Genomic DNA, 70,341 nt, shown 5'->3' on the forward strand with positions numbered 1-70,341 from the left:
GACAGGAAAGCAAAGACAGCAAAGAACACGAAGAATGGAGAAAAGCCAGAAGGGGGAAAGAGCAGATAGGATTCGGAAACTGCACAACGACAGAAAGATGAAAGGATATTATTAAGGCACCTGAACACGAACAGGCGCGGTCATAATGGTTCTTGATATTCACCCCCTCGGCAGTGGGAGCAATAACTACCGAGAAGGTGAAGGGGCAATTGATGACCGCTGGATTTCTTCACCCCGGATCAGGGGCTTGACCACAGCCAAAGGCCCATAACGTAGAGGCCCACACACCTGATATGCACAACAAGCCTGGCTCATTCAACCTTCAAGGCCGGGCTCAACCAAGCTTCTTCACTCAGATCGGCCCAGTCCGCGACCAGCAGGCCCTCTCCTCTCAAGCTCAGCGTCCGGCCCGACTTTCGGCCCAGCCCAGTATCCAGAGCCATACTAAGACAGCATAGCAGATCCGCTCGAGCGTACGCACGAGGAGAATCAGAGGCCGTTACACATGAGCAGGCTGCTGATACCCCCGTACGCTCGAATCTGTATGTCAGAGACGTGTGTCCCAATCATGGAAAGGCCTCTACACGTCACCAGCAAGCATAGCGAAATGGATAAAAGGGGAACCCCTTCCCCAGAAAGTTTAAATTTATTTTTCAATACCAAAACTCTTGTAAAACCCTATTCTATTGGATCTCAGATCATCAAGACTTTTTTTTTTCCGACTGTGATCTGAATCTGAGTATTTAATTATGAGTGCTTTCAGAATTAAATAAGCAAAAATTCAATACGCCCCATGCACCCATTTCAGCTTCAAATTGAATAAATCTAATTAAATTTGGAATTGAAATTATCAATGATTTTTAAATTCAAATGGGATAAAAAATCAATTTAGAATAGTATCTTAGATGTAATCGGTAAATGACTATTAGTTCTTTCATATGAACTTTGTTTTTTAAATTTTTATCTCGTTGAAGGCTTAATGAATCCATCGTTTAGCGAAAAAACAAAAAAAAACCGAAGTTAGGACCAGGGTCCGTGGGAGTGGGTCTAGGAGTAGGCAGTAAACTTTCGTGCTAGTTACTTTATAGCTTAATATAAAATTTAATCAGATGATTAATTAAGATCTTATAAGACGACAATGGCTCATTGGTAGAAAATGGGTAGCCAGAGCATTGATTTCCGATCCCTGGCTGGTGCTGCAAAATTCGAGGGCATGGCAATCGCATGCCCTATCCACCTGCCCGCACGGCCTATCGATGTCTTCTGCTGGGCCTTCTTTGCCTACGCTGAGGCTTGGGCTGCTTTAGGTTTAGGGCACTTTCTTTTGTGTGCTGCAAAGTGTACACTTTAAGCTAACAAATGCAAAAGATATCATGTATGCATATAATTTTAAAAAAAATGAAGAAATATAAATATAAAAATAAAAAGATGAATTGTGAGAATGATTTTGAAGAAGTCAAAAACCTGGCCATATTCCAAATGAACACTTTCTGCGCATATGATTAGAGGTGCTGCTGATATTCTTTGCCCTTATTGTTCAAAGTTTACAACTCTTTCAATATATTCCATTCTCTCACAATATAAATAATAAAATATTAATGCAAATCCAATGTCTAAAGACAGAATATATGAATCAAGAAAGTGCATTTCTTTAACCCATAATCCTCTATTAATTTATACTCACGCCTATTATAACTATCATGCTCATCATCATTGGTAATCTCAACTCTTTCTATAAAGCCACTATTAAAAAATTATTTTTAATCAATTATCACTTGTACCATTATTTCAAATACCTAGCTAGGGTACAAGTTTGATGTGCTTCTTCAACTTTTGCATTCAACTTGTACTGCACGTAGATATATGTATAGATTAAGAAAAAAAAAATAAATTAATAATTGAAAAAGCTAAAGAAACATACCCGTTAGATTTGGGTCCTGATGCACTTTCGACCCTAAACTTGGATACCTATCCTGTATCCGAAGATGGGTAACATCATTACTCTAGCATTTGATTAATATGCATACAATTGTTTTTTTTTTCTTCTCCATTTCCTTTATTTGTGTGATACCCAATTTATTTTTATTCAATTTTTGTGCTAATTTTTTATTTATGTTTTTTAATAAGTTGTTTGCAGCACGTTATACCAATTATTTCTTATTGCATGTTGATAATATAATTTAATAATAAAATTCTTAATTAATTATTCAAATGTTAATATATAATTTTCATATAATATAATTTTAAAAATAAGAAGAAAAAAGGAAGTTGTTATTTTTCACTTCTTTGAACCCATTTCTTATAAGGCTTGGTGTGTGTATATATTTACTTCATTCATAAAAATTAAATTTTTAATTTTTAAGAAATTTATTTTATTTATTTATAAATTTATTCATTATTAATTAATTAAATATATACAGGGATAGATGAAAGGCTCATCTTTTTTTTTCCTCCTCAAAAGTAGGACATTTCTATTTCCAAATTACAGACTTTTTTTTGGTGATTGAGAGAATTGAATCCATACCTCTAATTCTAAGAGAGATTTCAACACATCAAATTCCAAATTACACTTGACATAAGAAGGACCGAAATGATCTTTAAAGGGAAAAAGAAATCCCACGAGAGGAAGCACACAAGCACAAGAATTTTATTCCTGCATCTTTAAAGGGAGGAAAAGAAATAATTTTTATTTTGTTGTGGGCAGGGCATAATAGGAACCCCACAGCCTCTGTTAAGATAGCTTGTCCTATCTAAGACCTGCTATTTTTCACCTGCTCTTTGCTTCTTTCTCACGTCTTTGCAGTTTTGCAGAGAGAAAGATTGATAGGTTTGATGGATTCTGAATCAGTAACTGTTGCATTCTTTACTCTTAATAAAAAGCTCAGTAATAACTCCAGAAAAGCCTTACTTCTCCCCACTCTGACTTGCCCTTCTGATCCAACAGTACATATATCACACCCACCCCCCTTAACCCCTCTATATGCATATAATATAAATTATCACACATTCCAAATTTATATAATATATAAATTTATATGGTGGAGAAATCAGAAGTTCAGAGGTAGAGATTAGATTTTGTTGCCCCAAAAACTCCAAGAAAGATAAAGGTAGGAGTTTGGCGATCTCGAGAAAGTGGTGGCTGGTGAGGAGGCGATGAATTGGAGGACAACAGACGTGCTTTTTCTTTTTCTTTTTTTTGTTTCATCACTGGAACTGCTAGCTTCAAATCCAGAGACGATTGGGAGAGAGAGAGAGGACAGTTTAACTTTTGTTGATGATTTGTAAGAGTGTTGTTGCACTTACAGTGTCTATATATATATATATCTATATATATATATGTGGCACAGCGAAAGAAGATATGCACAAACAGTGGCTCAACAATTCATCTGTGGGGTCTAAGGTGGTCTGACAAAAAGTGGAGTAGAAACAGAAGAGATGGTCGTGTTTAGTGATGAGAGCTTTGTACTGCTACATTAAAAGCACACATGAATGAATGTTAGCTAGTAGGTGTGTGCGCGCGTTTATGTATGAGAAAGAAAGAAAGAAAGAAAGAAAGAAAGAGAAAGGAATGAAAAGCATTAGACAGTCGAAGAAAATAAGGAAATTCAAAAGTCATCTCTCACGCAGACCACACATAAAAGAGAAAATAAGAATATGCTGATTTGCTGACCCTGGATGACTGTTTTTAAGTGCAATTTCAAACCCTAACCCTAAATTCCTCGGCTAATTAATTGCCCCCATTTTTTAATTTTTTTTTAAGAAAATGGAATTGTCAATAGCTTTTTGTTTATGGGTATTATCTTCATGTGTACATTAATGGAGGAAGATGATCAAGCTAGGAAAAAAAAAGGTTGCAACTTGAAGCACATGAAGGACAAAACTATGAGCAAGTAAAAGAGAGAGAGGGAGCAGAAGGCGGTCTATTGTCCAGCAAATATTGTGGATGATAAAATGAGTGATGGGGCTTGGACGCTTGGTGGAACAAAAGCTGAAAACCCTCTTACATGGAAGAACAGCTACTTTTTATGAATCGGATCCAATGAAGGGCAAAAACTGTGACTTACTGTTTTGGATACTTTTGCTACAATAGAAATGAAAGGTTAGAGGTTGGTTTTCATCACAAGCTTTATAAGGACCTGTACAAATTTAAGCCAACAGACTCAAACTGTACTCTTTTCTTTAATTTTATCTGAGAACAAAGCTTCAGCTAGCTTAAGTTAAAATTAAAAAGATGAGGAAGAGATGATGCTCATTTCTCTATTGTTTCATAAAAATAAACCTGACTTAGGCTTACGTAGAAAAAGACTATCAAGTATAGACCTAATGAAAATTATAAGAAAAAACTTTTGTTAGGTGTAACTTGGAGTTGAATTTACATATCTTTAATATGGATCTATTTGAAATATTGAATGGCAAAGAAAAGTAGTTGAAATAAAAATTCTGAGAATGCAAATTAAATAGGTGGTCCTCAAGAACAAATTGCAGAAAGAAAGGTAAAAATTAAGAATAATATAGTATAAAGGAGGACTATACAAGATTTAGACTTGGGCTAGCGAATCCTCTTTAAAACTTAAAATAATGTATTATCATTTATTCTGAAGCATAAACAATGACACAGAGAATTAGCAACCCTCGCATGCACATGCCTAGAGTTGCTCTAATGACAACAAAAGGAAAAGTTTCAGCAGCCACACACTAATTAATCAAGACATACAGCCTTATTTAGGTCCCAAATGCCATGCTAAAAATACTTAACACTTGTTGGATTTTAGCAGGATCTGTATAATTACCAAACCGACCAAAACAAAATTACCACGTTATGAAATTATAATCAAGTCTTCTAGCTAAAGAGTCCATGTGAGGCTACTTAGCTAGAAACCTTATAATACCATACCAAGAGAGAGTTCCAGCAAGTCATGCGCTGGGGGATAGCTAGAAACCCTACGTGGGATTTCTCTCTAGATTCACATGTTGCCTTCTCCTCCTCCTTCATTGATATCCCCAGATGGGTTGTCATTCCAAGGAAAATTATAAGGAAGAGGCATAGCAGAAGGTTGATAGAAACCCCCTTCATTACCCATTCTTCTATTAAAATGATCACCAGGCCTGGGCCGAGGAGGCATGTGGTGAATTGAACTGGTCCCCGGCGGTGCAGGCAATGCGGTTGGGATTTCATTGCAGGCATAGCGGATCAGATCAGCATTGGCCGCATCAAGTTCCTTCTGGAGCCTTTGGACTTGTCTCTGAAGGAATGAGATAGCACCAACACACCCATAAACTGGGTCCCTCACTCGTGCCTCCGCTTCATAGGCAAGGGAGTTCACTGCATCCTCTCTCTGGTGTGGGAGAAGCTCATTCAGCAGTTTGGTCACATTACTAGCTCCGAAGATCTTGTGGACATTGGCAAACTTTTGAGGCTCCTCTGGTGGGAAGTAAGGTGCAAAAATGCAACCAGGCATGCATTTCCTCCTTAAGAACTTGCAGGCAGCACAGGGAGAATTGTAGGAGCTGGATGATGCCATTTTTCTCTGAACAAGGAGAGTATTGTGCAGGAACCCCATTAATCTTTTTGTAAGCTTTCCTCAAATTTAAACTATCAGACTACTTCTGCCTCTCTTTTTTTTTTTTTTTTCCTTTTTCTTGCTTGACCTCAAATTTTCAGATTTTTAGTAAAGAATGTTATACGCCTAGACTGTTAAACAATAATTCTACAGATCCTTTAGTTTTTTTTCTTGCTCAGATGATCAGTTTCTTTCCCAACCCTCCCTTACTGTATTAAGTACTCCTCAAGGCTCCTATCATGTGATTCTGCTTCGTACTCCTATATTATTTTTATAAGCTTTTCATAAGCTTTCAAAAGGTCAAGTACCAATTTAAGAAAAATCTGGACTTCATCCCTTCTTCAATTTTCTCACTCTTTCTCTCACACACGCACATACAAATCTTTGAGACACGAAAACATGCATATATCTATTGAAATCTAGGAATTAAGTGTTATTTCATTGTTTTTCGCAGCTAGTTTAACTACCCTAAATTGCTTTTTCTCTGCCTTGCTTTCTTTATCTTTCTTTCTTCCCTTCCTTTTTTCACCTCCCTATATTTAAGTTCTGAAACACAATTTAATTCTCACACTTTACCCTCGCAACCAGCACAACCTTTCGCATGTCTTCCTTTAATTTTGTTTCAGAATTTGTCTTTTCTATTATTCATTAACTCTCACATAAATTTATATCTTCTCCACGCCAATTATGCAGAATTAAGCTGCATGAGGATTCAAAAGGGGATAATATCCTTCTGAAATTTGTTCTTGAACATGGGATCTGAATAGTGCAACTCTCTGTAATTGTTTGAGTATATTTATTTATATCTTTTTTTGTTGTACATGAACACAGCAAAGCCCTAAACCAGAGGCTTTAACCCAGAGGGCTCTAGTGTACCTTAGCCTTTAGCTTACCCAAAAACAACAAAAAAACAGAAAAAGGAATTATTAGCATAGTAAAGGAATAAAGAAGCTACATATATTTACCTGTTTGTGATCTAGGTTTCCTTTGATCAGATGAATAAAAAGAGAAGTACCTTTTCTTTCCTGAAGAGTTGAAGAGCTAGATGTTCTTTGTTCCTTCCCAAGATAACGTAGCCTTAGCCAATGAAAGAGAGAGCTTCAAAGATTTATGACAGGTGAAACTCCCAAAGAGGAAACCCTAATTGGAGAAGAAAGAGAATGAGAGTGAGAGTTGCAAATTCAGTATCAAAAGGCACTTGGGGAGGAAGAAGGCAAAGAGCACTTAGTGGATGGAGAAGGAATGGAGGCAAAAGACAAACAAAGGCAATAAATGGAAGGTACACTATAAAGAATGACTATGACCATGCATCTAATAATAATATCAGGGATGTGAGGATGTCTCCCATTTTCATTCCATCATCTCTCTATTCTCATGCACTTATGCCAATTTTTATTAAAGAAAAGAAAAAAACTATAACGAATTTGGATTCCCTCTCACTGTTTATGTATGCTTAAAACACTGAGATCCATTTCAATTTCACTGAAAAATTAAGTAATTTTCACAATAAGATTTACAGTTGAATATATGGATACCAATGTAACCATGTACATAAGATTTTGTGAATAAATTAAGTAATGAGAGGAAAGGAAAGCTATAATTTTTGTTCTTCTTGAAAAAATATAATAGAGTTGATTAAATAAATAATGATGAACTTGTTGACTTTAGATTTTAATTACCCAGAATCTTGTGTTTTTCATCCCCCATATCACATCCACAAACAATTCCATATACGTATATGTTATTTTGGATAACCCTAATCTTATCCCATTTGGGGAAATGAAAAATTAAGTGCTTCTGCTTGGGAAAAAACCATTGTCTATTATACACTTCTTCTTTTTTTTCTTTTTTTTCCTTCAGGTAATAGTTTTTCAAGTAATGCTTCTTTTTCGAAAAAGGATTTTTTTAGAAAAAGCAATATAAGATTTTTTTGATATTTAAAAACTCTTAAAACTCTCCTTTTCTTAACCCATCAAGCTGATTAATTAAAATTTTTTAATATTGATTGATTCGTAAATTATAAAAATTAGCTATTCACATATTAAAAGTTAAAAGGGAAATATGACTGTTTTCTCATTCTATCACGACTGAAAATCTGAGTTGTGAATAAAATTGTTTGAAATAGGAGAAAAGATTTTTGATGTCAATGATTTGAAGCATATATATAATTCTACAGGGAGGAGGACCCTCAAGGGTAGAATGTTTTGGGAAAGAGACCACAGCAAAAACAAACATTGCTTCATGGAGACATATATATGTGTGTAGGTGAACAGCAGCCCTATAATAGGGTTGTAGGGTTACCATCACGAATCAGGCTGATATTAAGATGGCAGAGCCATGGACATGACCACATGATTGTGACATGCATGCATGATGCCACTCTGAATAATTTTCAACATATTCAAAGCTTTAAGGTCCCCCTCCTCCATAATTCCATCTATCACTTGCTGTCTAAGGACTAGGTTTTCATGTTTCTTAGTATTATGCTTATTAATTTGGTAAAGCAGTTTATCAATCTTGTGTTTGAGCTGCGTTCATTATTGTTGTTTTTTTTTTCTACTATTAGCTCTAATTAAAATTTGAATTTAAAATTTTTCAAATTTAAAAATAACTTCATCACGAATGAGTTAAACCCTATTGGTTTTCATTTTGCTTGTTTAATTTGTAAAGATTTTCTTTTTTTTCTTTTTTAAGTTAAAAAACCTATGACGATGGGTAAAACTAAAATAATAAGATTTTATTTTCATTATTTCTTTAACAATGAGGAACCTTATTGCCTTTCTAGAAGAAGAAACATTAATGCTTGCTGACTTAGATGAAGCATTTATTGTGGCCAGACATGGAAATTGTCATATTTAATCCGATTATTGTGCTATTTTTTCAAAAACCAAGATTCTTAACTAATTAGGCTATGGAGAGAATCCAAAAACTAGTAGCCAAGTTGGGAAAAGCTAATCATGTAAGAAAATACTCTTAATGATGTGGGTCATTTTTAAAAATTAGAAGATCACTTTGCATTCTTAATACTAATATATTGAAAGATTTAAACAAATTAACTAAAGAAAATAGATTCTCTTTCAATAAAAACGTTATGCTTGGGGAATTGGATAATTAAAAAAGTTTGAGTAGAGAGAATTATAATTAAACAAAATTATAAGTAATATAATTAGTGAGGATTGTGTAATGCTAAATCAGAATAAGAAGCAGAAGAAGAATAATATAGAAAATAAGAAAGAAAGTGTAGTAGCTACTAGGTAGAGCATAGGTGGAAAGAATAATTAATTATGGGGGGGAAGAAGGTGTAGAGTCCAAGTAAGTGGGGATAGACGTACGTAGTTGTTGGTCCCTTTGAGTTCCCTGAGAGCATCGTTTGCTGTTGCTGTTGCTGGTCCCTCTCACTCTCCTCTCTTAACACCCCCACCTCTCCTTCCCTCCCCAGGAGATAAGGATTTTCAGTCCCCATGTCCTTATGTCCGTGTGCTTGTGTTGCCCAATAATGAAAGAAACAACACATTATGCATTCTACTATACTTATCACTATAATAGCCAATTCTCTTGGGAAACCCATAATAATATCTTTTACATATAATTGAAATTTGATATAAAAAAAAAATTTTGATTTTTTCAGTTAAATTATAAGAAAACTCCATCTGCACGTACAAGATTGGTTGATGTTAGGATGATTTAGGAGTTGTCGGAAATGGAAAATATTCATATCACCAGCCAATGGACCTAATTAATTAATGTGGGACATTGAGAGATTATGATGTACCAAACTAAGGATTAGAATTTCTTTAGTTTTGCAAGAAGATGGTTTAACATGTAAACAGCAATCCCATCTTTTATTATAATATGGTTTTTTATTCGAGTTTGGTGTAGACTAAGAAAAGCTATGGGCATGTCCTACTGCCTCTACAATTTGCAGTCACTGGTTTCGTTCAGCCATTTACTAAATATATTTCTTAACGTGTGCCCTTTTTTTTTTTTAAATTTTAAAATTGTGTATATCAACTGCTTCCTCTTCTCTTTTAAATATTCAGCTGCAAGCTTTCTGCAATTGTTCCATGTGGGTCAGATTGCAGCATATGAGAGGAGAGGCTTTGATCAACCAAAGAGTATGATGATCATTGCAATGATTATATACTAAAAAAGAGCATTGTAGGTTATAATGCCCCTAATGATTAGATTTAGATTTGCCTTCACCAAACTCAGAAAAGCGACAAGCCATCTGCCATGGTTCATTCATGCTTATATATATACCTTCAGTATTTGTTAATATTTGACCATATTATTATTTATTCATACCATGATTCTGCAATTTATACTCCTTTTTTTTTTTAAAAAAAAAAAAAAAAGATTTCCCTTGTGATTTTGCAGCTAGCAATTACTAATAAACATAATTTTGAAACAAGTTGACATGTAGGACAAGAAACTAAAATGATTTTTGTACCCACTTCCCTGAAAAACGTTTTCATTGGCACCCAGTGATTATACCATCATCATTGTCTCTTGATAGATAGATTACATGGTGGAGCACACATTTGGCTATCCCCCAAAACCATCGTGCAAATTTTTTTTTTTTTTAAAAGCGAAACCAGAAGGGGAAATCAACAAATTGATCAGCTGGTCCCTTTAGTTCACTCTTCACTGGCATCACATGAGATTGGACCAAAGCACGTTTTGGTTTGCAGGTTTGGGCTGTTCAACTTCAAGCTTGCATGTTTAGTCTGTTGATTAAAAGCTTCAAAAGCAGCCACTGAGCCTATTGGTAGCCACAGATTTCTAATAGGCTGACGAGGGGCAAAGTTTAGCCTCTATATTCTGTATTCCTACTAACAATAAACTGATTCTTGTTTCTATTAACAAGATTCTGATTCTCACTGAAAAAGGAACTCCACGTACCGCCACTATATTAGGCATCAGCCACAGCATAGGCCTTTTCAGATTTCCTTTATATCCAAGAATAACAAAGTCAAATATTGATTACGAATCCAAATAACATCCAAGAATTGCGTTGTATGATCAAATAGAAAACTGAGGTTGTATTCTGTACAGATTGCTGTACCACTGTTGCTGGTGTTTCAGTAAGCTCAATTCATATACCATACTTATGAAGGAAGTGGTGTTTATAGAGCATCTTGTTTTACATTAAGTGCAGGCTCAAGGATGAGAGATCACAAGAGTTGACCTTTGGCAATTGCTGCAAAACCATTGGTCATCTCAGTTCACCTCCCATTTCATCACTGACCCATCTCTAGTTTCCCTCTGCATATGTGGTGATAACAAGAAATGCAGGAACAGAATTCAGAATTGCCAATCACACTTCATTTACTTCTGTTCATGGATTTCTGGATTGGTTTTCGCAACTAATTTTTACCATAAACAGGTTATTGAAAAATACCAAGTGGTGGCATTTCTAGACACTTGGTCCAAATAAGAATGAGTTCTCTTATAATCGACCACAAATTAAAAAGCTCATAAATACAAGCCCACCCAAGAGAGGAATGAGATCACCGTATATCATTTACTCCTAAAAATATAGCAGGAATTGACCGCTACAAGATTCCCAAAAACATATACAGGAATTATTTGCAATTAAAGAACTACTCAGAAATTAAACAAAAATTCTTTTATTGGATTTACAACAACAGGTTAAGAAAACCATCAGTGCAAACATATTACGCAGAGGAGACAGTAACATTGTTTGGGTTTACAAATAAAATGTCTCAGGTTCTTTTAGTGGTTCTGCAGCATTTCCACACTTTCACATTCAATGAGACAAAAGGATGCCAATATTGAAGCAAGAATTTGTAGATGATACAACTCTTATATGGTGGACCATGAGTCTTTATAGCCACAAGCCCGTACTCGGCATACCTTCTTCAGCCTTGGTGCAAGATTCAAAAGAGATAGGTGAAGCTGGGAGGTAAGGGAGCAGAAAAGGCTTGAGAGCCAAGAGCAAGCATTGGTTCCTTTGAACATATGGTTTGATATGTGCTGTATTTGTAATTCCCATCAGGATTCACATTGCTCAATACCTCAACAGGTCTGTGCATTTCATTCTTTTCAAGCATCACTTGAATTCTTCCAATGTTTTATCTTTTGTGAGTTAGATCATGAGTGGCCTTCATTTCTGATCCAAATTTACTATTTGTAAGACCAATATTTCTCAAGACCCCCCGAGCATTCCTAGGGTTGAAGCAAATAAAAGATAGCACAAAAGAAAGCAAAAGCCCCCCATTTTATTTTTTACTTCTATGGAATAAATACTTGATCATCTTAAAGATAATATATACAAGCACAGTGCACAGAGACTCTATAATAGTGCTCCATGGAATAAGAACATGTTCTCTCTTCCTTTATTAACCCTATCTCCAGATATGAGATCATCAACTGAAACCTCTATGAGAACATCAACTGAAACTATGTGGATTGATGCAGTTAAATCAGAGATATTACAGTCCCTATGCAACTTGGGTAGAGCATTGACCAAAGATATTCACACCTTTAAAGAGTTTATGAATGGTTGAGTCAGAAGATGACGAAACACGCATGGAAAAGTTTTGAACCTGCAAAATAAAAATAATAATAAGAATAATAAACAATTGCTCAACATAAATGCAAAAGAAAAACTATAACTTAAGCATCGTTTCTTATCCAACTGCAGTGATGGAAAATGCAGTCCATGGGGTCAGAACACCTTACAGCAAAAACTAAAGATCAGAGAATTTTTGAAGATATGCATGTGAAAAGTAGAGTACAGGTGGAAGTATTATCATAACTTATGGCAAAGTGTCAAAACTAGCTTCGCAAGTAATCTGAATTGTAGTTGAGAAGCTTGTCTGCCCTAAACTATCTCTGCAAATTGAAAATGCAACTCTGCTACCTCTAACAGGGCATTCCTCCACACATGAAACCTGAGGTCAAGAGGAAATGGTTGTGTTCTTCCTGTCAGACATTCATAAAACAACCAAGCTGATCAGTAGATTTCTTTCATAAATATTTCATTCAGCCTACTTCCCAAACTCATTTCCTGAAATTAACATTTCAGATTGAAACACGTTGCACATTTCAACTTCAATATTAAACCGACTCATTTATCAAAGATGGAAAGCTTTCACACCATAACCAATAGGAGATCATGAAATTAACTAATTCAAATGACTAGGTGAAGATAAAAGTGCTACCTTAACAAATACCAATCAGAATCTTGGGATATCTTTTAAAAATATGAGTTTCACAGTGTAAAACCAGTCCATGGGCGAGAATAGAGAAAAGAAACGTTTGAGCTCTGAAATTAAATGAAGATTAGGACAATTCTAATTGCCCCTTAATATTCATCACAAAAACACGATAAGTTTCTCAATTACTGACAACGTGAATCAGTAAAAAAAATGAGGGAAAATACCAAAACTCTAAAACATGAACATAAAATAAACCAGAGGAACACACAAATCTCATTGACTGATTAGCATTCTTGTCCCGTTAGGAACACTTAAAATTGGGAAAGCGTGGTAATGTAACGTCAGGAAAATTTTTCAGTACATTTCCATTAACAGATTGAAAAGAAAGGAAAACAAGGTCTGCCTTTTAACGAGCAAACTATATAATGACTTTTTGTTTTCTTTTCCCCATCATAATATTACATACATAGTTCACAAATGCAACCAAAAACGTTGAATCTTCACTCATGAAACTAGTCGATAATCAGCATTGCAATTTGAAAACTAGCATTTTCAACATTTAACAAGAAACTGCTATATTAACAGAAGCCAAAATCAGAAATACCCACATGGATCATCTCGTTAAATGAGACAATAAGGATGACCCCACAAGCGCTGTGATCACTTTATGAGATGCATAGAGGCCATTGAAGAAGAAGAGACCCATCTGGCCCAGGGGTTTCTATTGATTTATCTGGAAGTAGGGGCTGGGACAAGTTGATGGGAGAAGAGGAAAGCTGAAGAAGAGAGAGCAGTGAATCTGCCGCTGGTCCTTGCTCATTGCAATGGCCCTGTGTGCATCCTTCTCTCTCCATGTTTTGTCACTTCTGCTTTCTGTTCTTATATAAACTTGGAACTTAAAATATATTTTACTTTCACAAAATTGAGATTTTATTTTATTAAACGCTCACTGTTGAAACATAGGAATCGTCATCAACTTTATTTATGTCCTATTTTTATTAGTATTTTAAATAATATTTTTACACTGTTTCTATCTTTGGAAAAAGAAATTTATGGAACACATCAAACCCAAGGTAAAACTATATGCTTTTAAAAATTTGTAGATTTTTTTAAGTTAAAATTAAAATAATATATATTGATATTTTAGAATAAAATAAAATGCGACAGCTGAAGCAATTTTAACTCATTTTCTACTCTATTGTTATCAATGGAGCATATTCTTCTTTTTCAGTCTTTGTGGCTTGCTTGAGATCTAAGTGAGTGGCGTTTTAAGAGGAAGTGGCACTGGTGAGGTTGTGATTTTCCAAATCTTTAATAGGTCAAGTTTTAGGGTTTTGTTGTTGTGTTCAGTGTTTAGACCTTTGAACTTTTTGTACAAGTTGTTATGCTCCAGGCCTTGAATTTGTTTCTTGAAATTTATCTATTGAAATATATCAAGGGTTTCTCAATCCGTATTTAGGAATTACGCATAGGGATGAGCATTCAATCGTTTCAGTTCAAAATTGAACCGAACCGAATAAATCGAAAATCGAAATTTTAGTGTTTATAAAAACCGAACTGAACCGATTTTGATTAAAAACTGAATCGAACCAAATCAGTCTGATTCAATTCAATTCTGTTCGGTTTGATTGATTTCGATTTTTAATAATTTTTTTTATTTTTTACACTTTATTTTTAATATTTTAAAATTTAATTAAAATATTTTAATTTTAATATAATTTAATTTTTATATTATTAAAAAAATATATTATTATCACTAATTAATTCAGTTCGATTTTTTTAATTTTTTTCTGATCAAAACCAAACCAAACTAAAATAACTGAAATTTTTTAAATGAAAAAATTTCAAATCAAACCGAAGCAAAATGTATAAAAAATCAAATTAAAATTTTTAAATCAATTCGATTCAATCCATTTTTAAAATTTAAACTAAATACTGATCACCAATTACTACACATTCTACTTCTATCATCAGTCAATATGATAATAATAATTATATTTCATTTTTCTTTGCGGTTAAATTACTTAAAACAAGCCCATGGCTTGGCCCTCTTATTTGAGAACCAATCATTTTTGTTCCATCTACTCGACCATTTTGTGAAAGATCCATAAAGGAACTGTTTCCTTCTGCTTTGGAGTCTCCACCATAAAGTCAACGACGCAGCCAAGCTTTTGTCTATTTTGATTGAATTCTTCGCCGATGATTATGAAAAAACCTATGAAATTGCTTTAACTTCAAGCAAAAGAACACAGAAAATAATGGACTACCTCTACCAATGACCACGAAGGATTTCACTATAAAACATGAAATTGTTTTAATTTCATCATCCTCTGTCCTTTGAGATAACCAGCTGTTCTATAAAATTGCGCAGAAATGGCAGAGGCTCTGGTTAAGTTCTTCCTACAGAGGTTGGAATCCCTGTCACTTCAAGAGACTCGGACCTTCGTTGGCCTCAATGATCAAATCCAACATATAAAAGGCTCACTCCGGGAGTTTGGGAAGTTTTTTGGAGACAGTGGCAGCAGAGACATCAATCATGCTTTTTCTACCTGGGTCAACCAACTTAGAGATTTGGTTTATGACATGGACGACCAAGTTGATGAGTTCATCATTCAGATGGATAAGCAAATAGGATCTAATAGGTTGACGTTGACAGAATGCTTCAGGAGTGAACTGCAGAAGATAGAATCTCAACTTGATGAACTCATCCGCCGAATGGCAGAATCAGGCATAGAAGAAGAAGAAACTGGAGAGCAAAAACATAACAAGGAACAATCTTATGGGAAGGAAGAAAGTCAGCTGGAACTCAATTCGGCAACCATTGAAGGATGGAAGGAAGAGAATGAAGGTGAAGAGGTACAAGCTTCCGGACAGAAAGATGCTCAGACATCACCTGCATCCTCCTCGGTATCATTCAACTTAAAATACAAAAATTTACCTTATTACCTTCAATCTTGCTTGACATACTGTTGTATATTCCCTGAAAATTACTGGATACATAAGGGGAAATTGATCCGTCTGTTGGTAGCCGAAGGTCTGGTACAAGGAAAAACAGGACAAATATTGGAGGACACAGCAGAGGAGAACATAAATGAGCTGGTCAACCAGGGAATGCTTCAAGTGAAGGATGAACACCTTCAGAATGGAACTAAATTCACTGTTTCTTCTCCTTATCGCATGTTCATTCGTGAAAATTTTGCGACTACTCTTGCCAATTCAGATTTGACTACGCCCTCTGCAGCACGGCACGTTTTAACTTCAGATATCATGAAACTCGGGCACAATTTAAGCAATCTCCGACCTCGGTCATTATTCTTGTTTGGGAATGAAGATCATTTGGAAGGACATTGGCTGGATTTGACATGGGCAAAGTTTTTACGGGTGCTAGATCTAGAAGATACCAAAGTCCAGAGGTTACCAGATGAAGTGGGAGACCTAATTCATTTGACATATCTCGGCTTGAAACACAGCAACATATATGAGCTTCCAGCAAGACTTGGTAAATTACAAGCACTGCAAACTTTAGATATCAGATGGTGTGGGAATTTATCAACACTATCACCTGAGGTCCTTAGTCTTGCAAGATTAAGGCATCTCAAAATGTTAAAGAACATAAATGTTAGTGGGATGAAGCTGCCAGAGGGAATAGGAAGATTACGAAACCTCTTGACACTCACTGGTATGCATGCTGGGGGTGGCATCGCAGAGGAATTGGATAAGCTGACTCAGCTCAGAAAACTTGGAGTGATGGATGTTGCTGAAGAGAACGCTGGTGAGCTATACACCTCCATAATGAAGATGCAAGGTCTTCTTTGCCTGTCTCTAGAAGCAAAACATACTTTCAACAAGCAACACCTTGTGCTCTTGGATTCATTCCTGCCTCCACCTTCTCTAAGGAAACTTCGCCTGGAGGGCTTACTAGATAAGATACCTGGCTGGCTTGGCTCACTGGAAAGTCTTACAAAGTTAAGATTAGGTTTCTCCCATTTATCCGAGAACCCAACATCCGTTCTTCAGCTTTTACCCAATTTGAAAATCTTAACCTTGTGGCATGCTTATGATGCACAGAAAGTAGGGAAAGAATTCTGCAAAGCAGGTGGATATCCAAAGCTTGAGGTTCTCAGTATTGCTTCTCATGTTCTTGAGGCATGGACAGAAATTGAAGAGGGAGCACTGCCAAGCTTACAATACCTCCACTTCCACAACTGCTTGCGTCTAAGGATGCTCCCTGAAGGTTTGCAGTACATCACTACTTTGAAGCAGTTGGATCTGCTGCCTTTGCTTGATGAACATGCCGAAAGGTTGAAACCTGATGGCGGAGAGGAAAATCACAAGATCAGAAACATCCCAAAGATTTCATTCATCCCCATGTCTGTTTTGAATTCAATGGTAGATTCCCATCCTTGCCGCCAAGGCCAAGTGACATCTGAAGAATAAAGTTCTGGCCTAGCGGCATGCTTATGTTTTTCAGGCAAATAATCGCAAGTTATTCTGATAATGGTAAAGTCACTGTATGTTCTACTGTACTTGTTATTATGCAAGTATACATGTAATGTCTTCTTACTGCTGTTTGTTATTCATGTGGGAAAATTTAAGCACAAGAAATTCTGAGATTCCTGCTGATTATGAAAAACTGAGATCACCTGGTAGCAAATATTTTGCTTATATTCCTCAACCAATTGTACTTGTATGTTGTATCTAACCCAAGTGCCCTCAACAAAGGAAGCACCAGATTGATTGTATAACTAAATGACCACTTCTATGCAACTCAATTTCACATTATAAGAGATATGCAGAATGAGATATTTAAGCGTGGAATCTCATAAAATAAAAGGTATTAGGTGAAGCGTTACCTCTGATAATCGGCATGATCGGGTTTGAAGATGATCAGAGATACAACGTATCATTTCATTGATTAACTGCAACTACCTCCAATAAAACTAACGCCAGGAATTTTCCTTACTCCAGAATTGTCTATATCATCTCTCATCTTCTTTACATCATCCCACCTCCCATCACTGGCATAAATATTAGAAAGCATAACTCTGTAAGAACCTTTTCTAGGCTCATTATCAAAGAGATGCTGGGATACTATTTCTGCCAACTCAGAACTCCCAGGATTATCACAACATGATAAAAGAGCTCCCCAAATTCCAGAGTCCACTGGCTGTGTCAAGGACAAGATAAAGTTGTATGCCTCTTTCAATTGCCCTGCCATCCCCAGGAGCTTCACAATGTGAACATAATGCTCTGTTTTAGGAGGGAAGTAAAACTCATCCACCATTATCCTAAAAATTTCCCAGCCATCTTTGACAAGGCCACTATGGCAGCAAGCACAAAGAAGAGAAGAGAATGTAGATTCGTCAGGTTTCATCCCTTTCTCTATCATCTCCTCGAACAGTTTAAAAGCCTGAGCAGCAAGTCCATGCAAACCCAGACCTGAAATTACTGAATTGTAGGAAACAATATTTCTATTGGGCGAACCGTCAAAGACTCGAATCCCAAATCCTACATAACCACACTTCAAATACATATCTATCAGAGCAGAAGAAACCATGATATTAGATTCAAATCCATGTCGAAGAACATAACCATGAATCTCTGAACCACACCTACCATCTGCCAAATGGCCAGCAGCCGCCAATACACTGGCAACCAAAATGGTATCTGCCTTCTTACCTTCCACAGATAGATTCCTATAGAACAACAGTGCCTTCTTATGATCTCCAGACTGCGAATATCCTGTTATCAAAGCAGACCACGCAACTAAATCAGGCTGGCATAAACTGATAAAAACACCATATGCTAAATTCATGCATTTGAATCTTGAATACATGCTTACAAGTGCACTGCCTACATAAGCATTGCAATCAAAGCCACTTTTTAAGCATAGCCCATGAATCCCTAGGCCAACTCCCAGCAAACTAAAATCCATTAAACCTGAGATGATCCCAACAAATGTGTAACCATCTGGCTGCTGCTTCCCATTTTCTCGCATTCCATTAAACAACCGCAACCCTTCAGCCCAAAATTCACAATAAACATAACCAGAAATCAAAGAATTCCACAGAACCAAATCTGGTTCAGATATCCTGGAAAAAACCTGGCGCGCTTCGCTAACAAGTCCCATCTTTGAATAAGCTGTTACTAGTGCACTACAGGAAACGGAATCCAATCCCAACCCAGAAACAATTAGTCCTCCATGTACAAGTCTCAACCCATCGAGGTCAAAGTTCTCATGGCAAGCTCGTATAAGACATGCATAAGTAAAGTTATCGGGTTTGATTGGGGTTCCTAGCATCTTTGTATACAGCAGCAGCGCTTCATTGAATTTGTGGGCTCGGGCAAAAGCTCGAATGAAGGAATTCCAGAGGAAAACGCTGCGTTGAGGAGTTTTATCGAACAGGTTGCAAGCAGATCGAAGGTCATTGTTCAGGGCGTAAAATCTTAAAATTTTAGTAGCATAAAATGAGTCATGTGCGAGGTGGGCTCTGGTGATCGAAGCATGCAACTGCTTGGTTATTGATAAAGTTTGATGGGACTTCGCAAGCTCCTGGAGAAGCGAGGGAATTTGATTGAACATTTTCAGAGGGACATGTTGCCGGAATGGAAAGATAAAGCGAAAGAAGGTTAGCGTGGGGTTTTCCTAGCCAATTTCAACTTTCGAGATCATTGTCACTTGGAAATTTTATTTTCATTAAGGAAAAAATTATTAATTTATTTATTTCATGAATAATTAGTTTCAACATTTTTTTTCTATAATTTCTTTCTTTTTCTTACTTTGAAACCGCCAAAACAAGATGTAGCGGTCTATAATAGGAGCGAGCAGTATTTGATTTAAATTAAAAAATTAATCAAATCGAATTAATTTGAAAATTTAGTTTAATATTTATATATTTTAGTTTGATTTGATTTTTAATTTTAGAAATTTCGATTATTTTAGTTCGGTTTGATTTTAATTATAAAAAAACTGAAAAAATTGAACCGAACCAATTAGTGATAATAATATATTTTTTCAATAATATAGAGAAATTAAATCATATTAAGATTAAAATATTTTAATTAAATTTTAAAATATTAAAAATAATGTTTAAAAAATAAAAAAATTATTAAAATCGAAACCGATCAAATTGAATCGAATCGAACCGAATCAGATCGATTCAATTCAGTTTTCATAAATATTAAAATTTTGATTTTTAATTTATTTAGTTCGATTCGATTTTAAACCGAATCGACCGAATGATCATCCTGGTCTATAACCAATAGATCAAAGTTTATAACTCAAAGAACATAAAATGTCCAATTCATAAAAAGTCTAATTTAAATTGAAAATCACACTCCAATCCTAGACAATTGCATACACAACCATTATCCATCATTCACCATCACCAACCCACCAATAATACCACATAATCCCATCAAGGAAAGTGACAGTAAATCCTCTAGACCACTGATCCGACCGCACAATCCTAACCAAAAACCAAGCAAGCAACTGGACATATTAGTTTCATATTGTTAAAACTATATTAGTTAAAGTCTATATTTTTTTTTTCAAAAGTAAGAACTTTATTAAACAAAACATAAAAGGCCAATTAGTTCGTGCATATTTTTAAAATTTAGAACATATATAACTTTATTTTAAAAATTTTGTTGCAGCATGAGTTTATGTGTAATTTTCAAAAGGCAGAATACATAAATTTTTATCCCATATCACAAAATTTCACATCATTCACTTTCCACAATCAAAAGTACTGCACTCATCATCTCTAGTTTCTAACTTTGTAAACCATCAAAGGATGCAGATAGAAATGGCTAAACCCTGATGTACTTGGCCCATGGTTACACTTTTGGGGCTTGTGGGCCGTGGTTACTTCATTCCAAGCCCATGCTAAGTGGAGTTAGGTTCATGGGAAATTAAAGAACTTTCTTAGAAACACGTCCGGTATACCAAATCACAAGCTGATTTATATTTTTTTATTAATAGATATCTAACATATAGACATTAAATTTATTAAATGTAATTTATTTTATTTAATTAAACAATATTTTTTACTGGGTTAATGCGATGCAATATCATTTATTTTTGATGTATTAAATTTTTTTTTTTTGAAAAAACAAGAAAACTTCATTAATTCAAAGAGAGCAGAGAAACAATATGAGGAGGGACATCAACCCAAACTCCTTAACCTGACTCAGAATGAGCCGATATTACTAGAATATGAGCGACATCATTTGCAAATCTATGAACAAAAACACACTTTGCTTCCTCATAACTAGATAGAAGCAGTTTACAATCTTGAATCAAGAGGTCAAAAGACATAAATTATCCAACAAAACACAATTAACTGACCTCACAAGTACCTGAGCATCCAATTCGAAAAGGACTCGATCTCATCCACACTCTTTAATCCAGCTCAATACTTCCCGAAATGCCATAGTTTCAGCACACTTTGCATCCATCTGGCTATAAAAAGAGCCTACTTTAGCAGCCATAAAAACTTCCATCATCATTGTGTAATGCAAGTTTAAAGAGGCATCAATGTTCGCCTTGATCCAACCTTGCGGTGGAGGAGACCAAACCGGGGAAGCCGAGTCGACAATGGTGCTTACTGATGAATTGACACGAGCTTCTTTCCATTGCTGCAAAAAATTTAGAGTCATGAAGAACACACCACTTGCAGTCTGACCATGGCCCTTCCAAACAACATTGTTCCTATTTTGCCACAAAGCCCATAAGATCATTAGCATAAGAGAGGCATTTTCCACCGAAGCAGAAGAGAAGGCTAAATAAAACCACTCATTTAGAGAAGATGCAGAAGGCGCATGCCATCCCAACGGCGAGCTTAACCAGCAGCGGCGGACAAAAGGGTACTGAATCAGAATATACAAGACATTCTCAGAGACTGCATGATACAACAGGCATGAAGAATCAACCAAGACTCTCTTAGACTGAAGAGACTAGAGACAAGGGACAACATTAACTAGAGCCCGCCAGCAGAAATTAAGCACGTTTGGGGGGATTTTAGATGGTATAATTCATTAATTTGCATTTTGTTAATTTGGAATCAAAAGGAGAAACTCAAATTGTAGGAGAAAACGGTTGAGAGTCTCTAACAACACAAGACACTGACAATACGATACGAGATTTTGAATGAATAGGTATGGTTTTTAATATATTGGTAAACTCGTGTTCTCACTAAACCTTGACAGCCCAACAACAATGGTGCTTTGTATAAGCAACCATCTGTTATTTAATAAAAAACTTGAAAATACCCTATATCGTCCCTAGTGCATGCCTCTCAACCAATTTTAAGAGCACCGCTTTTTTCGACAAGTTCTTCTTCACGTGCGATCCAAGATCCTAAACGAGTATTACTTAAAAGTTATGAAGCAAGAAACTCGAAATAAATAAATAGAGATATTCATTTATATTTTATAATTTAAAGATAAAATAATTAATCAGATTATCAATTATCAGAAAAAGATAAAATTTAAGTTTTTATAATTTCATTGAAGACGGTGGTGGAGTAGCCAGCTCCTTTCGATAAGATTGTATTAATTTATTTATTTATCGGATAAATTTTTTTAAAATAGAGTAGGATCCACTCGGAAATGGTGGAGGGGCTAAGGATCGAATTTTATTTATTTAAAAAAATTCAATTCAATATTTTTTTTTTTAATTTCGCAAGTCTTTAAAATAATATTTGGATACATGCAAGTCCACGAGTGGTTATGGTTCTGATCATTGGATTGCCCTCCTCCATTCACAGCCTACATATGTATGAGATAGGTTAAGATTTATTTTTTAATTTCTATATTATTACTTAGTCAAATTAAAGGTTTTTATTTGAAAATAATATATTTTTCAATTTAATAATGTTTACGTAAGTGTAAGCTGCATGTCCTAAATATAAATATAATATTATCTAATTTCGGTGGTTTCTTGAATATTGAATATTTGCTGCCTGTGGTAATTCAATTTGCTATGACCACCGCATTTCAATAATAATAATAATAATAATACAAATGGGGTGGCTGAATTACCTAATTGGGCTGATTTTTCAATTCCTTTAAATCCCAATAAATTGCAATATGTCATTATTTGTGGGTCGTGGAATTTTAGTTTTCTCTTTAATTTAAAAATTCAATATATTTTTTTAACAGCAAAAAAAATTACATTTCCAAGGCTACTAAAGCCCTAAAACTACAAAAGAAATTGTAAATGACAGGTCATACAAAATTTAATAAAATGAAAAAAAAAAAAAAAAAAAAAGTGGCATGTTAACAAAATTGAGAGTCACCGGATGATCTCGGTTCGACTTTTATTTTTTCCTCAACAACTTAGGCGTAATCAATTCATTTAATAAAATATTGATAAAAATGTAAATGCATGCATAAAAATAAGCTAAATGACAAAAAGAGAAAGAGAATGCCAAAGGGCAGAAGAAAGCAAAGGCAAGCGTAGGTTGCGAAGTGGTTTCGTCGCCTTCCGGCGGTGGTTCTTTGTGTGATCAATTTTTCGTGTCTAGTTTTCTTTTGTTTTGGTTTCTCAGGATTTTTTGGGTTTATCTGTGAGGGTTTTTATCTATGTTTCTTTGGGTTTTGTTGTCCCTATTCTGTGTGGTGCTCGTCGGAGGGCTCTGGACTTGTGGCTTTCATCGCTTGGAGCTTGATGGGCTCCTCAAAATGACTCCACGACTATTAAATACTCAAAATGCCATAGGCCGATCCTTGTTGCTGATAATGAGTATAGAGCTTTGGTAGGTAGTTGATTACTTGGGCGGTGTTTCTTGGTAATGGAATGGTGGCAAAGGCCTTTGCTTGCGTTGTTTGCTTCTATATTTTTCTACTAATTAGCATGCATGGGATTTTTTGTTGTGTTTTTTCGGTTTTTTTCTTGGGTCTCCTAGTGTGCGACTTCTGGTGTTGCTCGGTGCTAATGGATTGTCGGTGGGGATGTAGTTGGTGGTGACTTGCGCAGTGCTGATGATAGCCAGGTGTCCTGGGTAATAAAGTGGGCTGGGTTTTTCTACGGGTTAGACTTCCACTCATTTGAGGTGAGTCTATTTTTGGGTTGGTTTTGATCTTGTATCATACAGCTGCCCACTGAATTTTCAATGCAATGTTAAAAAAAATAATAAAAAGAGTTAAATATTGACATTAATTTTAATTTTAATTAAGAAAATTAATTTTGTTAATTTAATTATAATTTTTTTTGTTTTTTATTTAAACAAAATTTGATAAAGAAAACTTAAACTAACAATAATTTAATATTTTAATTAAATATAAAAAACTCCATATTGATGAAAAATGTAATATTCGAATAATATATTTAATACTATTTTTTTCTCTCTCTCTTTTTCCATTTATACTTTTCATTTACCATATTTCTTATTATTTTATCTCAAATTTAAGTCATAATAAACTCAAATATTTAAATGTAAAATATAAAAAAATAGTATAGCGAAAATAAACTTAATTATATATAAATAAAAATAGTGGAAATAATTTAATTAAAACATATTTTATTTAATTCGTTAAAATAATTTTTTAATAATTTTGAAATAACAAATAAATATTTAAATTATTTTTATTATTTTTATTATTTAAATGATTTGATTAATCTAATTATTAAAATTAAAAATAATGTAAGTCTAATAATTAAATTCGTCAAATTAAATTTCAATTAAAATAGAAAAATTTATTTAAAAAAACTTGACATGTCTGATTAGAGATCTAAAGGAAACATTTTGCAAAAACTTTAAACAAGCCAGCACCATTCTGCGAGAGTAGTATTTTTTTTTTTCTTTTTGCCGAATTTTTATATATATGGAAAAAAAGAGAAAATCACATGTAAATGCCTTCTGAAAAAATTGAATCATCCTCTAATAATGATTAAAGAAGCAAACAATGTATAAGAAAAAACTTTGTTTAACCTAATATATTTCGAAAAAAAAAATATATAAAAAACTAATTTTTTAATTTTAAATAAAAAATCAATTAAATTAATTCTGATGAAATTCTTATTTATAATGCACAATTCGTTTTACTACCAAATCAAATTTATGAGCACTAAATTCCTTCTATTTATAATATAATTTTTTAAACGCTATTAAATTATGTTATATATAGAGGGCATTTAGCCCTCATATATTTAATTTAGTGATAAGTGCATTTGAATAAATTTGAGAGATTTTAGGTTTTATCCCTTAATTTTTAATTTTTAATTTTTAATTTTTAATTAAAAAAATAAAGGGCATTTATTTTAATTTTTTATTATTTTTTTTTCTTTTTTTAAAAAAATTAAGATAATTATAGATAATTAAGGGGCAACTACTGTGATTAATATATATGTCCTACATATATAATGTGCATGTGCAATGCATGCACTCTTTTATTATTGTGTATATTGATTGCGCCTAATATTGTTGATTTTTTAAACATTACTCTTCCTTTATATATATACGAATTTTTTTTATCTTTCAATAATAAAGAAATTAATTGAAGCAAGTAATTTTTACACAATTGCACAAAAATTCCAAAAAAAAAATCAATAATTTTGCTGATTATAATTCTTTTTAGAAAAAAATGTAGAATTTTATCAATGAAAAATATTGTTATGGTGTTATATATAAAAGAAAAAAAAAAGTGAAGCATAAAATAAGAAAATTAATGATGAAAAATTGAAAGCAATCAAGTATTTGGAAGTACAAGTTATCAAAAAGAATTTTATATATTTAGTTTTATATATAACACATGGTTCATTAATTGTTTTAGATTAATTCAAACTTTCATTTTCATTGTATTATCATTTTTCAATACATTTTCTGTCTGTTTCAGCAAAAATAAATAAATAAAGAAGAAGACCCTTTTCATTTTGGTCCAACCTTCATCTGAATCTGACCATATTTTGTAGGGCACACCCAAAAGAACAGAAAAAAGTTATGTTATTTTTATTTATATATCATAAATTTTCGGCTAATTGGATCTTTAAGGTACGTCTTTCTCCTTGTTCCATGACAGTCAATAGTATTATATCTTCCATTGAACCCCACCCTTCACTGTAGCACTAGGGTGTCGGCCGCCTTTATCTTTCACTTTCTAATATTCGGAATTATTTTACACTAACTTATCATTATATTTTATTATTAAAAATAATATTTTATTAAGTTATAATTTATTCTGAGTTAAATAAGCTTACTTAGAAAAAAATTATTTAAATTTTAATAAAAAGCTGAGAAGCTGTATCAACTTTTGTGTAGCTCCTTATATATACACCATATAAATACACATCCACTTCTCATACTTTGTAGCTCTCTCTCTCTCTCTCTCTCTCTATATATATATATATATATATATTTATAGATGTTGGAAAACGTCCAGTGAGCTTCCTTCTTGTTGGGTTGTGCTGCTGCTTCAAGTTTCCTTCTATAGCATTTTCCTTCTTTCTATAATCTTCAAGCAAGAAATGGGGAGACATGCTTGCTGCTTAAAGCAGAAATTAAGGAAAGGTTTATGGTCACCAGAAGAAGATGAGAAACTCTACAATTACATCACTAGATTTGGTGTTGGTTGCTGGAGTTCTGTTCCTAAGCTAGCTGGTAACCACTAATTATAATTCATCCACTTGTCGTATTTTTTTTTTTTTTTTTGGCCCTGTTGTCTAAGTTACAATCTTGGTTCTTAAATAATCTTAAGCTCACTGTTTGATTCGTACGTGCAGGCCTGCAAAGGTGTGGAAAGAGTTGCAGACTCAGATGGATTAACTACTTGAGACCTGACCTCAAGAGAGGAATGTTCTCACAACAAGAGGAGGATCTTGTAATCAGTCTTCATGAAGTTTTGGGTAACAGGTATATCAAATTAATTAGAACATAATCTAATCTGCACAGAAATGGAAATAACGGGTATATTATCTTTCTGCATTTGCAATTCCAGGTGGGCTCAAATTGCAGCACAGTTACCAGGAAGAACAGATAATGAGATAAAGAACTTCTGGAATTCTTGTTTGAAGAAGAAGCTCATGAAGCAAGGTATAGACCCAGCAACCCACAAGCCAATAACTGAAGCACTGGAAGTGAAAGAGGAGAAGATTTGTGTAGATAAGGTATCCTTGCAAATTCCGCAGTCAAAAGCGCTACCAGCTGTGGCAAACACGGCAACACAGGAGCCAACCTTTCTCATTAACGGTACTACTTGCTATAGCAATGGATTAACAGAAAATTCAGGAGAGCAATTCATGAACAAGCAAATCTTTGATCCCTTCTCCTACTATGAATTCTCAGCAGGGATTGAGCCAGGCAGGTATAACTCAAGCATTCCAGGTCTGCAACGCCCAAACCTCAGACCCTTTGATCAAACCCAATTCGAAACAAGCTCAATCTTTTCATTTACTTCAATGCCAAGTTTAACAAGTTTCGACCATGGAAGCGTGAGTGCAACAGATTTCTCCGACAATTCTGGTTCAAGAATGAGCTCTATGTTCTTGAACGAGGCTAAAGAAAGTTCCAGCAACTGCTCAAATATAAGCAGTTATACAGGTACAGGACATCAGATGAACTGTATGATGGAGAATAATGCAGCTTTCTCTTGGGATGCCGATAACAAAATAGACTCGATGTTTCAGTTTCCGATGAATGGAATCAAGATGGAAGAATTAAGGCCGAGCCCATGGCAAGAAGGACAGCTTCACACTCGGAATTCAGTATATTTCAGTAGCTGTCCGTTAACGTCTCTATCAGAAGATCTAACAGGAGTAAATTTCGAGGCCTACCACCAGATATGAACTGTAAATTCATTCTTCTATCTTTCTCTATATCTCTAAACAAATACAGAAGATGCTGATTGCTGATCATACAGGGGTGTTCTATTTTATTTTATTTTTCTCATTAACTACCGATTAAGCTAATATTTCTGTGGCTTTTAATCTGTGTTGCTGTTTTTCCTTTTCTTGTCTACTTTGTTTTGTGTATTAATTTGTTTCCAAAACAGCTGTAATAATGTACTGAAAATTTCAAGAGTGAAAACTAATTTTGTGGTCTTAATTTTCGTTGGTTCTGGTTGTGTAACAAATTATCATAATTATGAGCAGTTATGATGCTATTTTCGTGGCTGTCTTGTTCCAGCACAAGGAAAAAACCCAAGTTTAGATAAGTAAGGAAGGGAAAACTTGCAGTCATTTCTGATTGAAAATACCCAACTGTCGTCATTTTAGTAAAGCATAGATGATTAACTGAATGCGAATTAAATCAGAGAAAGGTGGGGTAGGTTTTGATTGTGAAACATGGAAATGGTGGCAGGGTTTTAATTAACAAGATTATCTGGACCATTGCTCATATCTAAGATGCTGATTTCTTAGCATAAGATACAGCTGCTACGCCAGGCCCCTCCATGCATTTTGGCGAGTCCCTCCAAAAGGCTAAAATTGGCTGGCTGTCCTCTCCATTATTAGATAGAAAAACAAAGAGTCAACCAGACTTACAATACACGGTCTAGATTAAAATCGTTCATTTAATCGCCTTAATTTGGTTATAGTGCCAGCTTTAGTGGATTTTCATAGTACTTGTATAAAAACTCGTTTGAAATAAAATTTTTTGTAAAAAATCCTTTTTTATTAATTATCTCATTTGAAGTGAGATAAGTTAACTTTAAATTTAAAAAAATTATGTATTTAGTTAAATTATTACAAATGAAAAAGGAGTTTTCATAAGCTCAGGTGTCATTGTTAATTAATCACACGAGGACTGTATAATACTTAAACTATGGAAGCAAAGAGGAAGAAGATTCCTCAGAAGGAATTATATATAATGATGATGCAGTGTGCATGACTACTATTGCATTTTACAACTTCTTATTAGGAATAGGGGTGTAAACGAACCGAGCCGAGCCGAGTTTTAAAGAGCTCAAACTTGGTTCGTTAAAATTTTTTCGAGCTCGAGCCGAATTCGAGCTTTACTCATATCGAACTCGAGCCGAGTATTAAGAAGCTCAAGCTTGGCTCGTTTAGCAAACGAGTTTTGACAAGTCGAGTTTTTATCGAGCTGAATCGAGCTTTTATCGAGCTGAGTAATTTAATTTATTTACATGTATAATGAGTTTTAGTTTAAAACTAATAAGTTTAAAACTAAAATAATTTTAGTTAAATTAGTATATCTATAAATTAGCATGTAAACTTATAAAGATGAGTTTTTAAATCTTAATGATCTAAATATATGCAAGTTTAAGAGTGTAACTAAACTATATAGAGCTGAATTTTAAAAAATTTAGATTTGGCTCATTAAAGTATATGCAGGGTTTGAGTTTATTTCTCTTATGATAGTAATTTCAGTTTGCTTAACGAGACCGTTCACGAGCCTATTCGCGAGTCTGCTCATGAATTCAGAAACGAGCCGAGCTCACGAGCCTTAACGAGCCGAATACTGTGGAGCTCAAGTTTGGCTCGTTTACCAAACAATCCTAAAAATTAAGCTCGAGCTTGGCTCGTTTAGAAATCGAGTCGAGCTCGGTCGAGTTTTTATCGAATCGAACCTCGAATAGCTCACGAACGGTTTGGTTTATTTACACCCCTAATTAGGAAGGGCAAATTAAACAAATCTATATATTAATAGTGATTAATCAGTAGTAGTTTGGGCAAATTAAACAAATCTATATATTAATAGTGATTAATCAGTAGTAGTTTATCCAGCATCAACATCGAAGTTGTCAAAAATGTGATGTGTTTTTAACCGACGCCGTATGATAGGGTTAAAATGGGGATAGTAATCTCAGACACCATGTTTTGTCCCCTCCCGTCTACTGATTGTTCCAACATCAGAAGAAGAGCAAGTCAAAACAAGCTCGTTACTAAAGAATAAAGCACAAGGCGGAAAGTTAAAAAATAAAAAAAATAAAAAAAAAAAAATGATTAGTATTATTAAACCAAGCTCATTCCGTACAATTAGTATTATTAAAATAAATAAAGCTGCCGACACATGTAGGTGATCTAATTTCTAATAAAAAGGAAATAAGAAGGAAAGCGCAAAAAAGGAAGAATAAAAGAAGTAAAGAATGTAGCATAATTTGAGAATGGGATTGGCGTGTCTCCGACAATGTGGAGTTGGTAAGATTTGTCTGAATGATAAGCTCAAAACTCATCCACGGTGAAACTACACCGACATCAAAATTTCATTATTCTACAAATTTCTCTACTCAATAAGTAATGTTTTTTTTTTTTCAACATGCAAATTAATATTTTTTATATTGTATGACTACAATTTCGTAGTAAAATTTTATTACAAGAAAGAATTTAAATTTAATAATTGATATTGTTATCTATCTGAAGTCAACGAATAATGTTCATGAATCTTATAATTTGTTGTATGATGATGAATATCTAGTTTTTGTTTCCATATCTAATAAAGCCTACCGTAATCATTATTTTTATTTCATTTTTTCAATCTCACATTCATCCATGTCTATTATTCCAATACAATGTCCCATTGACTTTCTCTTCGTCCTGCTTCTTTCAAAATTTTTATGTTGCTATGCATTGAATCGAAAAAACTCTACAACATGTAAATTAATTTAATTTATATTTTAAATTAATTATTTTAAAATTATATATTCTATTTATAAATATTTTAAGTGTATACAAAAAAATAATTGCGATTGAATATCTATTTTAAATTTAATTTAATTTTGATGGCAGTTAATAACATTGAATTTTTTTTATTATTATTTTAAAATAATAAACTATATAAATCGTGTAATTTATTCTAAAGTTAGTTTAAACAGTAATATGTAATAATGATTCTAAACAAGAAATGTCAAATAAACAACTTTACCTTATATCACAAAACAACATCAAGTGTTTCCTTAATTATAAAGTTTCTTGCAGCTTCACATCAAAGATAATTAAGCTATACCTATGATTTATTATTATTGAAAAAGAAAATTAATGAAAGTAGTGTTTCCATGGAAAATGGTAACTTCTAATAAATGTTTGATGATTGTTTCTTTCAAACGCAGAAGAAATAAGAGATCTCTTTCTTACATATGTCATAGTCCTTGAATCTTGGTTTAAGAATTTGGTATGATGAAGTTAGGTATGACAAGATTTCAAATTTTCATATTGTTTTCAATGATGATTTCTGCCATTAATTCCGTAATTAATTAAGTAATTAGTCAAATATAGTTCACGCACATTAGGAGGAAATAAGCAAAGAGGACGAGCAGATTTCAGTTGTGATTAGACCTATATCAATCATACAAGCCATGCACCACTGCAAGATAACTCTCCAGATTGGCTACTACTTTTTTATATGTATGATTCAGATTTGGCTAAATACATGATTGGTCGGAGAATTTTGTTTATTCTTCTTTTTCGTAGTGTGTAAAACATATCATCTATTTATATGAAATTCAACTTTCGAATTAAAATCCAATTAAAAGAAATAATATTAATAATGAATTTTCAAAATGCTTGGTTTTATTGATAACACAAGCTGCAAATACAAATGTGCCTCCCACCCCATAACATTATTGATGGGTTGGGTCACTTTCAGTGTTAATATTGGGCTCTAGGAGAGGAGAGGCCCAATTCTGCTGAAGAAAAGGTGGAAACTCTTTTCTAGATATTCACCTCTGTTTGGGATGACGTTTTCTAAAAGAAATTAAAGGTTTTTTAAAATTTAAAAATCTTGAATATATATTTGAGAGAGGGTGAGATTTTATAAAGGTTTTTGAAGGCTCTTGAGAACCTTTAAGAATTTTCAATTTCAACTAAATTTTTAAAATTTTCTCTTAAAAATCTCTAAATACTTTATAAAACCTTTTTTTAAACAATAAAAAACTGTTAAGATCTAAAAACCATAAAAAAATTTGCTCATAAAATTATATTTTAAAAAATTTTACTTTATTCTACCTCATTTCTAATTAGAGTGTCAAAGTCAAGCTCCAGAAGCAATTGAATTATATTCTATAAACTTAAATTTAAATTTTCTTTAATAATAATTCAAAAATTTTAACGTTAAGTTTGAAGCAATTGCAGGCCGTATTAATTATATTAATCTTCTTAAATTATATTTTTTTATAACTTAAAATTTCTAATGTAGTTACCAATCGGCTTTAGCCTATTAAAGTTATTTAAGATGTCTCCAATTTGAAATTTAATTGAAGCCAATTGTTCTAAAATAAAAATTCTAACTAAAGCAGAATAACCAAAGAGAATTTTGCTGAAATTATTTAATAAATAAGTTAAGTCTGGAAGAAAATTCTTATTTAGACTCGTTCGTGCTCAAACTCAAAATACAACATGTTCCATTACCTTACCTTTCTTTTTCTTCTATCTTTTAGAAGCAACAATACTTGCTCTTACACCACATTCATAGCCACACTGGACAAGAAGCAATTGGTGCTTGATTGAATGTTGCATGATTAGGGTAGATTAATAGAATATGGGTCAAAGAATGCGAACAACTTCAAAGTACTTGGCACCCACTGCCATAATAATTGTCCAAGAGAGAAGAAGCAAGTTTTTCTGAGGAGCAAAGCCTTTTATCAATGCCTGTAGAGTAGCAATTCATGTATACCAGTTCTGTACTTGTGATGCGACTCATAAGCTATAATCCCTGAAAAGGAACTAGTACATGATGAGCAGACAATGAGAAAAAACAACAATATGATAAGCCAAAAGTAGCAGCTCTTTCCATACTTCCTACTTCAGAAAATTTCCTTATTACATTTGCATAACTGAGAGCGACCAAATATCTTGAAACATAAAGTGGGGCAAGCCACACCAAAAGCACCATCTCAATCATAATGCATATTGAGAGAGTAGCAGGAGATAGTTAATTCCACAGAATGCCGGTACATTCGATATGTGGAGGACATTGTCTCCATGCTCCTAAATCATCACAACGTATCATTTTCACTTTTCAGACGGCAGATTTTTTCCGACGCACCAAAGCACTCATCCGCTAACCATTTCCCCATAACCTCATAACCATGACTGGAAGGAAGAGTCCATATAAGGTTGGTGACTTCGCGAAAGTCAGCTATGGAGGTGATGGAGAAGACACGGCGGAACGCCGCTGTGCTTGCAATTACAAACAAGGGTAAGAGCACGGTCGAGGTTCTCGGAGATATCGAGGTGGTGCGGCGGAGACGGCGGTCTTAGATGGCAGGAGTAGTGGAGACGAGGTGGACTGTGGATCGTAGCATCTGGGAGAGGCTGTCCACTCGTCTAGCTAGGTCGGAGCGATCTTGTTTGGACGATTCTGCTGCTTTTGCGATTCGACCACTCGGTTAGCAAATAAAATTAGGATAGTCTGCTCTTGCAGAGTCTTCTCTTCTTCACGGACAGCGGAAGCAGCAGCCGCCTTTTTTTTTTTTTTTAATGTTTCCTTCCTCTAATCAAATACGCGAAAGCACCTCGTATTTTATATTAGATTTGAGCAATCAAAGGTGATGGGATGTGTCCGTGTGCAAGAATGATGAATAGAATAATTTAACGATTGCGAATTTTATTTTATCAATTTTTAAAGATATCTGGGAATGAGAAGAGAAGGGGACGAGATTGACTAGTCTATTATTCAGAGAAGGACCTGGGAAATGGGGCGGAAGAAGAAGGCCAAGTACGAAATCTATTTTAACCAAACTCACAAATATCATTTCTAGCGTAAGCTTAAAGCAGGCGGTACAGTTTAATGGTACAAGTCATCTTTGGCTCCATACCAATTTCAGGATCGAGCTGAATCCGCGCCCTGTTAATAAGGACTTTATTCGTGGTTAAAAAAATAAAAAAGCGAAGGCAAATTCGCCTTTTAATTTCTCAAGTATACTTTTCTACATTCCAGAATTTAAAGCATGCACAAGTCATAAGAAGTTGGAGTCGGGAAAATCGAGTCCCTATTTCGAAAGAGCGAAAAGGGAAAGCTAGTACGGAATCAGTACTCCACCAGTTATATGTTCCGTAATTTTAATATTACATCGAGTAATATTATACCATTATAAAATCATGCGCTCACACCATGTTAAATGCAGAGACAGACCGGGGTCAGATGCTTGCTTTGCATGACCTGTGTCGCAATCTACAAGTCAAGGAAAAGAATACTGACAAATAATTGAATGACACTGATAATTACTAAACATCACACTCAAAACCACAATCTATCACGATGAAGTGAGATGATCACAATCTCCATTTCAAAACTGAATTCACAATATATGTGTATACATGTATATATATAACGTCACTCTATGGGCTCATTGCTTAGTTGCCAATGCTGCGATCGGATGGAGGGATGAGGAAACGCTACTGTATCAAGATGCTTCCTAGCATGGGATCAAATCTAGAGGTTGTACTTGGACTATGACAATAGTAATTTGGAAGCCCATTCAGAGCTTTGCAAGCAACCCACTTTGAAGAGGCTTGGCCACGCCATTGTCTTTGATATCAGTGTCTTTGGTATCCAATTCACATGCATTTGGTGGGACATCCACAGCAGGAGAGCAGTTGAAGAACCCGTGCGGCTGCATTTACAAACCTCATCAAATTCAAATTGATACAAGAATCATCAAGAGTTTGCCCCTATGAATGCCAGAAGTATCGGTGCCACATTGAAGTATTTACTACTTAAATGAACGACATCTGGTTCGAACTATTATCATGCAGCCTAAACAACTTATTCATAAATCAAGTACATTAAAATTACCAAATCAGAGAATTTGGTGCGATTTCAGTTGAGTTCCTCTGATAAACCTACTCAGAGTTTGTCTTTAGTGTTCATTCTAGAAAGTCTTAATGAGCACAAAGTTAAAAGGAGAATCCAAGAACAAATCAACAAAATTCACCACATATTAGCAAAGTAAATACCATAAGCATAAAACCAATGCGCTCTACGGGCATCACTGGCCAGTCTTCCAATCGAGGAACATGAATGATTCCAAAAACATACCTACAACAAATATAATAAAAAACAACTTGTCAGGGAAAAATCCTACTTCAAGCTACCAAAGTTGCATTAAAATGTAAAAGAGGATAATAAAAGAAATTAACACACTGCTCTTTTTTATAGCTACTATCATGTAAAGGTCATATTGCATTGCAACGTTGCAGCAGTTTAAGCAAGTGTCAAAGTTAAAAAAATGCATCATTACAGGATTTAAAGCCCGTGATGGAACATCTCCATGTCCTATAGTACCACAAGCTAGGCATCATAACATGCAGTAGAGGAAAGATCAGAAGCATGAAGCAAAAAGGTATATAATCTGAATAATAATAAATTCAAGGAGCATGTGCCAATAATACCACGAAATATGGCTTGCAATAACTTCCCAACTTTTACAGTGTCAAGCACAGTCAAAATCACAGTGATGTTGAAGCCATATGAGATAAATGCTTCAGATATATGTTTGGATCAAAATACATAAGCATAAAAAATAAGCATATTTTGTGCATGTGCATGGACATGAGAGAGACGGCTAGAAACTAACCAAAGAACTATATCAGTTTCTTCCACAGACCGATTCTGCTTCACCCATGTAGCAAGTCCTTCTCCAACACGTGGATTTTGGTTAGGAAACTCTCCTCCAGGAAACATCTCATGACGTGCATAAGGTGTAACCCAAAGATTATGCTTCAAAAAAGCAGCTCTCCTCAAAACCTTGGCCTTAGGACCAGCTAATGGCAAACAGTTTGAACCAGGTACCAGCTTGTACCCTGCTAACTGTCCCATCCTATTGACAGTTCTAGTATTTCTCACCTAGAAAGTAGACATGAGTTGTTAATTTGCATATTAATAAATTAAGCAAAACTGCAGAAATGACACTAACTACAAATTCCTACTAAATCTGGAGCCCTATATGCCTCGATATCTGAACATGGAATCAAAAACGACTACAGCAATTAAAAGCCCATGTTGTTCTAAGCTGAGGCTAGATCAAGAATGTAGCTAATGCATACAATGTAAAATTCCTTAAACATTATGTGACATTCTCGGACTATAATACTTCAATCTACAAGGATTTTAACCTAGCCTCCAATTTGTGTAGCCCACGCAAAGCCCACTCAACACTCAGACCAAATTAACAATGTCATTCACCTATTTGCATCAGGCAACAGCCACAAGTAAACAATTTATGTGATTCCATCAGTTATCATTTATCACATGCAATATCATCATTAATCAAATGTTCAAAATCTGCTACATAGACTAAACTGAGAAGACCCACAACATTTTGGTGCCATCATACTAGAAATACAAATCAAAGATTTTCAAGATTAGAAGACACAGTCAGTAGAGTAATGATTAGCATTTCAGCAAGAATATAAGCTCATGGATCAATACAAAGAATTGATCAAGAAAAGGAAACAACTATTCAACTGGTATTCCCCAATTAGAACCACAACTAGATGGAATGTTTTCATTCTGATTCATTAAGCATTGTTTTCCACAATGCTTCACAAAAATAAAATCATTCAACACCATCCAAACGAGAAGTATCTTAGTTCCTTGCAACAAAGGATACACAGATCAATAAATCAACACAAAAGCTAATATGTAAGTTAACACAAACAGCTTTATGACCAGGACTAGGAGGCCTTACAATCCAATGGCGAGCTGTTAGAGGATTACAGTCCCGCATTGCTTGCAATTCCGATCTAAGCAGAGTCTCTTCAGCATAAAATGCATTATTGTGGACATTGTTCTCCCCAGGTTTCTCAACCTTAACATCCACCTCAACAACCTATGAAAGTGCAAGAAAATTAATAATATAATATAATATATAGACAACAAAGATGTCGAGAGATATTAGCCATATTCAACCAGCATCTTCCTAAAAATACAGATAATTTTCAGATAACTGTTCAAGGCTAAATATTTAGAAACAAATTAATTGCTTAAACTTAGTTTGCAGCCATCTTTAACAAGACTTATTCATGGGGGTCCAGGCCTCCTGGTGCAGAAGAGAGTAAGAGAAACATGGGTCCTGAAGATCAAAATATCCAGAAATTAGAGCAGATCACCTTTTTAAGGACATAGTGAAAAGAACCAAAAACTTTTTGTTAGTTCCTCAGGAAGCAAAAGACCTGGTCCAATGTCACTCAACTGTGCAGGTACCAGAAAAGTGAGGATTTAATTATCTTAGCCATAAATATTCAGGCTAAAAAACCACTAGATCCTGAACTACCTTCACACTTATGAATTTGCAAGTGAACAAATTTAAATTTTCTAAATTCAATGCAACCTACCTGATTGAGAGCTTCACCAGGTTTGCAATCAACAGCCATGTTCATACGAGCAACAAAGAAATGCTGATGAACTGGTGCATATAGACCTGGAGCAATGATTGTGCCATATTTTCGAGTTTCTCCTGGTTGCACTGCTCCTAAGCTGAGGATTCCTGTAAGTTTAACTTCTGCCTCAATCTTGCCATCCTATAACAATGGCAACAACTTGTATATCATCTTACTATTCAGTGCAAGCATTGTAACCAATCGAATTGCAGCTTCAAACCATGGAGATGTCAACTAAACTAAGCTTAAAGTGTTCAGGAAACATGTGAGACCAGCTCAAACAAAGGAACTTGAAAGATTATTTGTATCACAAGAATCCTTGCTTAAAACTGGCTCTAAACAAATTTCTGTCATTTGAAGTAATGCCTGTGACAAGTTTACATTGTCACTGGAACATGCATTCCTATGTGCACAGTGAGATTCAATATTTCCAACAAAACCCCCAATTCTCATTCACAACTCACAAGTGACAAGCTCCAAACGTTGATACTATGCTAAAAAGTATACAGTGAACAGAAATCCAACTTGCCTGATAGAAGTGCCAGAAGAATCCATACTCATAATTAGCAACTGTACATATAAAAGACACCGTGAGCCGTCTGGACCTTCGTACTTCTGCTAATCCAGTTCTCCAGTCTTGATGCTTCCATAGAATTCCATGATCCTCTTCATGCAAGCATACACAATTTTCAATTGTTTCAACACCTCCTGTGAAATTTGTAAAGTGGGCATCAAAGTATTTGATATAACCCAGACAATCACATCCCTGCAATGGTAGTTTTAATTACGATCCAGTAATAAAGAATAATCTGCTGCACACTGATTGAAGTTGTCTGCTGACCTTTTTAAGAGAATGTGCATTTTTACCAAGGCCATCTTCCCCAGCATCAAAAGCATTTTTCCGATAGTGAGGATCATTTGGATCTCCATAAGGCACAACCATTTCTACGAAGCTTAACCTGTGGGCAACAGGTCTCCGCCCCCCGCTACCATCAACATATGCAACAGAATGTATAACCAAACCCTCTCTGGGATTGAATCCAATACGAAAATTCCACTGCCAACCAGAAACAATAGAATGAGACTCTTCAGTATAACCTTCTAAACTTAATAAAACATGTTACTAAACCAAATGAAGAAAACATGTACCTTTTGCCATTCAACAAAGTAGCCATTGATACGAAAGCTTGGACCTTCAGGCTGAACAATTTGTAAAGGTTTCACATCACTTCGGTCAACACCACCCCTTGTCTCACCAGGAGTATAATTCCTTAATGGATCAGCTGGAGGTAAAGGCACAAGTTTATGATCTTCAAACTCAATCACTTTCATGTTCTGCATGTCAACAAGCACATAAATGCCCTCAACTGGGCGTGCATAACCATTTTCCATTGGGCAGTCACTCTCAGTTCTGCAGAATATAAGAGGTTTAGCAAGTCTTTTGCTTGGAGCATCAGCCTCACTGTGATAACCAACACACCTGCATCAAAAATAATTCAATATGGACATCAAGATAACAAATAAAAGCACTGGATTGATGATTTTTCCTGCACAAGTGTACAGAAACCAATCTTATCTAACTTACCATGCATCAACCATCACAAGTTCCATATCTTCAATACCTCTTTTCTTCATTGCCTCTCTAAATGGAGGGAAGTCTTTTACAACAGCTTCACATTCAGCGTATTCAACGGCATCCTGAACTTAAGCAAGAAAGGAATTAGAACAAAACAACAAAAGAACTGTGTGAGTATAAATAATCTAATAAACAGTCGTTTCAATACATCAGTTGCCCAGATTTGTATAAGATATTTATTTGCAGAAGCAGAACCTAGCTGAGCATCATTGACGGTCGCTATATCAGATTAGGCCTGTAAACTACAAATTCAAACAAGCATCTTTTCCATGACACAAGTTCAAGACAGGAATAATATTTTGCACATAAATTGTTATCCAAGTTACCAAGACATTGGATTAGTTGAGAAAGTAGCAAACTTCACTTCTTTCAATTAGCAACATCATGTTCGAGTAAAACATCATAAATCTTCCAATTGTAATTGCATAGCATCATAAAATGCTTTCAATTATAAACTGAGGATGCGAGAAATGAAAGTGGATAAAACCAACAAGAAATGAATAGGGATTAGAGGAAAACCATGGGAGGCTGTACATCTGGAACAACTTGTGATGAAATTACTTTTCCCCTATGATGTCCACCTCGAGTTACTGCATGTACTTCCGATAGCTCCACAATCCATTTACTTGTCTCATTTGACCTTTTGTTGTAAACAACTATTCTAGCTCTCCTTGGAGGCAGCTTGGTAGGAATTACAGGTCCACCTTTTGTTCTATGAAGCAATGATGGTTGGAAAGGGGGGAAGAAATATGCATCTGCCAGCGCAACAACATGTTTATCTGGTTCCAAAAGAACCACTTCAATGAACCGCATGCCATCTCTGACCTGACAGGCAAAATGTTAATTAGTCCACTTCATTGTTTGTGAGTATAAAAATAATGAATAAATAAATAACATAAACAAGAGCTCCAATAACCAGTAGTCCTTAAACGAGAATTATAAGAAAGAAAAATGGGTCATAGTATAGTTGAAAACCTCAGGAGTGGCTCCAGCAGCCCTGACAGTTGCCACTGCCACAGAGATTTCAGCAGCAGATAAAGGATCCAAAGGATGCCTTGTTTGAGCCCTCAACATCACTGGGATGCCCGCTGAATAACACACAAAAAATTAAAGGATCAACCAAGTGAAGATGAAAGGAATTGCAACATTAGTTCTTCAAGACCGACTGAGGAAAGAATTCTCAAAATATCATTGAGAAATTATCAGAAAGATCCATGAGGATGGATATATTCTCATCGTACATGAACAGTAAGGTTATTTTGGTTGACATCACATTCATGTTATAAAGCTGCTAGGATTTTCTTTTCCTTAACAAAAAAGAAGATTATAAAGCTGAAGGATCAATAGATGAAGAGAAATGGAAGGCATTGCAACATTAATTTTTCTAGAATGGCCAAGGAAATAATTTTTATCGTATAATTGCCAAATTTTAAGGAAAGCTCTGTGAGGATGGATATATCGTCATGTCACATCCAAATAAATTGAACAGTAATGTTACTTTGGTTGACATCGAATTCATATTATAGAGCTGGAATTTTCTTTTCTTTTCTTTTCTTTTAAAATGAGATTATATGGAAATGGAAATCAGGAGAGGTCAATGACAGGAAGAAATAGGAATCTTCAACATCAAATGACACAGTACCTGGCTATTGTTGAGGTTCATTTCAGATCACTGACCGTTGTACAATACATATAAACAAATTCAAGCAAGAATGAAGAATAGCAAACTTCAATAAACAAACACTTGATCTACTAAGAAACCAAAATTTACTGTTTATCCCAAGAAAAAAATCTATCTCAGACAACTGTAAAACTGCAGGAATCTTCTTATTTTTATAATAAAGCATGCCCCAGCACTAGCTTTATAATCTCTATCAACAAGAAACTTCACAAAATCAATCCAAGGATTAGGTTTAATTTACAATATTTTAACTGATCTCTTAATATCTTTACTGATCATCCTCGATGGACCGATGGCATGGATACTTTCAAGTTCCCGCTTAGTAAGTCATGTGACAACTAAAACGAGCCGCGAAATCGACTTATATGCATGTATTAATATAAGAACACAAATCATCAAATGAAAACCTTTGGCAGTGGCGTTTGTGGAAGGTTCGGGAAGCGAATCGGCAGGGCGAATCAAGGACGCGATGGCAGCCTTCTCGCCTAACTGATCCTCGAGGCGGCGATCACTCCAATCTTGCACCGCATTCGGCACCACGGAAGAAGGAGCTGTAGCAGCCTCGAGACGAACGGAAGCAGAGTCACTTGGAGAGGCGCAACACGAAGAAGGAGGAGGCGTCGTCTTTTGCGTAGTTGAGGCCATTGCAGAGGGTTCGCTAGCTCGCCAATTCCACCAAGGTAAGTCTCTATACAGTCTACTGACATACAGCAATTCTCTTCTTTAACTCTCTCTCTCTCTCTCTCTCTCTCTCTCTCTCTCTCTCTACTATAGTAAACCACTCTGTTCCGCTCAAAATAGCTCTTTAAAAGGAAGCTTGACGAAACAAAATCTTTCTTTTCTTTTCTTTCTGTGCGTTTTTCGTGTATAAACTAGGGTTTACACGGAGAAAAACGAGTGAATGTTCATGAAAATAAAGAAGAAAAAGGAAATGTGACACAGAGCGATTTGGAGGCAAGGGGAGAGAAGATGGGGAGAGGGCAGAGAGCTATGGTTGAGAGTGAGAATGATCAGCGTAGGAGGTTTATATATAAGGAGGGCTTACCACGTGCATAGGTCCTACTCGACGCTTTTCTTTTCTTTTTTTTTTTAGGTCCTTTTAATTTCTCGTTTTATTTCACTGCAGGGTGAAAAATTGAAGAGGATAAGACATAAATTGCCAAGTTTTTTTTTTTTTTTTTTTTTGCCCCTTTATTATAAGATTCAGGGGGCTTATCGGTGGGACCTCAACTCCAAAGACGATAAGTAGCGGAGCGTGCTGTAGGGGGTGATAAGCCGGATCTGCTTGTGCCTGATTGACATATCTTAGGGTCCAAAAACAATTTTTGATATTAGCATGATAAGGCCAAGCAATCTTTTCATATTTTTCTATAAGGACTTGTATTTCTACATACTTCACATATTCCCCAATTTCTACTCTCTTTTCACATGCTTTTTGGTCATTTGTGATTTACTGCATTCTTTTATTTATTGTATTGATTTTGGGATTATATTTAATTGCGATCTTTTTTATTGATTTCTATATTTGGGATTACTACAAATTTTTAAATACTGTTAAATGATAATAACGGAAAACTGATCTAGAAAAATGATTTTTATTAAAATCATTAAGAGTGGTAATTATAAAAGCATATTAGCATATTAAGCAATTAAATTTTACTTTCATGTTTTATTGATTTTTCATAACCTTCTTTTTCGGAATCCAGCGTTTATTTCATTGTTATATTGTTTTGTCGCCAATATTTTACTTTTTTCTTTAGAAAGAAAAACCATAGCTTAATTGGTATTAGAAATAACTGCATTTTTTTTAACATAGGAACAGTATTACATATATCTTCTATTAATATATTTGCAGTTACTGCAAATTGGTTGGATCAAGAATCAATTGATGTGTAACAGGGGAGATGACAGCTTTTCTCTTCTTATGAGAGACGATTATCTCTTCGTTATTCTTGTTTTTTTCAGGGCTCATATTTTTGGATTTTAGAATATGCTATCTCAATTTCTAAATTAGTAAAATTTTTAAGTGGATCTGATTCAATAAAAATTTTAAAAATATTATAATAAATTTTATTTAGTTTTTTTAAAGAAATCCACTAATTTATAATTTATAAATATTTTAATTTATAGTGAACCCAATTCACATAAATATTTCATTTTTAAATTATATTATTATAATAATATTATTAAATTTTATATTAAAATAATTGAATAAAAATAATTTGGTGAATTAGTATTTATTACTTTTAATTAGCTTACTTAAGATACTCTCTTCGTCTTATTCATTTTATTTTTTTTTACACATATTAAGAAATATATTTTTTTATTAATTTTATAATTATACTCATTTTAAATATATTAAATTTTATTAATTATTAAAAAAAACTTTTAAAAAAATTTTAAAAATAAAATAAAATAAAATAGAATTATAACATTTAATTTATAGGTTAATATAATTTAAAAAAATAAATAATAATTTTAAAATATAAAAAAATATTTAATAATAAAAAATAAACATATAAATCTTATTGACAGAGAGTATTATATAGTTCAGACCACGTTCATACTCCAAAATCATTAAATAATATTTCCTATACTATAAAAAAACTACTCAAAAATTAATTATGGGCAATATTTTGTTATACACGCTGATTTTAAAAAATATAAAATTATATCAGAACCTCAGGGATTCATTTTCCACTGTATTATTTACCCTTTCATCCTCTTTCTCACGATATCTGCCTTGTGCTGGGAATTTAACTGGACATAACAACAACCGCAGATTTGGTTGGATGTCACAATCAAAGCATATTTAAGCTATTTTCTTTCTATTATGGTGCGTTTAATTCATGACATGCACCTTCCCGAAAACCATATTTAACGATCAAAGCATATTTAAAGCCTGGGGGGGAAAATTAAAGCATACACAAAGCTATTATTTCGTTGCCTCTTTTGCTACCTCCTTCCCGATAACATATCATGACTCGGCTTCACTTTTTTTTTTTTAATACTTTTATTCTGCAGCGATAAGCGTTAAGCGCGTTGTTAATTATGTTCTTCAAAATGAAATTTTAGATTTTGTCTTTAAATTTTAATAACAGTATTAGTATAAGTGACTGTCACAACTTATAAATATTATTTCTGTTTATTTTATAATTTTTATTTATTTTATTCTTTTATATGTAAAAAAAAAATTTATTACTTTTTAAATATATTTATTTAAAAAATAAACTTTGTTAAATACTAAAATATATTTTAAATATTTATTTAAAAAATAATAATTAATGAAAAGTTGTATTGAAAATAAAATAGAATTAAATAAGATTATATACTCAATTTATATATTAATTGTAATGTGAATAAAAATATAGAGAATAATTTTAAAATAATAATAAAAAAATATAGATAAAAATTATTAAATGAATTTTTTTAAATATAAATATATGGAAGAATATTTTATGAAAAAATAATTTATTTCAATAATTTAATAATTATCTTAAAATATTAAAAATAAAATATATATATATATTTTTTAAATGTAAATTAAAGGAGTATAACTAGAAATCTCTTACATTTATTTAGATGTATTTATTATCAAATTAAATCTGTGAATATAAAAAATATATATATATATTATTATTAATTAGAGAATTAATACCAATAATTTAACTAGAGAATTATAATTTATAATCTTGCAAGTTTACCCTTCTTTTATTAATTCTCATATAGTTGCATTTTTCATGGCCAAAACGCAAGTAAAATGTATATAAAGAAGATTTATAAACGTAATCTAGAATAGAGAGGATTTAAAAAGGTAATCTAGAAATACAAACCCTTATTAAATCACAATTGAAGAAATGGAATAAAAATTAAAGTAAACCCTATACATGAATCAAACCAAATTTTATTAAAAAAATGATGTAATAACATCAAATTCTAAAAATTATTAAAAAACATATGCATCAATAAATTTTATTTTTCAATTTCAAAATATATTTTCTAACATACAAGTCAAATTATCAACGAAAAATACATACCATCAAAAGACAACTATCTCTTGATAAAAGCAAAGCAAATCCTTAACATTATAAGTAGATCACAACATGTCTCTTTCAACAATAAAGTATGATGATGCACTAAAAACTACATTAAAAATTAAGAGTACCACACTATTGGAATAGGAGAAAAATTATCGTAAAAAATAAATTAAAACAAACGAAAAAATTACTCTTATTTAAAAGATAATATAGGACCACCACAACCTTAAAAAAGCCTAAAAAATGTTAAAAGAAGACAACAAATACAAAAACGATTAATATAAATATTAATTACCGTCCTTTAACAACATGATATATTTTATTCATTATCATCTGTTTTCCTTTCTCCCTTCCTTTTTCTATATTTCACTTGTAAATTTCTTGCTGCAATGTGATTTTCACTTGTAGTTTAATACAATTGTAGGACCATTTTGTTATTAAACAAAACATTCTGTGCAAATTGGATTAAATACGAAAAAAAACTAGAAATGGACATGTAAAAAAATACAAAAGACATTGAATATAAAATAAATAAAGAGGGAGTTGGAAAGGCGCCTAATATAAAGTGATTATCACAAAAGACATCCATTAGCTATGAACTTATCAAAGTTGAAAAGACATTATAGGAATTGAAAATGAATGAGAATGTCAAATACGATAGTTAATTATTTGTAATAACAGAACTATCAAAGTTAAATTACATGGAAAGCCATCCTTCATACTCGGTGGGTGGTGGTGGAATCTGATGCTAGTGGCCTTACCACTTGATAATGATGCTTACTTTTTTAATTAAGGCTGACTCAGCCATTCCTACCGACCTCCACTACCCTCTGTATTAACTATTTAAATTTTGTTTACGAAAATATTATTTTTATTTTTTTAAAAAAATAAAATATTCATCATTCAAAAGAAATTAAATATTCTTAAAAATTACTTAATATAATTTTTTTTATCAAGTAAAAAATTAAATAACTTTTAAAAAAAATTATTTTTATATTTATAAATTTAATTTAATGGTAAATATATCTGATTAATGTGATGATAAATGCATTTAAATAAATTTAAGAAATCTCATATTCTAATCTTTGATTTTCGATCTCATATTCTTGTCTTTCTATCAATTTTTAATTATATTCTCCCTCAATTTAATATTATGGTGTCAATATAGACCGAAATTTCATTATGTTCCAACTCTGACCGGTAATAGATATTCAGACTCTGCAATATTTGATAGATCATAATTTTATATATTCCATTTATTATAAAAATTTTCAAGAAATTCATTAAAAGAATATTTTCAATAAAAATTATTTATTCGCGAGCATTCAAGGGTTTGAATTCCTCTCTCCTTTTCTCAATGAATAGATTTATGTCTATATTGATTTTGATTGGCCCAGTATCATAAATATAAATGGCTCAACTAGGTAGAATAGCCGAACCAGGAAAAAAAAAGGATTAGAAAAGGAAAATAACTACTTTTAAAATGAGAAATTCATCATTCAAAGACAATTGTAATTAGCGGATGGGATGGGCCAATTGTATTCAGCACTCACTACAATGGAATACCAATCTATCACTTCATTAATACTTTAAATTAACAGTGGTACAGCCAGAGCCAGGGAATAATGTTACATCATGGAATGTTTACTTGGGAGAAATATTTTAATCTTTTCTTCGATTTTCCCCAAAATACGCAGTGGGAATTCATTATTGAATTATTTCCACCGTCAGAAGATGGCTGTATGTATGTTTCTTATTTTTCTCTCATTAAGGTAGTTGGTAAAGGAATGAATGAATGAAAAATTGAAGCCACTGATAATTTTAGTTGGATTTTCTTTATGAATGGCAAAAGGAACAAGGACAAGAAGACTGATTAGCTTAGGATGCGTAAGTGTAACACTATTTAGGAGAATCATTAAATTTCTCCCGGCTCATGTACACACTGTATTATTGTCATTATTTATAAAGAAATGGTTTTGGTTTCATAGCAAGAAGATGCCAGCCCAGGAGTACAAATTCTTACTACGTCCGAAAGCCCCAAATAACACATGGGAACCCTACAAAGTAAATCCAACCCATTGACAACTGTAGAACTGATAACCAAACAAATCCAACAAGAACAGAACATTGAAATAATTTTTTTTTGGAAAAGTTTTCTTAAAGAATAGAAAATATAAGTAAATTTTTAAAGAAAATTTCCTTAAACAACAGAAATTTTGTATTGTCCTAGTTTTTAGTAACTAACCTAAATAAAACTTGTTAAGCACTTTTCTTATTAAGTTCAATAATTCACCGATTTGCCTTTTAATTTATTAAATTAAAATTAAAAAATTATATTTTAACTTATAAATTTTAATATAATTAATAAATCAGTTTCTCTATTTTTAAAATTAAATACTTAAATTTATGAATTTTAAATTTATCTAACTCAAACTTCTTCCGTCCATAAATATGTGAATTTTCCGTTAATGAAATGTGCAAAAATACTCGCTCCATTTTCTTTTTTTTTTTTTCTTTAATTATGACCAAGCAAAATTCAATATTCTTATCAAATTCTAATAATAAACCGTTTTATTCATTTTCAATTTGAAATAAAGACTATAAAATGGAGATAGACAGCAATGACTCGCAACAAAAATGAAGCAGATGGGTTTACAATTTTTTGTTTGGGTATTGAAACAAAAGACCCAAAATTTCAAGCTGAATCAAAGTCCATCACCACTTCTATCTCTTAGATCCACGGAACCCATCTTCCTCTTCACCAACATCTCTACAACAAAGCAGCAGTAAGAACCAGCTCACACACGGCTGATTTTCGCAACATTTAATTAGTTCTACAATTGTAAAATATAAAAATCTAAAACTCATTCTTATTTACTAAAATTTTGCAGAATAGAAATACTTATAATTTGAGGGATAAATAAATTAAACAATAAGAGCGGTAAAGAAAATGACAATTTTGGTTCCACAATAATACCTATGTTCCTCAACTGCTCATCCTACACCCACTCTCTGTCCTAATTAGTATGACAAAGCCTCACTGCCCTTAACCTTCTTGATGATACTGCACGCTTCATCTTCACATATTCTGAAATAAAAAGTCAACATTTTCAAGTTTCAATCCATACAGAGCTAGTCTTTATCATATTAACAAATCCAAATTCTTCAGGGTGCATGTGATTTGATTATGGAGGATGTTCAGAGTGCACGTGCTTTGATCATGGAGGATGTTAGCAATATCACAGTCCTTAAACTCGAAGCTCCAAGTTGCGAAAGATTTTAACAGCTTTGAATTGCAAATTCCCAACAATATTGAAACCATAACAAATACTTTGACCTATGGAAATATAACCCCATTGAAACTACAACAATTACTTTGACCCATGAAACTTATCATGGCATTTTTTTTGGCTGACTTGTCATATGATTTGCGACGAGAGGTCAATGATGAAGAGAATGGAGTTAGGGAAGGATTTGTGTGCAAAAATTTTTAGAAAAATTAGTTGTTAGATGGGTTGAGAGCTGTTGAAGAAGATAATAAGGGCTCTCTTAATTAGAAGCATTATTACATGAGAGGGTGAGAGTAGGGATATTATTGATATTAAAATATATTTTCTCTCCCATTACTCTATTTAAACACTTTCATTAACAAATTTTATTAATGGAAGTGTCTCTAAATTAGAACGGATTTTAAAATTTAGAGACTAGATATAATTTACCCTTAAAAATAATATTATAAACATTCTTGTCTTTTACACCTTGACTATTGCAAACTTGGTGGCATAGTAGCTTACACACCTTCTCCCTACTTAAAGATCTAGAATAGAAAATACACATCACCCTTTGATGGAGAGGGACTAAACCAAAACGAATCAACCTACCACAAATCTTACTATCCAAAAACTAACCTTTTTCAAATGGAAGGAAGAATTTTGATTCAATTCAATTGTTTTTTTCTATCAATTAGAATTCAATTATTTTTAATTAATCTTGAGTTCTTTAATTTTGTAATAATTCATTTAAATTCTTTGAAAAATAAATTATGAAAAACAAAGGGTACTAAAACTCTAGCAATATACAGGTTTCTCCGTCCAGTTTGCTAATGGACAATTGGAGCAACACCCAACAAAAATACAATAAGAGCACATGTCATTGGAAGGCAAATTTCCCAAGATGAATTTTTATAACAAGCAGCAACATTCAGCGATCTGTAATGCAGAGAGCCGAAAATGGCTCCCATATTTATCATCCGCTAGGGGATCAAACACAAACCTCATGCTATGATCTAATAAAAGAGCCATACTTCAGCTTAAACTTCAGACAAATGTAACAAGGAAAAATAGCACATTTCAATGGAAAGCACAAACATCAAACACATCACCAGAATGGCTCAATCAATAAGAACCAAAAGCGTAAAAGTCATAGATCTAAGCTCTGGGAAAGTGATTCATATCCATTTAAACCAAAAAGTATCATCATCAACCATAAAAAGTACCCATTAACATCAAACTGTAAACACTTGAAAAATAATATCTAAAGTGATCAGAATAGAACAGCTTAAGCAGTAAGAACAACAGCCCCACCATTCTCCTTTATCTTTTTCTCGGCAATCTTGGAAACCAGCTTCGCTTTCACGACAATCGGCTTATTCTCTGGCAGGGCGCCCTTCCCCAATACCTTGAAGTAGCCATGCTGAGTGACATCGATTATGGGCACATTGTCCTTGCTCGCCTTATCCTTCACTTCCTGGGGGATCAACGACCAGAGCTTGTCGATGTTGACGATGGGGCAGTAGAACTTGTTACGCAACTTGTGGAAATATCGCATACCGACTTTTCCAAAATACCCAGGATGGTACTTGTCAAAAAGGATCCGGTGGTGGTGCATGCCACCGGCGTTACCGCGACCTCCTGGATGCTTCCGATGCTTGCCAATACGCCCATGGCCAGCGCTCACGTGGCCGCGCTTCTTCCGGTTCTTCTTGAATCTAGTGGTCATTTTGGCCCTCTTAGCTTAAAGACGGATATTTGGGGGGCTGTGAGAGAAATGGATGAGCTGCTAAGAGAAAGGAGTTAGGGTTTTGAAAATTTATATAGAGAGAACTGGTATCATTATGCTTTTACTATTTTGCCCTGATTGGATCCAAAGTCAAAACAATGTAAAGAAACGGTGACGTGTTGAATTAGCATGTAACTAATTACATTTATAAAATTATATACAAAAGCTAAGGATATTAAACCATTATAATAGTTGAATTAGCAAAAATTACATAAAACTTATATCAATGTATATCTTATTTTTAATAAAGTTGAAGAAAGAAAAATGGCATATATATATGTGAAAAAAAATATATATAGTCATAATATTTAAGTGTAATTGTATTTAAATAATTTAAAAATTTTAAAAATATATGTAAATGATAGATACGACAGAAATTTACACATGCATAAAATAATATAATTTACATAAAATTATGTGATATATGTTGTGGAATATAAAATCATATTAAAAAGTACATGAATTACTATATTTCTTTTAATTAAATATGAAACATATGTTAGCAAGGAAAGAATAATAAAAATGTAGGAATATCATGCGGTATAAACTCTGGAACCCTGCTATATTGACTTTTGAATCCTACAGTTTCGATACTTGATATCCTACGGTTATATTTTTTTTACTGATTTTAAGATTCTACTAGATTTTATAAGAGTAAAAGCTAAAAGATTTATAATAAGGGAGAATAATAGAATTGTTATAAAAAAATAAAAATTATTAAAGAGACGCATATTTAAAGAAATTGATATATTATGTAAGGAATTTTTTGGTAATATATAGAATAAAATTTATTTATTAAATTAATAGAAATATTTTTGATATTATTGATTTTTCATTTAAATAGTTAGAAAACAAATATAAACTTAAAATAAATGTTTTATATAGATTGTTGTTTTAAAAGAATACGAAAAATTTAAAGAAATTAAAAAAGAAAAAAAAAGAAAATTATTTGATTGTAATTTATTGTATAATATAAAAAATAAATATTTTATGCATTGAAAATTATAGCAAAGTATAAAATAAATAATATTTCCCTTAGGCCATCTCCAACCCTATGAACCATTTTTTATACTATTTTGATGCTTTACATTAAAACAGTACAATATTCTCTCCAACTTTGTGCACCAATTTTAACACTAAAAAGAATATTTTATTTATATTCTTATCTCTCTTTAATATTATATTATTTATTTTATTTTAATTTTATTTATATATTTTATTCAAAAAATTCATATAATTTTATATATTCACTCTAAATATTTATATATTTTATATTTCCATTCAATATTCAAATATTTAATTATTTTATAAATAAACAAAAAAACATATTAATTATAAAAATGTATTAATTAAATAATAATTATAAAAAAATTACTTAAACATTAATTATAAACATACATTAATTAAATATTAATTAGCAAATTAAAAATAAAATAAACTCATACATATTATAAACATACATTCTATATAATATATTATAAATAAATTAATTTATTATAAATATTATTTATAATTATGAATATATTAATTTAAATTAAATTTTAATAATTATAAAAATATAAAATAAATTAAAAATATAATAAATTATGAGAGTGAAAAAAAATTAAACTTAATTAAAAATATATATAAATTTTAAATTATATTATAATTTAAAAAAATAGAAAAAGATATAAATTTTAAATTATATTATAAATTAAAAAAAAAAAAAGAGAATGGCGCTGCTACAGTGTCACGCTAAATATGGCGTGACACTGTAGCGGTGCGCCAAAATCCCATAGGATTTTGGCGTGCGTTGGAGGGCCATCTCCAATGCTAAAATAGAAACTGGCACAGCGTTAGAGATGGCCTTAAATATGCGAAATAGGTTAAAATGTAAAGCATAGATATAGAATCAAATATAAACCTCTGTTAAATTTGTGAATATTAAACCGTGTACTATTAAGTTAACTTTAAAAATATTAAGATAATTTTAAGTCAATTATATGTTTAAAAATTATGTTATAGAAAAATGATTTAAAAAGATATTTGAATTATTCTTAAATAATGTAGTATGTTATATATTATAATTTTAAAGTTATATTTATTTTATTATTAATCAAATCACCAATTTAAAAAAAAATTATTACATAATGTGTCAATTAGTATAAAGTATATAGTAAAACATTTGACTTTAATTATATATAAAAAAGTTGTATACAATACTAATCAAATAAAATGATTTAGTAATAGGTTTAAATAATTCATTTGTTAAAATTTTAGAATTCCTTCTTTACAGATTTATAAACTAATTTATATATATATTTATTTATTTAACTAAAATTATATAATTTTAAATTAAAACATATTATATATGTAAATAAATTAAATTATTCATGAATTATTTTAAATTAATTTCAATAAAAGCTCAATTTGTTTAAATTTAATTATTAAATGAATTAAATTTAAATTTATTAATATTTAATTTAAATTTAAAATAAGTAAAATTAAAGTTGAATTCAAATTAAAAAAAAATTAATGAATTAAATTTAAATATTTTAAAATTCGATTCAATTCGATTTATTTATATTTAAAAAAAAAAAAAGCAGACATTATAGCCGCAAAATTGTTCAAAATTTTGATGGAATTTTTATTGACGGGCAATAAAGATCTATTGCGACTCTCGTTTAACCGCAGAAGCCAGAACTGTTCAACTTGATTTGAATATAGCTGTAACATGGAGGCCTCTTCAATCATTATAGAACCAAATTCTGCCATTCTCCTCTGAGCCATTAAAAAACCTCACCAAGAGCAGAGTCCATGGGAAATCCGATCTATTTAACTTTGTTTTTTTGCACTCAATTGAGTTATTTGATAAAAAAACCAGCAACTCGTCTTTCTAAATGATTCTCCAGCCATAAGCTTCTTTGTTATCTGCTAACAGCTATCCCACGTGAACTTATTTCTATGATGGACTTATTTCTATTTTGCTCTCCGATGTCATGAGGAAGTTTGGTACAACATAATGATTTACATTTTCAAAAATAAATACATAAATTGTAATAACAAATAAATTATAATAAATATTTCAAAAATAAATACATAAATAGTAGTAACAAATAAATTATAATAAATATAATAAAATCATCATATTAATAATTTATCCAATTTATTTTCTCAATAATTTATTTTATTAAATTTTTAATTATATCTACTTTAAAAATATTAAATTTTATTAAATAATAAAAGATGTTTTAAAAAATTTCTTAAAAATAAAATAAAATAAAGTAAAATTATAATAGTCAAAACAATAATTTTGAGATAACTAAAAAAATAAATAAAAATTATAGAAGAGTTGAAGTATGTGATTAATAATGTGTACTTCACAGATTGCCCAAGTAAAATGACAGATGAAATGTACAAATTATACAATAGGCAGTCGGTGCACATGCCTGGATACACGGCCATAAGGAAATTTACCTCTCCCAGCCCTAATTTCTGGATAAAAGGCACACTGATTAAATTTACAATCTACGCTTGTTTTCCAATTCCTTTGGAACACCTGATTTTCAGGCCACCACATGAAAAATTAGATCATAATCATATATAGAAGCACATTAGGCTACCAAAAAGCAGTTAAATAGGCACATCACGAATTACTAAACAAAGTACAGCGCTAACTGAAAAAGTTTTACGCTAAAATTTGCAATAAGATGCCAAAGCAACTAAGAATTGCTATCAAACGAATTCCTCAACTTAAGGGCATTGTCATCTGAATTTATAATATGACCTGATATCAGGATGAAAAACTAATATACAGACAGCAAACACCATACTAGCAGCTTTATACATGCTACCCTAAGCTTGTTCCTTGAAGAATCGAGTGGCAGCTACAATATAACATTACCAAGGCCTCTTTGAACCAAGAGGAATAGTATTAGATCCTGAAATTAATGAGCGATTACCAAAGCCTCCTCGTCCTCTAGATCGGAAGTTACCCCCAGAACCTGTGAGCCAAAATAACAAAACTTGTGTGCACTATATCCTTGGATGGATCCTACGTTAAAAATAATAAAGAAAATAAAGCGTTTACCTCCTGGAGCACCACCTGACCGAGCCAAAGCAGACAATGCTGGAGAGATGATCTGCCTTGCTTCCTGTAAAATCTTGATAAGATCCCGAGCAAACTTTGCATTTGCATGGGTGAAAAAGGTAAAAGCATTTCCCCTAGCCCCTGCTCGACCAGTTCGGCCAATCCTGTGGACATAATCCTCAAGGCTGGAAGGAAAATCATAGTTGATCACACACTTTATGTCCTTCACATCTACAACCAATACAAATACAAGTCAAGCCAACAAACAATAATGCATATGGTTTATAGAACTACTGTGTCATAAATTATGGGCTGCAAGATCTCAAAATTGGTTCATTTCACTCCAAACCACAATTAAGATAGCCAACCTAAAAGATTACACGGCTATCATGTTTTTCACTATGAAAGAATCAACCTAAGCTTGACGAGATATCAACTAAATAAAATCTATCAAGCTTCCCTTAAGAAAAGATTACTCATCTATGATGAGCAAGCCAAGCCTGTGCAGCCATTAAATTAGTATGACTAGCCTCATTTAGAGTCCTAATAATACACAACATCCCCTTATCCCTGCACTCCTAAGATCTGAGCCAACTTAAGACAACGGATTCATCAGATAAGTGTGCCCACCTTAACCTTGCAGGGATAAGGAGCAGCTTCAATACCACCCACCCACATCTGTATCCAATCAATCTATAAGCAAGAGTGAGTCAACCCGGCTGCCGAGACAAACCAGCTCCATAATCGTGGATGGGGACACTGCCTTCAACCATGTTACTTAGACACCTGATACTTGGAGCCATGCCAATTCATGAAAATTAGAGCAGCACATGAAACTACATTCCCAAATTATCTTTTTCTTACCCCAGTCAGAACAAAAAAAGATAAAAAAAAAAATTGACACGTTCCCCGCCTAGAGAATATACTGCTATCTTCATGATATATGGGCAGCCCTGAAAAATCTTTAATTGCTGTCCCAAAAATAGCAATAGGCACCACTCCTTATGTCCATGTAACATGAGCTGTAAGAGTAAGGTAGTAACCAAGTAGGCCACTTTATGGAATATTATTGCGAATATGAGAAGCTGATATGCATCTCAATCCAACTTGCAAATCCCTTAAAGTAAGAAAATCTTGCTTGCAGGTTAATACAAAACAATCTGTCAATCATTGTGCACTATGTCACCTCCCTTAGAACCCATACCACAAATTATATACTCCGGAAACTGGATAGCAGCCGGCCGACTCGCATATCTAAGATTCAAGATCCAAGCAAAAAGAACAAAGACCCCTATCACACAATAATCCTACCAAGACCCCGTGCAGCAACATCAGTGGCAGTCATTATAGGACTTCTGCCACTTTTGAACTCAGATAAGACCCAATCCCTTTCAGCTTGATTTTTATCACCATGGATGGATAGTGCTGGCCATCCATCCATTCTCAACTGCCTCGTAACTTGGTCACAGCCTTTCTTGGTCTCCATGAATATTAAAATTCGACTCCCATCCATCACTTCTTTTAGAAGTTTGATCAGCCTGCATGGTCAAAGGATAGCATAGTTATGAATATGATAAAACATCAAACCTTCTCTCCAGCACATTGCAAAGGCAAACCTGTTGTACTTCTCCACCTCTGTCATAACTTCAACAACTTGGTTGATTGATTGATTTGCTTTCAGATATGGTGAGCCAATGATTACCTAAAGATCATAACAATGTCAAAACTAGTGGTGAAGGTGCCTAGGATCTCTAGCAAAAACAATCTTCAAATAGAAAACTCCTATATTGAGCAGCAGACCTTGTATGGATTGCGCAGAAACTGCCTTGCTAGAGTCTCAACCTCCCTTGGCCATGTGGCACTCCAATATAAAGTCTGTCTATCAGGTCGAATCTAAAACAAATCTCACATTCAGTCAAAACCATTTTTTAAAAAAAGAATTATGAAATTCCAATATACAATACCAAAATAATTAGCACTAACAAAATGAATATCGTATGCAGCAAATTAGTTGGACAAAAATATCTGCCTTGAAAATCCAAGTAAAATTTCCCAACACAATATAATTAACAATAAAATTCTTTCATATCACTTGATGAGTGGTCTTTCTGATGCAACTGCATGGAAAAGAATACTGTGTTGAAGCTAATAATGTCATCTAAACAAAAATTGTGCTGATTTCAGAGTAGAAGTAATGATTCATCCCAGATAGCAGACAACTGAATCCATGAATATTTGGAATATCAGCAATGATGAGCTGAAAATATATCCTTCAGATAAGAGGGGGGGGGGGGGGTCAAAATAGAAAGGACAAAGAAGGCATTCACATAAGTATTGCTACCTTAAGAGCTCTAAGCCAATTGGAAGAACCATAAAGCAACTGAGCACCATTCCATACAGCAAGAAGATAACAGTGTGGAAAACTCAACGAACATTAAGAACACCACATTAAAGAGGAAGTTATGAGATGAAAACATACTTGAGATACAATCTTCCTAATCTGAGGCTCAAATCCCATGTCCAGCATCCTATCAGCCTCATCCAACACAAGGTAGGTGACTCTTCGCAGGTTTGTGTGTTGAGCTTCTAACATATCAATTAATCGTCCAGGAGTAGCAATCACAATCTCAACACCTGACACAGGGAAAATCTTGAATCATTACTACACTCCAGGAATCCAGCTCTAAATGTATTTGCCAACAGTCATAATATGACAAATAAAAGAAGTGCAAATACCTCTTTGAAGATCACGAATTTGAGGTCCTTTGGGAGCACCACCATATATGCAAGTACTCCTAATATTAGCATGGGAACCAAACTTCATAGCTTCTTCTTGGATTTGAACAGCTAATTCTCTTGTAGGAGCTAACACTAACACGATTGGACCCTCACCTTGTACTGGATAAGGATGAAGTACGGAAAACAGTCAAATTAGTGGACAAGTCATAATTCGTAATATGACAATCTTATCAACTAAATCAAGATGCCATTAGATACATACCTAATCGAGGTTGTGCACTAACATGCACCAAAGCTGGTAGCAGGTACGCCAAAGTCTTACCAGAACCAGTCTCTGCAATGCCAACTAAATCTCTACCCTTGAGGGCCATAGGCCACCCTTGTGCCTGGATTGGTGTTGGCTCAACAAAACCCAACTTCGCAATCACCTCTAAGCAATAATCTACAACATGAATGAAGTTTTATGAATCATTTTGGGAAATTGCACAAAAATGATATGAGGCTGGAACATATCCACATTATCATCAATGAAAACAAAATACCAGGGAAATTAGCCTCTTGAAACATCCGAATGGGTTTAGGAACATCATGCCCTTCAACAGTAATATCCCTTCTTGCTCGATACATCAAAGCTTCATTTTCAGACATAGACTGAATTGAAGGGCTTTCAATGTAGAAATTCTTCTCAAAAGGCACCAAATTCCCAAAATCCTGCTTGGGAAGGGAAATATTATCCAAGTCTCCTCTAGTCGCTACCCCAACGTGCCTACCTCCTCTTCCACCACCACGACCACCATCAAATCCCCTTCCTCCACCAACACCGCGCCCACCACCACGTCCGCCGCCTCGTCCACCATCACGGCCCCGTCCACCGCCAAAACGAGCTGCACCAGGCCTTCTATCCCCAATATGACCATTGGGCAGACGGTTACCACTGAAGCCCCTCCCTCCACTGACAGTGCCACCACCTCGACCGATATCGAATCTACCAACAGGAGGCTCGAAATGTGGATAACCACCTACCGCTCCAGGACCACCTCGTCCCGCAAAAGATGGCGGAGGACCACCATAAGGCGCTGGTCCACCGCGCCCATAAGGTCCCCCCATCATTGCCGGTCCGACCGGTGGAGGCCCCATCAGATCACTGAGTCGCACATAACCAGAAAGTCATCCATATCAAATTTATAAGCATAAAAAAATATTACCCATGACTGAATAAAGAGATCAAATAGAGTACCTGCGACGGTGACGGTAAGAATCGGGATCGGAATATCTGTGGTCATAAGGGTTCACCATGGCAGCGATTGAACAGATAGGTGCTAGGGTTCGACGGTCTCAATTAGTATAACTTCCGGTTGCAGTAGAATAAAAATGTACTGCTCTGACCCCTCTCGCGCGTTGTTCTTGAATCGTGATAACCGCTCGAAGGAGGGAAAGATTGGTAGGGAAATGCGAAAGAATCTGGGTATTGATCTGACCTTAATATTGCAGGCCGCAGCGGCTTGCGGTTGTAATGTTTTTGGGCAATTGGGTCAAATTTTCAGGGTTCGGTTTTCGGGTTGGCCTGGTTATGCTGCGGGCTGTGGCCCCGATTAGACAGACGCTACGACATTTCGTCCTCGAACTAACGACTCCCCTAAAAAAAAAATTAATTATGCCCCTTATTTTTTGCATAGATTAAATAAACTCAATTCAATTTTTTTATTAGAAAAATCATTTTAATTTTACTATAATGCAAAACTTAATTTAATGTTTTTTCATTTTATAATTCTTTTTATTTTTAATTTTTAAATATTTTAAAATTATTATTCACTTTTTTATGTTATGGTTGATACAGAATGGTCTGCTTATGTGCACTTGGAGTTCTCATCAATTGCCTGCATATAACTAGTGTCGAATACATTATATATTGGTCGAGATAGACCTAGAAAGAATTTGAAAGTGGAAACAAGTGTTAGTACTTGGTAATAGTAGTAGTCTACTTCAGCTTGGACATTTTTTCAGAACAGGTCACATCTCTTCCAGAACGTTTGTGTTGTGCTTGACGTGGTCTTAATTTCTTTGCAGATTGCAAGTTCTTTTTCACATTTTTCTATCTTGGAACTGTTAAAATCTTATGAACCCTTCACCTTACTCCTGCAAACTGAAGTAGATATTGAAAATAAAGATGAAAGGTAAATAAATTTTCCTTTCTTGAAATTTTACAAAGACAATTACAGTCAACTTGCTTTCATAAACTCCAAGTCTATGCTTAGAACTCCATTACTCGCACATCTTAAACTAAGCTATTATATAATATTTTCTGCAATTTTTAAATTTTTGGATAATTCAAGATAACTTGTAAATGAAAATCATTTTTTGATAAACGGAAAATCATTTCTATTTTAATTTTGTTAATAAATAACCATTTGTTATTTAAATATTTTTTATATAATTTATAAATTGATGAAATATTATTAAAAAATCAATATAATACAAAATAATTGTTAAATTTAACACTTCATTTAATTAAAAAGCAATAATATATATCATATATAGCTAATTTCTACAGGAGGTTAACCTATATGCAATTTGGTACTAAAAAGTGCAGTATGATTTCTCCAAATGATGCTATTATTATTAAAAAAAATACAATATTGAATAAAAAATACAATATAAAAAATAGATCTCATACACCTTATTTCTAACTAATTATTTATTTAATTAATAAAAAATATAATTTTTTTCAAAAGCAGACCAGCACATATTCACGGATCAAATATATGATGCGCCTTTAATAAAAAGACATGATATAAATTATCAGGAGTTTTTTTTTAAAGAAAAATTATAAAATATTTGTTCCATCGTCCTCAAAACTTGATATTTGAAAAAACACAAAATATGTTGCTTTTTCAAGCTACTTTCTCTAATACCAAACTAATTCTAATTATTTAGAATACAGTAGGAAACTCTAATATTAAAGTTTCATACGTAAATTTTAAATATTGAACTTGCCCAATGATTTTTTTGCCCGTAGAAATCTTCATAGGAAAAGCGCCAAAAGTTTCTGCTTTTTCCAACCTGGATTTATTTCCCTCCCCATTTTCGGCGGCACTTTTAATATTTTAAAACTTAATGATATTACAACTACGCCACTATGGACAATAACTTTCTCCTTGCAACCTGCAAAAAGAAGCTTGAACAACGAATGACTTGTGAGAAAAAAAAAAACAAAGTTAATGTCGAGAAGTGGAGGAAATATGAACACAGATATTTTCTATTCTCGATTCCAGGTATCCATTTTATGTCGCTATCCTCCATTCACTAAGGTCCTCGGCAACTTCGATTTCATCGATTTCAGTCGTTTCTCCATTTTCACCGGCGTCTCTGTAGCTTTTTCAAAAGCCTCCACGGACAATGGTGCTGTAATTTCAGCTGCGATAAAGGAATCAAAAGTAGAGCAAAAGGTTTCTGATCCTGCGATGCTATAATGACGCTGGTGAGGTGTTGGATTTTCTTAGCTTTTTGTCTATTATTTGAATTGCTCTGATTAGTACACTTGAGTTTCTATGTTCTTGACGTAGCCTCCCAGTTGATCACCATGAATTCATGGATTTGGGTTGTTGATCACCATCATAGAATGGGGTCAAGTATGTGTAACTGTAAAAATGACATGCAATGTTGTTGGAAACGACTCTGTTTATGGATACATATTTGGAAGAGAAAGTGGCTGCATATGTGGGGCTTGAAATTGTCTGGTTCAAATCTTTTACATTTAGCAAGAAATCCGTGACAGAGATTGCTATTTCAAGTGTTTACTAGGGAGATAATATTGATTATTACCTTTCGCAAGGGTGAAACTTATCTTGCTATAATCCACAATGTTGCTATTCATACCAGTAACCTGATCTGAAACCAAATTTAGAAGCAATTATTGTTTTTGCAATTTCTTCTATCCTTTTCCTACCATGATCCAAGGTAGTGCAATATGCCATTTGTAGAAATCCAATCAATTACTTTCACCCATAAAGGAGTAGAAATCCAAAGATTTTCTTTGACAATGGGTTATTTATTTTGTGCTGTATGGCTGTCTGGCCCTATAGGCCAACTCTCCATCATCTTTCTTTGGCTGAGTGGCATGTATCTCCACGGAGCTCGTTTTTCCAACTATGAATCATGCACCATCATGCAGGGTTGTTTTCCTTATGATAGATGGTGATTTGATGCAGAATGTTTGTTTGTGGAGTTTTTTTTGTCAAATCATGTAGGAAAAAGAAAGATAATGTATAAACAAAAATTATTTACAAATTCAAGGTGGGTGGCATGCTTGTTAGACGGTCATATTTAATACTTTGAACGTAAAACAAATATGTAGTTTGAGGCTCAAGAGTGTCTAACAGCCGGCTTGGTGACGTGGCATATTTGTTCGAAACTGACAATCAGACCACTTCAGCAACCTAGCCATTTCATGAGTGATGTGATATTTTTTTTAATATTAAATTTATTTTATATATTTTTGTTAAACTTAGTTATTAAAAAGTAAATATCTAACATTATATTTTTGATTCTCTAAAAATAAAAAAATTATTTTTGTTATATAAATCATTAGATAATTTTTTCAACAAGTTCGATCAACGACGCATTCTTCTTTGATTGTAGTTGTAGTCGTAGGAAGAAGTTTTTCAGAGTTTAAATAAAAAAGGCAGACATCATTTTGGTTTTTGAATTGTTGGGTTTATAAATGTTGAATGAGAGGGATTTGTTTGACATTTATATTGAGATGGCCTAGTAACACTAGTTTGATGACGTGGAGCGTTGAACAGCTGCTACCACATAGCAAACTGGTGGTTAGACATTAGTTGTTGGACACTTAAAGTGGCAAACGTGCTTGTTTTATTTTATGATTGTCGAACAAGCATCTTGAATTCAAAAATAATTTTTATTTATATATATTTTTTTTCTACATAATTTGAAAAAGAAAACTCTTTATTTGTGCAACTCTTCTCGTATTTTTTAAATTAAGTATTAGTTTCATGAATGCTTTCAAATTATATATTTGATTTGTTTTATTGATTTTACCATTTTTTAACCAAGAGGTGATTTCAATAAATATTCAAATTAAATTAATAAATATTAATATTTTTTAATTGAGTAGATAAAGTATTACTTTAATAATTATTGTAAAAATATTGGTGAAATATTTTAGTAATGGTTATTAATATTTCATAAATAAAAACATTAAAAATTAAATATTTTTCATTATTTAAATTGAAAATAAAACAATAACAAGAATAAATAAATGGTTACTTGTTAATAAAACCAAAATAGTGTATTTTTAGTTACTGTAATTCTTTTTATCTTTTTTCATCAAAACATTTTAAACAATAACTTCAACCAAACAACATTTCTTTTAATAGACAAATTGCTTTTTACAAAACATTATTTTTATGATGACCAATTATAAAAGAGTAATAGCAGAATAGAATAGCAATATCGAATAGACCCTTAGAATTTGCCAAATGTTGGATTAAACTATGTAGCTTTCGCTAAATTCAGTCTTGTAGTATACAGGCTTCAGCACTCTTAAAAAAATCCATAAAATCACACGGAAAAGACACTTCACCTTCCACTACCAGTGATTTTTATAACAAGTTGGCCCACAGCCTTTTCACATTATTATCTCATATACTTGCAGATACTGGTAGAATCCTAAACATGCTCTGCAATCTATAATAATGCATTTGGATACACTTGATTACAGAAAATTTATTCATCCATCTGTAAGATTGTTGGATTCCCACATGCCATTTGATTCATGTAGTAGAGGTAATCCAAACTTGTACAAGGAGTGGAGAATAAATTTAAAGTTATGTTGGGTGTGGACCACTAGTCCACTAGTAGATACATGGACCATTTTGTAGAGTTAAAATCAAAAGATGATAAAGACAGAAAGCTTTAGCTTCAATTAACCACTGGAAATGATCTCTTTGCCTGCATATGCATACATCCTCTGACTTCTGAGAATGTCCTGTCGTCATTTTCCATTAAAATTGCTCCAATTAAAGTCATGTGATAACTTCTATTTTGTAATGGAGAATATTATTGACATGCTGAAAAGTTTTCTTCTCATATGATAAACATACATATCCATTTCATATCACACTGCAGAAAATTGACACTCGAAAACTAGGGGGAAGTGGATGAATGATGGGCACTTCTGGAAGATGCGTGGGATATGTATAATCTTCTTATGGCCTAATTGTGGTGTCTATACAAGTTATTAGCTTCGTTGAAAGCCAATGGTGGGGCTATCTGCAATTTTCTTGTAGCTGAATGGGTCAGTGGTTCTTTAGAATTCTTTATATACTGGACACCTTCTACACTAAGTGAAAATTAAGGAATGAACCATCCTCTTCAAGCAATCTTAGGAGGCAGACATGGCAAACTCTATTCTTCTTTCCATTCTAAAATTATTGATGGTCTTAATATTTGCTGGTTGGGTTTCTCTTTGGCTTCTAAAGCCCACTAATCTTTGGACAAGAAAATGGAAAGGAGTTGAAGATAGTGCGAGGCCTACTATATTCGGCTACTATGGTGGGTACTCAAAATCATCATCTGCATGTATTTTGCTTGCTACTATATCACCCATTTCATCAATGTAAATACAAGGACTTCTTCCGTAATAGTATTGAATCAACTATAAAGTGAGAGAATTACTCAAGATTAATCATTTGAATTCTCATTCTACCAACAAACAAGGATTCATGATTGTGATTTCCAACACTGCTACAAATGCTAATCTTATACTGAATGCATTACAGGTCTTGACTTTGCTGTCTATACATTCCCTGTAATTTCTCTGGCCATAATTGGACTTGTTTACTTGAATTTGCTGTCTAAGGAGACATTAAGAAGGTATTACTCGGGCATTCATTACTGGAAAGCTATACTTAAGTAGTTATTACTAATTATTCATGTGGATGACAGAAAAGCAAGCAGCTCAACTACTGGTTTCTCAAATCCTGTGATAGTCAACAGCTTTATTGGTATTTTGTCTGGCATAGAGATCCTGTGGGTGTTCCTTTTCATCCTCCTTTTAGGATGGACTTACTATACCCGTATCTCTAACGACTTCAAGAAGTTGATGCCAATCAAATTGCTGAAATTGAATTTGTAAGTTATAGTGATCCTGAACAAAATCTTGTAGATTTAGCAAAAGTAAAGAATATTAATCTTTCTGGTGTTCATCTATATTCTAGATGGCAACTCAAGTATCTGAGAGTGGCAACCCGGTTTGGTTTGCTTGCAGAAGCCTGCCTGGCTTTGCTTCTTCTGCCTATTTTAAGGGGCCTGGCCTTATTTCAATTACTTGGCATCCAATTTGAAGCTTCAGTAAAATACCATATCTGGCTTGGGACTTCAATGATATTTTTTGCCACTGTTCATGGTGGAAGCACCTTGTTCATCTGGGGTGTCAGCCACCACATTCAAGATGAGGTAACTTTTCCATGTGCATGGTGTAACTAATTGTTCCTGCTATTTTACTTTATTATAATTTCTTATTTCTGCTCAACTGCAGATGTGGAGATGGCAGAAAACGGGGAGGATATACCTAGCAGGGGAGATGGCTCTTGTCACAGGACTAGTGATCTGGATTACGTCACTTCCTCAAATAAGGAGGAGAAGATTTGAAATATTCTACTACATGCACCATCTTTATATTCTCTTCTTAATATTCTTCCTATTTCATGCTGGAGATCGGCACTTCTATATGGTTTTCCCTGGAATATTTCTTTTTGGTCTGGACAAGCTGCTTCGGACCATACAATCTAGACCAGAAACTTGCATTCTCTCAGCAAGAGTATTTCCAAATAAAGCTGTAGAACTTTTTCTGCCTAAAGATCCAAGTAAACTTTTTAGCCTTGCCAATTAATTACCATCACATTCGATTTGTGTTGTTACTATAATTTCTTCATGAGGTAGCTTTCCTACAAATTGCAGGGTTGAAATATGCCCCAACAAGTGTAATATATATGAAGATACCAAGTATATCCAAGTATCAGTGGCATTCCTTCAGTTTAGCTTCTAGTTCCAATGTTGATGATGAAGTGATGTCTGTTATATTAAAGTGTGAGGGAGGCTGGACAAGCTCTTTATATGACATGATACAAGCAGAATTAGATTCAAATGCAGATCATATGAGTAGCATACGTGCAGCAATTGAAGGCCCTTATGGACCTGCCTCACTGGACTTCCTAAGGTTAATTTTCTAGAACTGAACTACAAAATGAAGTACTAAAAATTTCATATTATTACTGACAATAAATCTTCTGCAGATATGACAGCCTGGTCCTGATCGCAGGTGGAATTGGGATAACCCCATTTCTGAGCATCCTAAAGGAAATTGCTTCTGTCCAAAGCAGCAGTAGACACAGATTCCCAACGCAAATAGAGCTTATTTATGTAGTTAAAAAGTCCCAAGACATTTGTCTGTTAAACTCAATTTCTTCTCTACTACTGAACCAGTCTTCATCCAAACAATTGAATCTAAGGCTGAAAGTGTTTGTGACGCAAGAAGAGAGGTCTAGTGCAAGCTTGAGAGAATTACTGAATGATTTATCTGTAGTACGAACAGTTAACTTTGACACAAAATTATCCAATTATGCTGTCCATGGATTAGAAAGTCCTCTTCGGATGGCTGCTTTAACTGCACTAACCTCCATTGTGTTCCTTATTTTCCTAATGTGTTTCAACAATATCTTTGTTTCCTCGGAGAAGAGTAGAGGTGCTGCCTCCGAGAAGATGACGGTTCTCTCTGAGAAGAAGGTCCCAAAAGATAAGACTCCGTCATCAGTGGTCGATATACTTCTCCTATCTTCTTTCGTCATTGCTATAGCATGCAGCACTTTTTTGGCATTCATTTTGAGATGGAAAAGGCTCACGAAATCGATTCCTCCTGTCTCCCAAAAACGAGCCAAATCAACGGAACCAAGTCAAGTGGAAACAATGAGTGGTTCTGAGAAGCATGAAATCCATCTTGGAGGAAGGCCTAATTTCCAAGGTGCTATATACAATTGCCTTTTTTTTTTCTTTCAATTCTGAAAAAAAATCTATTTTGAACTTTGATCTGTAATTATTCCCTGTGTTCTAACATGATATGCATATAGATATATTCTCCAAGTTTCGTAATGAAACTGGCGGATCTGACATCGGAGTCTTGGTTTGTGGACCTGAATCTATAAAGGAGTCGGTAGCATCATTGTGCCAGCTCAAGTCACAAGGCTTCAATGTGGGTGCTAACAAAAAGAAACCATACTTCAGTTTCCACTCCCTCAACTTCACTCTCTAGTCTAGACACTAAATATCAACTGCACAATAAATTCTTGTCCAGAGTATATGTAGCCTGCCCTTCTCTTCTGTTTGTATTCCTGAGCATGTGCTGCAAATGGGCTCCTTGCTTCCAAAATGTGCACATAGTAGAAAACTTCTGCTTCTAACTTGTGCATTTTACCTAACTTTTTTTTTTTCATTTCTATCTTCTAGACCAAATTGCAATTCATTTTCCCCCTTAATGGAGGGGGACAAAGCAAGCTTGGCTGCTCTTATGTGGTCAGTCCAATAATCCATACATGATCATTACCCTCGGCTATCAGAATCTAAAAAAATGGCTTGGCTTTCTGTCGACAATTAAAAATGGATATAAGCCCTAGTAAATTTAAGGCCCAATAAAACCAACGTACAATTTATGATCTGAAAATTTGACCACATCTGAGATTGATAGAGAAATATAATCCATTTTCTGGCCATGACCATATGAAGTTGACGCGAAAGAGAAATCTGTTCCATTGTCCATATTACTAGCTCATGGATTGAAAGTATGAATATAAAGCCAGAAAATAGCACAAGCATCCATATCCAAATCTCATCCATTTGAAATTTTGCTCTAGCCTGGATTTGGATCATAGCATATTATGGTGTTTCATATTCAAACCACAGCCACCTATATCACCTTCGTTATTATCCTCTTCTGCACTAATAATTATAAAGAATTTATATTCTCGTACTGAATTTCAAATTAATATATATATATATATATATATATATATTAATTTTGAGATTTATTTATTATTAAATATACAGGGGGGTCTTGCCCGGGCACTGCCTGCTCCAATGGTATTGGCATTTAGCGAGTGGATGTGTCATGGTGAGTTTTAAGGGATAGAGGTGGTATCTTAAATTCAGCAAAAGCGGCCGCTAACAGCCAATGGATGATGTTAGCATGGCTAACTGAGTCTGAATCTAGAAGAAGCTTTGTGACTGTGAAACGATCCACGTGTTAGGTAACGGTACTCTCTTTCTCTACTTGGCATCACCTGGCTTTATTCCCATCTCCAACTTCTTCTTGGGAAGGGAAATGAGTCAGCAAAGACCAAAAGACATCCACGTCTACCTCACTTACGCTGGTTTCTGCAGGCATTTGCGCATCCTAACACCAGCTTCTTCAAAAACTTCCTGCTGCTGAGTAGATTATTAAATTAAGACTTTCTTAAGATTTTTAGTTTAATCTGCTGTGTTTTAAATTATATTTTTTTAACTAAAATAAGTACTAATTGAAATATAAAATATTATTTATTGTTAACCTAATACTATATACATTCAATGGAAAATTTTTACACATATTAAATTTATATATTTATCTAATATAAAATTAACACATTATTTAAAATTTTAAAAATATTATTTAGAATAAAAAATTATATATATAAATTAAATTTATATTAGATGTGTATAATGTTTTACACATTTAAAGACGTGCAAGAATGAGTCAGCGGATAGGCACACGACAGATACACACACGTAAGTGGAAAGTAAGGCCGCCTGCCCTCTATAATCAATGCAATTAATGGGTTGTGTAAGAAAGCTTCGGCAAATTTCAGGCCCAATCGTGGAAGTTTGCTCGAAAATCTTCTACGGCTTTAATCATGATATGGTATCTCATGATTATTAATTAGGAAGGATGATCTGACATCCTACCTAAAGTACGAATTTTGGGGTCTGGAAACGCTCGAATATAATTTAAAATAATACAAATTTGGAGTCCCCCTTTTCTCGGTGATTCGAGGAGTGATCGCTTGCCACATCTAAATTGCTATTTTTATAGTTGAGCATCTTCCTTATTTGATGCTTCAATTAAACCTATAAAAAGAAGGTATATCTAATAAAAATTTAGAAAATTCATTTTTTATTTTCTAAAAAGAATATAATTTTCATAAAACATTAATAAAAATATTACTGTTATATTGCTAATAAGATAGATTATGTATCATTATCATATTGCTAAATGTAACAATTTAGGATAAATAATATTTTAAATGTATATACATAATGAAAGAAAGGAAAAGTAATTATAAGATAAATCAAAATGGGAAGTTGGTTATATATTGTAAAAAAATGATAAATTATTTTCTATCCATATATTTTATTAAAATATTAGTTGCTAATTTTTTTTGGAAAAGAAAAAAATTCAAGTTAAAATATTTTTATATTTTGCATAATTCATCCTTTTTGGTATTTAGTTAGATTATATAAAAAGTTATTCAATTTGTTTCAAACACGATACTGTTGTATTTTATTAATTATGATAATTTATTTTATATTTTGTCTTTAGAGAATAGTCATATTTTTTTATTATTTATATTGATATTATTTTAATCAATGAAATTTAAATTCGAATAAAATTTTACTAACATTTCTTTTAAATAAAATAACCAAATAGTTATACTTTACATACCATAGAGATATTTTAAAAAATTAAAAATAAAAAATAAAAAATTTAATAAATCCAAGAACATAAGAATTTAATAATATTTGATTAAAATACTGTAACACTGAGAACATAAATTAGGTATTGTTTGTTGTCCACCGCCTTATTTTTAAGCAAAGGAGAGACGCCCACCTGAATGAGGCCCACGTCGTTGCAAACACGCTCTTTACTCGTCCTTTCCTCCTAGAAAACGAATATCCCAAATCCCTTTGGAATGAAACTCACTCCTTCATCAAACCTTCTTCTTTACTCTTTCCTTGCCGTTTCTAACAAAGTTTTTAACCCCAATTGCGTGTGGGTCCCTTTTTTGACGTCACGCTCTCACCCTCCTCCCGGACCTCCCCCTCACTTTCCCTATTTATACCCCCCAATTTCACTTTCCTTTTGGTTTGAAACACAAACCATCCTTCCTCTCTGGAGTTTCCATTCTCCTCCTCCTCCCCCCCCCTACAGAAATTTCTTTTCGCATCTTCTTTTAGAATCAACCCGAAGCTTCTTTTTCCACTGTACTCTCCAAAGAGAAGACATGGTGAGCGATGTTGAACCAAACAGAGGCACTGATAATATTAAGTTCCTCTGCAGTTACGGTGGTAAGATTCTTCCACGATCCGTTGATGGAAAAGTTCGTTATGTTGGTGGTTTTACCAGAATTCTAACCGTCAATCCTACTATATCCTTTACAGGTTTGTTCATCTTTTTTGATTGATTTGTATATTAGTGGAACTTTCGATTCTGTTTTTATAGAAGCTGACTATGTGATTGTTACAGAACTCATGGTTAAGCTTGGAGAATTTTGTGGATATTCCGTGGAATTGAGGTGTCAATTACCGAATGGAAACTTGGAGATGCTAATTTCTATAAAATCAGACGAGGAATTAGCGCTTCTCATTGAAGAATATGATCTGCGTTGTCCTGGTTCGAAGGTTAGAGCAGTTCTCTCCCCTCCAGCGTCACTCAAAACCGTCTCTCCTCCTCCATCATCTCCTGCAAGTATCGATTTCTATCCAGTGAAATCGCCTTTTAGCGCATTCTCTCACCGACGATCTGGAAATTATTCACCGCTGATCGGATATCCTATTTGTGTTTATAAAGACTCCTGCAGAGTCCGGTACAGTGCTTTTCATGGACAAGTACACCCTGGATTAGTTTATTGTGACTCTTACTGCAACGGACAAGCAAACCCTAGATTACGTTGTTGTGACCTTTGCTACAGCAAGAACTGGCAATAACAGTTCAAAAGCCACAAATCTGGGATTAGTTAATTAGCCTTTATATATTAAAAACATAGATGATGAAATGGTAGGGAAAAAAATTACAGAGCGACGGCGAAGCTTTGGTATGCGATTGATAGTAGATTTGAGTAAGAATTTTAATTGCGTGAATTTGTTGCCCCGTGAGTGTTGATTGCTTGTTCCGATATTATGCCTACGATTGCGGCCGTTAAGACAAGCAGGTAGATATTGTGATATGCATGTGCCACGTGGGCGTCAGTGACCGTCACAGGGGGATTTAATGTTCCGTTATTACAGACAGGTCCTTGAATTCCTTCTAAATTTTGAGGCAATCTACAGTTTGAGTTGGTTTTACTGCGGAAACGTAGGTGATATAACCTTGACTGGTCTATAAGAAAGAATGCCTGGTGCCCTGGTCTTAGGTGGCGGGACGTGGCTGGCGTGCTGCTTCTGCTTTGATTTGAATTTTTTTAAATAATCGATTGGGTCAAAACTTGTGGGTTGACTGGTGTCCTGATCTATTTTTTTGGTGATTTGCAGGTTAAGAAATGGCAAGGAATCAGATGAGAATGTATCTTTGCCGTGGATCTGCGGAGAAGCATCTAAGAAACGCGCATCCATTGAACTTCCTTGAATTTTGGACCTCATAATTAAAATAAGAGAAATAAGAGAAATACAAAGAATTTTAAAATATAAACAAAGGAGTCTCACGTTAAAAAAAGAATGAAATTCACTTTATTATTTGTTATTGCATCGGATTTATTCAAAAAAAAATTTTCAAACTAATATTACTTATAATTCTCTCCCCATAAAACCTGGAAAAAAAAAGTGGCCAAATTTTTTTTTAAAAAAAGGCTGTCCTTTGGCCGAGTTCTATAAGAAACAATCTTAGTTAAAGCACGAGTTGATCTAAACTTATTCTAATCATGGGAAAAAGAAAACGTTTTCAATTTGCTCTCATTTAATATATATAAATAAATAATCTAATTTTTATAAATAAAAAAAATCAAATTATGTATTTAAAATAATATTAGTTTTAAGTAATCTTGTTTGTTTTGAGAACT

General features: G+C 33.5%; 10 protein-coding genes and 1 pseudogene across 17 annotated transcripts; 4 read left to right on the forward strand and 7 right to left on the reverse strand.

Annotated features, from left to right (window-relative positions):
- Positions 1-4,562: 4,562 nt before the first annotated feature.
- On the reverse strand, positions 4,563-6,826 carry LOC110617406 (protein LATERAL ORGAN BOUNDARIES). Of its 2 annotated transcripts, none has more exons than XM_021760156.2 (2): positions 6,527-6,826; positions 4,563-5,528 (listed from the first exon to the last, which is right to left on the reverse strand). In XM_021760156.2, the coding sequence occupies exon 2, from the start codon at positions 5,520-5,522 to the stop codon at positions 4,965-4,967; it is 558 nt and encodes a 185-aa protein (XP_021615848.1). In that variant the 5' UTR covers positions 5,523-5,528; positions 6,527-6,826; the 3' UTR covers positions 4,563-4,964. The 2 variants fall into 2 exon arrangements, with proteins under 2 accessions (XP_021615848.1, XP_021615847.1); XM_021760155.2 differs by having other exon boundaries at positions 6,577-6,825.
- A 4,314-nt stretch (positions 6,827-11,140) lies between these two features.
- Positions 11,141-13,718, reverse strand: LOC110617930 (annotated as a pseudogene).
- Positions 13,719-14,831: 1,113 nt separating this feature from the next.
- Positions 14,832-17,373, forward strand: LOC110617403 (probable disease resistance RPP8-like protein 2). Its single transcript, XM_021760152.2, has one exon. It carries the CDS (start codon positions 15,119-15,121, stop codon positions 17,180-17,182), a length of 2,064 nt encoding a protein of 687 aa, XP_021615844.1. The 5' UTR covers positions 14,832-15,118; the 3' UTR covers positions 17,183-17,373.
- On the reverse strand, positions 16,917-19,532 carry LOC110617405 (putative pentatricopeptide repeat-containing protein At1g64310). Its single transcript, XM_021760153.2, has 2 exons — positions 17,599-19,532; positions 16,917-17,054 (listed from the first exon to the last, which is right to left on the reverse strand). The coding sequence occupies exon 1, from the start codon at positions 19,326-19,328 to the stop codon at positions 17,661-17,663; it is 1,668 nt and encodes a 555-aa protein (XP_021615845.1). The 5' UTR covers positions 19,329-19,532; the 3' UTR covers positions 16,917-17,054; positions 17,599-17,660.
- A 1,604-nt stretch (positions 19,533-21,136) lies between these two features.
- LOC110617931 lies at positions 21,137-22,844 on the reverse strand. The gene is made up of 2 exons (XM_021760929.1): positions 22,790-22,844; positions 21,137-21,648 (listed from the first exon to the last, which is right to left on the reverse strand). Exons 1-2 carry the CDS (start codon positions 22,842-22,844, stop codon positions 21,137-21,139), a joined length of 567 nt encoding a protein of 188 aa, XP_021616621.1.
- A 3,248-nt stretch (positions 22,845-26,092) lies between these two features.
- Positions 26,093-27,785, forward strand: LOC110618083 (MYB-like transcription factor ODO1). 2 transcript variants are annotated; one of them, XM_021761113.2, is made up of 4 exons: positions 26,093-26,346; positions 26,469-26,598; positions 26,684-26,934; positions 27,034-27,785. In XM_021761113.2, exons 1-4 carry the CDS (start codon positions 26,214-26,216, stop codon positions 27,528-27,530), a joined length of 1,011 nt encoding a protein of 336 aa, XP_021616805.1. In that variant the 5' UTR covers positions 26,093-26,213; the 3' UTR covers positions 27,531-27,785. The 2 variants fall into 2 exon arrangements, with proteins under 2 accessions (XP_021616805.1, XP_021616806.1); XM_021761114.2 differs by having other exon boundaries at positions 26,684-27,785.
- Positions 27,786-33,833: 6,048 nt separating this feature from the next.
- On the reverse strand, positions 33,834-41,346 carry LOC110617532 (copper methylamine oxidase). Of its 5 annotated transcripts, none has more exons than XM_043957532.1 (12): positions 40,747-41,346; positions 39,634-39,743; positions 39,178-39,483; positions 38,608-38,720; positions 38,172-38,502; positions 37,864-38,079; positions 37,552-37,788; positions 36,978-37,163; positions 36,332-36,472; positions 35,219-35,487; positions 34,599-34,680; positions 33,834-34,255 (listed from the first exon to the last, which is right to left on the reverse strand). In XM_043957532.1, exons 1-12 carry the CDS (start codon positions 40,982-40,984, stop codon positions 34,121-34,123), a joined length of 2,364 nt encoding a protein of 787 aa, XP_043813467.1. In that variant the 5' UTR covers positions 40,985-41,346; the 3' UTR covers positions 33,834-34,120. The 5 variants fall into 5 exon arrangements, 4 of the variants coding, with proteins under 4 accessions (XP_043813467.1, XP_021616076.1, XP_021616079.1 ...); XM_021760384.2 differs by having other exon boundaries at positions 39,634-39,746; XR_002488387.2 differs by lacking the exon at positions 35,219-35,487 and adding an exon at positions 34,438-34,522 and having other exon boundaries at positions 34,114-34,255; positions 39,634-39,746.
- Positions 41,347-48,804: 7,458 nt separating this feature from the next.
- Positions 48,805-49,446, reverse strand: LOC110616625 (60S ribosomal protein L27a-3). The gene has a single exon (XM_021759056.2). It carries the CDS (start codon positions 49,372-49,374, stop codon positions 48,934-48,936), a length of 441 nt encoding a protein of 146 aa, XP_021614748.1. The 5' UTR covers positions 49,375-49,446; the 3' UTR covers positions 48,805-48,933.
- Positions 49,447-53,033: 3,587 nt separating this feature from the next.
- LOC110617242 (DEAD-box ATP-dependent RNA helicase 20) lies at positions 53,034-57,767 on the reverse strand. Of its 2 annotated transcripts, none has more exons than XR_002488333.2 (10): positions 57,480-57,767; positions 56,785-57,386; positions 56,505-56,684; positions 56,240-56,401; positions 55,983-56,137; positions 55,304-55,396; positions 55,120-55,205; positions 54,134-55,041; positions 53,504-53,734; positions 53,034-53,417 (listed from the first exon to the last, which is right to left on the reverse strand). XR_002488333.2 is itself a non-coding variant. In XM_021759905.2 (10 exons), the coding sequence occupies exons 1-10, from the start codon at positions 57,536-57,538 to the stop codon at positions 53,314-53,316; spliced, it is 1,899 nt and encodes a 632-aa protein (XP_021615597.1). In that variant the 5' UTR covers positions 57,539-57,765; the 3' UTR covers positions 53,034-53,313. The 2 variants fall into 2 exon arrangements, 1 of the variants encoding a protein (XP_021615597.1); XM_021759905.2 differs by having other exon boundaries at positions 54,815-55,041; positions 57,480-57,765.
- A 4,463-nt stretch (positions 57,768-62,230) lies between these two features.
- Positions 62,231-65,734, forward strand: LOC110616522 (ferric reduction oxidase 8, mitochondrial). The gene is made up of 8 exons (XM_021758912.2): positions 62,231-62,815; positions 63,043-63,136; positions 63,209-63,394; positions 63,481-63,718; positions 63,801-64,128; positions 64,223-64,481; positions 64,558-65,282; positions 65,389-65,734. The coding sequence occupies exons 1-8, from the start codon at positions 62,659-62,661 to the stop codon at positions 65,568-65,570; spliced, it is 2,169 nt and encodes a 722-aa protein (XP_021614604.1). The 5' UTR covers positions 62,231-62,658; the 3' UTR covers positions 65,571-65,734.
- A 2,687-nt stretch (positions 65,735-68,421) lies between these two features.
- Positions 68,422-70,025, forward strand: LOC110616741. Its single transcript, XM_021759220.2, has 2 exons — positions 68,422-68,728; positions 68,814-70,025. The coding sequence occupies exons 1-2, from the start codon at positions 68,572-68,574 to the stop codon at positions 69,272-69,274; spliced, it is 618 nt and encodes a 205-aa protein (XP_021614912.1). The 5' UTR covers positions 68,422-68,571; the 3' UTR covers positions 69,275-70,025.
- The last annotated feature ends 316 nt before the right edge of the window (positions 70,026-70,341 follow it).

This window comes from Manihot esculenta, chromosome 6 (genome assembly GCF_001659605.2).
Source record: "Manihot esculenta cultivar AM560-2 chromosome 6, M.esculenta_v8, whole genome shotgun sequence".
Taxonomy (NCBI): Eukaryota; Viridiplantae; Streptophyta; class Magnoliopsida; order Malpighiales; family Euphorbiaceae; genus Manihot; species Manihot esculenta.

Coding starts and splice junctions, on each gene's coding strand:
- LOC110617406 (XM_021760156.2), bottom strand. CDS start 5,522: ATGGCATCATCCAGCTCCTACAATTCTCCCTGTGCTGCCTGCAAGTTC.
- LOC110617403 (XM_021760152.2), top strand. CDS start 15,119: ATGGCAGAGGCTCTGGTTAAGTTCTTCCTACAGAGGTTGGAATCCCTG.
- LOC110617405 (XM_021760153.2), bottom strand. CDS start 19,328: ATGTTCAATCAAATTCCCTCGCTTCTCCAGGAGCTTGCGAAGTCCCAT.
- LOC110617931 (XM_021760929.1), bottom strand. CDS start 22,844: ATGACATATTGCAATTTATTGGGATTTAAAGGAATTGAAAAATCAGCC. Junction 21,649..22,789: donor TGAAAAATCAGCCCAATTAG/GTAATTCAGCCA, acceptor TGTATCATGCAG/TCTCTGAGAATGTCTTGTAT.
- LOC110618083 (XM_021761114.2), top strand. CDS start 26,214: ATGGGGAGACATGCTTGCTGCTTAAAGCAGAAATTAAGGAAAGGTTTA. Junction 26,347..26,468: donor TTCTGTTCCTAAGCTAGCTG/GTAACCACTAAT, acceptor TCGTACGTGCAG/GCCTGCAAAGGTGTGGAAAG. Junction 26,599..26,683: donor CATGAAGTTTTGGGTAACAG/GTATATCAAATT, acceptor TTGCAATTCCAG/GTGGGCTCAAATTGCAGCAC.
- LOC110617532 (XM_021760384.2), bottom strand. CDS start 40,984: ATGGCCTCAACTACGCAAAAGACGACGCCTCCTCCTTCTTCGTGTTGC. Junction 37,789..37,863: donor ATGCACATTCTCTTAAAAAG/GTCAGCAGACAA, acceptor CTACCATTGCAG/GGATGTGATTGTCTGGGTTA. Junction 36,473..36,977: donor CTGGTGAAGCTCTCAATCAG/GTAGGTTGCATT, acceptor GCACTTTCATAG/GTTGTTGAGGTGGATGTTAA.
- LOC110616625 (XM_021759056.2), bottom strand. CDS start 49,374: ATGACCACTAGATTCAAGAAGAACCGGAAGAAGCGCGGCCACGTGAGC.
- LOC110617242 (XM_021759905.2), bottom strand. CDS start 57,538: ATGGTGAACCCTTATGACCACAGATATTCCGATCCCGATTCTTACCGT. Junction 56,138..56,239: donor AATTCGTGATCTTCAAAGAG/GTATTTGCACTT, acceptor TCCCTGTGTCAG/GTGTTGAGATTGTGATTGCT. Junction 55,397..55,982: donor TTAGGAAGATTGTATCTCAA/GTATGTTTTCAT, acceptor GATTTGTTTTAG/ATTCGACCTGATAGACAGAC.
- LOC110616522 (XM_021758912.2), top strand. CDS start 62,659: ATGGCAAACTCTATTCTTCTTTCCATTCTAAAATTATTGATGGTCTTA. Junction 64,482..64,557: donor GCCTCACTGGACTTCCTAAG/GTTAATTTTCTA, acceptor AATCTTCTGCAG/ATATGACAGCCTGGTCCTGA. Junction 65,283..65,388: donor AGGAAGGCCTAATTTCCAAG/GTGCTATATACA, acceptor ATATGCATATAG/ATATATTCTCCAAGTTTCGT.
- LOC110616741 (XM_021759220.2), top strand. CDS start 68,572: ATGGTGAGCGATGTTGAACCAAACAGAGGCACTGATAATATTAAGTTC. Junction 68,729..68,813: donor TCCTACTATATCCTTTACAG/GTTTGTTCATCT, acceptor TGATTGTTACAG/AACTCATGGTTAAGCTTGGA.